Source organism: Grampus griseus (assembly GCF_964374135.1).
Source record: "Grampus griseus genome assembly, chromosome: 3".
NCBI lineage: Eukaryota > Metazoa > Chordata > Mammalia > Artiodactyla > Delphinidae > Grampus > Grampus griseus.
The window spans coordinates 86328867-86400955 of record NC_139019.1 but is presented as its reverse complement, the minus strand read 5'-3'; the positions used below and the strand labels follow the sequence as shown (position 1 = coordinate 86400955).

The following is a 72089-nucleotide window of genomic DNA, read 5'->3' as shown; positions in this document are numbered from 1 at the left end:
AGAAAGTTCTGGTGGCAGCGAATGCTGAGTCACCCTTAGCTGTAACCAGTGTGATAACCATCCTTGCATTAGTGAGAGAGAGAGAGAGAGAGAGAGAGAGAGAGAGAGAGAGGAGGTGGTAGCAGAGAAAGAGAGAATAATGTTGAAAACAGAGATATACCTCATCTTCAGTATCTTAGAGTAATGAGATGACAGTTTGCTCTCTGAGCTCTCTGAGCTAAAAGATCTTTCTCCCAATCGTTTTTCTACATTTTACCAGTAATTTGCTTTTCGTCTGAGTGACATTAAACTTTTTTGTTGGAAGACTGATTTAGTTGTGCCACAAAGTAAAAGCCTGCTTATTTGGTTATATTTGATGCTGACCAAATGTTCTTTTAAAAACTAATTCTCACATCTGCCAACTAAATTCTATCATACATCAAATTAAATGTTAGGACTATTTCTTGCCATCTGTATTCTGTAAACTCTTTGAATGATAATTTACCATGATTATACAGAATATATGTTTTAGATGAGAAATCTATTTTGTTTAATCGGTGATGGATTTGGATATGTTATCATGCTAATTATGAAGTTTTAGAGTTTAAAAAAAATCAAGTGTGGTTGTCACTTCTCCCTGGGCACAGAAAAAAATTACGCCTTCCAACACCTTGCAGTCAGGTGAGACCATGTAATTAGGTCTGGTCAATAAAAGTGTGTTAAAATGATGTGTGCCACTACCAGGGCAATGAAATTAAAAGCCTCTTAGTGATTAGCTCGTGTCTTCCCTTCCTTCCTGTGGTTCCTGTCTTCCTTTCCTTCCTGTGGTGGTTGTGGAGATCCTGAGCTGAGATGTCAGAATCACAGGATTAAAGCCCCCTGGATATATGAGTCACTGCATGGTTGACTGATGCCCTGGGAAGTAGCCTGGACTCAAATGGATTTTACATGGATGAGGAATAAACTTTTGTTGTCTTAAACTACTGAGATTTTTAGGTTATTTGTTACTTCAGCATAGAACCTTCTGACAAATACATAGAGAAATCTGCCAACTTCAGCTTTTATTTCCCAGTAGGGAGTTTATGAATGTATGTGCTATACTTATTGCTATTCAGATACTATTTTGATTGAATCTGCCTTTAAAAAAATGTGCATCTCAATGTACATATTATGATAATTTAATAATTTATCTTCATATATATTACAATATTTATCTAAAATATACTTTATACCTAATATTTCTATTCATTTTACTGCTATCAATATGTAAGTGCATGGTGGCAATTATATTTGACCCAGAAATGTTGAACTCATCCATTTTATTTGTAACGCTTGTCTTAGGACATGATTGATTATGTGAAATGTGCTCCACCCGTTGAATTTTGTTGTTATATTTTGTACTTGTCACATAGAATGCTTAACATGAAATATTTATGTCTCCAAAGGAGCCTTAAATATGCTCCTCAGCATTTGAAGTAGACAATGGTGGTAGTAAATATTTATTAATTGTAAAATATGACACCAAAATTTATGAGATGGACTACAGGCTCATGGAATTTCCATACTGAATGCCAGTGTACACATTGATGTGTAATGGATAGTAGGGCTGACATCTCTGAAAATGACTGTAAGCTCTTTTGAGAAAAGACTCTATAAATATATTGAAAGACATTACTTAGCCTTTTTTCCCTCTGTTTTGTTTTCTTTTTTCTCAAAATTTGGGGCATAGAGACATAAAGACTTTCTCTCCATTGTGCTCTCGTCCCTTGTGCCTGTGACATCATTCACACATATATTTAACTATTATTGAGTACCTACTCTGTGCTAGGTATTGCTCTAGGTGATGAAGCAGAACATTTGAAAACCATTTTCCTGCTGTCATAGAATATTTACTTTAAAAGAGGCAATCAACAAGATAAATATATGTGATGATTTCATAGAGTAATAACTGCTACAAAGTTGATGTGTTATGGGGAATGATCAAAGAAGATGTCTCAGGGGAAGTAATACATTTTTTCCAGTCTTCTTTTTTTCACAGTTTTATTGAGAAATAATTGACATACATTACTGTACAAGCTTAAGGTGTACAGCATGATGATTTAATGGGAAGGTGCTATTTGAACTGAGATCCTAATGATGAGATCCAATCCCTGTAAAAATCAGATCTTTATTTTGGTGCTCATGGACATCTAAATAAAACAGTGTAATAACTATCAACTGACATTGTCTGATTTAAATCCTCTATGTGGAGGTACTACCCTATACTATTACCTTTTCCTTTAGGATTAAGGAACTGAAAATGTGTTCCAGCAGTTATTCTTGGTAATAATTTCCAATTTTTTTTTTTTTTTTTTTTTTTTTTTTTTTTGCGGTACGCGGGCCTCTCACTGTTGTGGCCTCTCCTGTTGCGGAGCACAGGCTCCAGACGTGCAGGCTCAGCGGCCATGGCTCATGAGCCCAGCCGCTCCGCGGCATGTGGGATCTTCCCGGACCGGGGCACGAACCTGTGTGCCCTGCATTGGCAGGCGGACTCTCAACCACTGTGCTACCAGGGAAGCCCTAATTTCCAATTTTTGATGCAGGAATCATCAACTCTAGGGATCAGATCCATTTATTTTTGCATAGTTCTCTCCATCTTCCAATGAGCCTATTAATGTGTCAAGCTTTACATCTATATCACATTCAGTTTTTTTGCTAATGTTGTCATATTTATTACTATTTTTCTTAATCACTTGGAGAACTACAGTGCCTTCCATATGCTTACCTAAAACCACTGGTTCCACTTCAATTTATTTCTTACATTGTAACTAAATTAAATCCTTTAAAATGTCAATCTTATTACCATCCCTAACCCCATACACACATATCTGAGATTCTCTACTACTTTCTTCTTGCTCTTTGAATGAAGCCACCAGATCCTAGTGGCCCCGGAAGCCCTACATGATCCTTTCAGGAATTCCTGCCTGCCTTGGTCCCTCTAGAACATATTTAGAAATTGGTTAACTTTCTTTCATGTACTGTGTCCCACCCAGCCACAAGGCCTTGCATATGATGCTCCATCTAGAAGGTTCTTAACTCATCTCATTTCCTAACAATTTCTTTACAGTTTTCACATTCTGAATTATTTTAAATGTTAGGAAACATATGTAGTAATAAAGCAAACATTATTGTTTAGACATTACTTATTGGATTAAATATTTGGATTAAATATGTTTCTGAATTTTTAAAACATTGAATGTATTATAGAAACATTGAAAGTATAAGTTGTGTATCTATTATTTCATTGTCTTCCTTCCTAACTCCAAATCAACCACTATTTTCAATCTGATATATTCTCATTAGTGATTTTACAGCAACGAGTTCCCCTCTTTATACAATTACAGTCTCTATCTGAATTTGATAGATAATAAGAATTTGGATAAAAGTTTAGGGAACAAAGAGTAGCAAATTATCTGAATATTTGGTTCTGAAATTTCAAATAGCAAGCAGTAAGAGTTTATACAGAGAAAGTTTTATAGAAAAATTTATCTGAATCCATCAGTTCCTATGTTTGAAGAGTGAGAGTTTGGATAGTGAGGGATGTTTGAATGTGTGTGTGTGTGTGTGTGTGTGTGTGTAAATTTGCATTTTTTTTTGAAATGCACATGAATTCATATGGTTTACATAACTTCTGCTACTTTAGCAACATTATGTTTTCTGTAGACTTACCTATGCTGACCTATTTTATTCACTTTAATTGGTTTATATTTTTGTATGATTATGCCATAATTTAACTATGTATCCTCTCATTCTCTTCCCTTTTTTGTATTATAAGTAATGGTTCAGTGAACATTTTTCCATATTTTACTTTTGCCTAAGTGTAAGAGTTTTTCTAGGATACATACTTACGAATACAATGGCTGGGTTGAGGGCTTGAACATTGTCAGTTTTACAAGATATTGTCAAATTGCTCTCTAATGTAGATTTACCCAATTCACCCTCCACTTATAGTACATGGGAATGCACAATTCTTTACTTGCTTTCCAAAATTTGGTCATATCAACATATGCTATATGTTTTTATTTCCATTCCCGATAATTAATGAGATTGAGTATTTTTTTGTATTTTTATTAGTTAATTTTCTTTTTTTGTGAACTGCCTATTCACCTGTTTTACCCAAAGTTATATGGGGCTATTTTTCTTTTTCATATTAATTTATAGAGATGCTTTACATCTAGATATTAAAATATTGTCATTACATGGGTTTCAAATAACTTCTCCCTATATGTCACTTTTCTTTTAACTTACTTTATGATATCTTTTTCTGAGCAGAAATTTAAAATTTTAACATAATTGAATTTAGCTATTTTTCACTTACAGATTGCTTTTCCTGTTTCTTCTCCAGAAATCTCTCCTTACCTAAGGTTATAAGAATACTCTTATATACTGTATTCTCAAAATTTTAGAGTTTTCCATAATTATTGTGCTTTAATGTTGTATTCAGACCTGAAATTTATGTTCATGTATTATATTATGTGAAATAGGGATATATTTTTATGCTCATAAATAAACAAGTGTCTAAGCATCATCTATTAAGTAGTTTATACTTTCCCCCACTTATTTACAATATCACATCTGTCCTATATCAAGAATTCTACGCTTGATTCCATCAAAAAATTTATTCCTGTATCAATACTCAACATATTAGAAATTTCTGTATAAAATATGTTTTGATATTTGGTAGAGTAAGTTTTCTTCTTATTCAATAAGTTTTGCTATTCTTGGCCCTTTATTCTTTCGTAAACATTTTTGAGTTAGGTTATCAAATTGAGCAAAAACCTCTATTTGGATTTTGATGGAAATTACATTGAATCTAGAGATTAATTTGTGGAAAATTTACCTAATTTTGATATGGGGTTTTTAGTGCATGGACATTTTAAAAGTTTTGTTTTATGTATTTAAGTCCACTGTTTAATTTTCTCCATAAATTTCTTGCACGTTTTTTAAAGAAACATTCCTAGGTATCTCATAGTTTTGATTACAATTGGAGGTCATACTGTCTTTTAAAAGGTGTTTTCTAAATTTTTTTTCTGTTGTAAATAAATGTAGTTGCTCTTTATTTACTACTTATTTTTCAGATCTTCACTCACATATGCTACTTTCCAACCCCTCTGGCTTCCTCCATATATTTCCTCACTCTGGGTACCTCTTTTTCATATACTGACACAGATGTTATTTGCCTTTGTTTTTATGTTTACTTTATTAAATGTTATCCCTTCCACTAGACTTTATGTTCTAAGTTATGGAACATGTCTTTTTTTTTTTCATCTTTATATCTCCTATGCCTAATAGTAGTGCTTTGCACATAGCAGATATCTAACTAGTACTTTTTGAGTAAGTGACTATATGAATGAATGGTTGGGTTAGTAGTATCATTTTTTTAAAGCAAGTTATTAATTATGCTTAGATCCTCAGAGTATGAGAGAGATTAAAGGATGTTTCTCTTCAGACATAATAGTTCAGCTCACACTGGAGACAAATCAATCAATGCTAGCAGTTTTTAAAAGATTGGAAATGATCACCATTTAAGACTTGAAATTATATTTTTACTATCTCCTGTCTGCTGATCATAACAACCCTCTTCAAATAAAACATGAAATAAAGAATTGCAGGGCTTCCCTGGTGGCGCAGTGGTTGAGAGTCCGCCTGCTGATGCAGGGGACACGGGTTCGTGCCCCGGTCCGGGAAGATCCCACATGCCGCAGAGCGGCTGGGCCCGTGAGCCATGGCCGCTAAGCCTGCATGTCTGGAGCCTGTGCTCCGCAACGGGAGAGGTCACAACAGTGAGAGGTCCGCGTACCGTGCAAAAAAAAAATAAATAAAAAAATAAGAATTGCATAGAAGAGGAGAGAAATAAATGTTGTTCATCATTTTAAGTGTCCTTTAATAGTAAAATGCTGTGGAATATGTATGTAAATCAGAATGAATAACAAATGAAATTGTTATGATGAAGACTACTAAAAGGAAGGCTCAAGGAATTAATTGTAAACAAAGTACAGCTCTTCACAATGCAACATTTCTTAACTGGGTTGCAGCTTTATGAACTATATGGAAAATAGTTTAAATTTAATTTTATACTGATATAGTAACTTAAGTTTTAACAACACTTCTTCCAATTTAGAGTACAAAGGAAGAGGAGCACATTAACTGTTGTCAAGATATTTGTTTACTTTTTCATCTATAGGTTTTCCAAGCAGGAGGAGATTTTGAGTTTAGAAATGACCTTTTTTCCTAACCAAATCTTCTGTTAATAGCACATGAAGGGGAGCAGAATTTCTCCCCGAAATATGTCGCCTTGGTATAGGATTATTTTAGGCTGATCATTTTTAAGAAATAGCAGGTAATGGAAAAGCTCTGAAAACCAGAGCTCTTTGTAAGAGACATTTACTTTTATAAGGGAAATCTCCATTTGTAAGAATGTCTTCCTCTCAGGACCAGGAAGAGGAAGATACTGAAACTCTATAAACTCCTATCAGTGGAGAAGGCTTAGACTTAAATCTGTGGAAAACTATACCTTTGTTTACTGTGCTTTGCCTGATAACCTTCCTCCCCACCCACAAACATTTTTTGTCTTTAGCTGGAGAAGGTATTTAAGGTAATGGCCTGAGCTATTTCCAGGAGTTAACACGGTTTTCCTGGGTATCTCCCATGTGTACAGGAGGTTATATGTTATTAAACTTCTATTTGTTTTTCTCCAGTTAAACTGTTTTTTATAACATGATGGGGGGGCAGTCTCAGCCAAGAACCTAGAAGGGTAAAGGAAAAATTATTTTGCCTCCCCAACACCCATAAAGCTAAATATTTGGCATAGATTATATTGATGAGACCAGCTATGTTTTCTGAACCATGTATTTTATTTTCTCTTTTTGTCTAGCTTATATACATTTCCTAGGAGTTTTGGAAAGGTCAAGGAATCTAGGCGAGGAAGAAGTAGCTCACTTTCCACATGTACCCCTGGATTCATATGTTATGGACTCTTTGCAAATGATCAATGGCATCTTTATGAAAGGTCTCATGAGAAATTCATGACCACGGCTTCAGCCAGGATCAACTATTGAATACACACTTTGTGGGACCCAATGTACCATGAAAATGTGGATCCCTTGTTTAAAAATATTAAAAGAGTTTCAGGAGGTTGACAACAGAGCATTCAACAAATTGTGGAGCCCTTTTGAGTCCCACAGTTCCCTCACTCATGAAGTGGGGGCTTTTCTATCTGCTTTTATAATTCTGATATTGACATAGTGGGGTTAACTTGTGCTTCCCCTTTTTTGAATGGATGCTGATGAAGTGCATATGAGGAATCGGTGAGCTTCCTGAAAGGGTTGGGGAGCCCTAAAACATTAACTTTAACTGATCATCAACAACATTACTCAGCAATTACTGAGAGCATGCCAGACCTTTCTGAGTAGAGGCAATAGTGACTATCAGTGGCATAATTTCTGTGACCTGAACCATAATTATAAAATTAATTATGAATGTATTTTAATTATAAAATTTATTAATTATAAAATTCCATTTCCCCTTTGTAAAATTTTTAGCAGGAAATAACTGAAAAAAATGGACATTGTCCAGATTAAAAAGACTTTAATCTGAAAAGGTACAATGCAGGTACTATTGTAGCTGATCTCAGTTTCTCTATGCACTGGTATTTTTTTGCTTCAAACTACTTTCCTTTTATTCTGGACCATATCACTATGTCACCTACTACCACGTCAGTAGGAACTGCCATATTTTTCTTTAATTGCTTCTCCCTCCCACTCACACCCCCCCACACCACCACCAAAAAAAAAAAGGAAAGCTCTTTTAGAACTGGGCTGCAATGTGCTAAACTATTTTGTAAAGTGCAGGGACAAAAGCAGATGCTCAAAATGGTTGTTTCTGTTGCAGGAGAGTGAGTCCCTTTGAAAAGCAGAAGATAGCTCTATGGTCCTTTGGGCCTGACTTGGGTGACAGCTAGATATGAAAAGTTTAATACAGCAGGTAGAGTATGCTTGACGGAAAGAGGTTACATCATGAATCACAAGTGACTAGTTTGTTCCTGGTGATATTCCTCCTCTTAGCAGGGTGCAGGTGGAAAAATGTGTAGCTCTGAAAAGAGGAAATGACAAAAGCAGGGTAGGGCTAATCCATGTCCAGAGAGCTTGATCTGTGGCATGGCTTCTGTCTCATCAGAAAAACTGAAACAGAAGCCCAATCAGTAGGATGGTTGTGTGAGGAGGCAGAGCGATGGCAGACGGGGGGACAAGAAAAGGTGGAATCAGAGAGAATAGCATGGGAGTTTTAGGCATTAAGAAGAGAGACCCTCAGAGCTAGGAATATTCCATCAACATTTACAGAGCACTAGCAGGCATTGTAGAGGCAGGTGAGAAAGATACATGACATGTATAGCCTTGCCTTTAGGTGCTCTGGATCTCACAGGCAGAAAAGACACCAACAGTTTCATTATAATAGGATAACAACAGGCTTAGAAGTATACACAGAGTAAGTGTAGCAACACAGTGGGTTGCAACACAGAAATCCTGGGATTTCAAGGACAATGTTTATGACCAAATCTTAAAGAATGAGTGGGAGGTCATTCTAAGTAAACAAAATAGCATAAAAGATGTCAGCAAGGTGTGAATCAGCATGGTGTACCACAGAACTACAGCATTTACTAAACATTAGCTTTCCAGGCAAAGAAAGGTAGGGAATGGAGGGATTAAGTCATGGAAAGACTTGTTTGTCACACTGCTGGGCCCTGACTCCTGATATTTAAGCTATTTTTTTAAAAGGAGACTGATAAGGCAAAATTGCACTTTACGTTTAATCAAAGGTAAAGAGGGTAATCTGTAGGCAGTGAGATCCCACCGGGAGGCTACAGGAATAACCTGGTGAGAACAGCTAGAGGCCTGGACCAGAGGAGTGATGGTAGGACTGGAGAGCAAGGGGCGTATCTGAAAGAGATTTAGGCGGTAAATATATGGATTGTTAACCAAACTGGTCTGTGGTTTAATGATGATCTTGAGGAGGAGGAAATAAATAGCTGTACCTGAGTGTCATGGAGAAAGGCAGAAAGTGTGTGAATTTGAGTGGCATGCAGCACGTTACTCAGCGCAGGCTGTTATGCTGCAATAAAAACAACCAAAACTTTCAGTGACTTAAGAGCAAGTTTATTTCTTGCTCATATCCTGCATGGACTGTAAGGGATCTCTGCTCCACACAAGCACTCGGGGATTCATTTGGTACTTGCAGCCGCTGAGTCATGTCCCAACAGCAGAGGGAGGACAGCCTGGAGAAGTGTACAGAGACATGTCTCACCTCAGTCACGAAGTAATACACCTTTCGTCTGCTCACATTTCTTTGGTCAGAACTAGTGACACATCCAACTTACAAGTCTGATAAATGTAATCTTCAGCATTCCCAGAGGTAAAGAAGAACTAAATATTGATGGCAACTAGCGAATTACAGCGGAACCTAAGGTAATGCTGACCTGTTCTGGTGTGAAGTTATGTCACATAAAACAGGCTAGGCTCGGCATTAGGGAAACATTCAGAGCGCTCAGTTTGTGATAACTTGCTCTGTGCCAGGTGCTGTGCTAAACCTGTACATATTAAGAGAATTCAGTAATTTAATCCTCATAACCATCCAATAATACAATAAGCTTACTGACTTTTTGAATTTTAAACTTGGAAGAGAATGTTCAAAAGATTATTCTAGAACAAACCCTTTATTTTGCAGATGAAGAACTGATATCAAGAAGAATGAAATGAAAAGGTACAAACTTCCAGTTATAAAATAAATAAGTCCTGGGGAGAGAGTAGATCTTAAAAATTCTCATCACACGGAGAAATGTTTGTAATTATGTATGGTGATGGATGTTTACTGGGTTTATTATATACATAATATATAATATATACTGAAACTAATATAATGTTATATGTCAATTATACCTCAATTTAAAAAAGTACAGAAAACCCCCCAAAAACAAGGATGTTGACAGGCTGACAGACAAAAGTGACCATTCTATGAGCAAGAGACCCAGGCATTTTTATTTATCACAGAGACGCATATAAAAAAGGACAAAATAAGTAAGTGAACAAGAAAAAGTTAAATGATGAGATTCAGATGACATAAAGAATAAGTCACAGAGTTAGGAATCAAGCTCAGAATGAACTCCAGAGTGTTTTTCCTCCATCACACTATTCCTCGTGCTCCATGGTTTGAGTCCCAAAGATTATATGAAGGCTTTGTGGCATTTCACAGAGTTGGGGAAAATTACTGGTATAAACCTCTCAGTAACGAGTATAAGGACATAACTTAAATCATTACATTTTATCCAATATTGATATAATCTCTATGGTTTACTCAGGAATACATGGCTGGTCATGCAGGTTTTATACATATCCCAAATGACAATGCATTATTTGTACTGAAAACCTCACGGTTTAGTGGAGTGAAAAAAGGGTGCAGTTTTCCCCCTATTAACCCCCAAAATGCTTATCAATGAGGCCTCTATCTTTATGATTCAGAGCTATATTTGGCACTGTCACACCAAATTCTGACTAGTATTCATGACTAGAAGGAAATATAGCATTCCTCTGGCCAATTCTCTCATGGCTTACTATGTTCATTTAACCTAAAAATTGCCACACCATGGCATTAACTAACTTCCTGATTCAAAATTCCAAACAAAACTTCAAAACAAAAATGAATTTTAATTACTAAATGCTACAGGAGATTAACTGTATTATTTAAACTGGCACTTAGGTTGAGATCCATAGTCACTGATACAAGTGGAGTAAATGTAAAAGCTTGTTTACTTTTCAGTTGCAGAATTTAACAAATACTATATTAAAGTCTACAAGCAAGAAAGAGACTTAATTCACCAGTGATTTATAAAACAGTTAAGTGATATAGAAACGAGATATAAATTATGAAATTAGACAACAAAGGGCTCTTATGAATGAAGAAATATTTTTAGAAAAGCATGAGTGAAAGGTAGACGGTACGTCTCAAACTTTGGTGCTTACCTCTGAGGAGTGTGCAGAGGCTATTTAAAGGTACAGGGTTATTATAGACATAGATAAACCTTACATGACTTTTTATGATACAGCAGGAATTATACTGGTAGTGGGTCACTTAGTCTTCTCTGGGGACGTGTCATCTCTGTCATTAATAGTAGGATAGCAATGAACTCTGAGAAACAGATAGAAAAAATTTATAAATTGGATCAACACAAGTTTGTGGTTTTATCATGTCTTTGGACTTCAGAGTAAAGGACTCAAATTATCCTCCAGCAGGTGAAGAAGGAAAAGACCAAGAATTATTATCTTCCCTTGAACATGAACTGGAAAATAATGTGGATAAATGATGAAAGGTTACATTCAGTTACAAAGCTGGCAGAGCATCTAAGAACCTTCCAGTTTCATATTAGAGAACAGAGGGTTGGCCGAGCCCTAGGCAACAATACTCAAGACACCTGTTGTGATGAGGATTTTAGTCCTGTCTACTCCTACAGAATCTATGTCCTCCGTTTCTCTTGGCATATATTTGAATTGTATACTGAAACTGTGAAATAGAGAGACAGATTTAATAATCATTCCACTTAGTAAGTACAGCTGGGGAAGGTAATTAAACAGGTTTTCTCTTGCCAAAGTGATGTAGGTCAGAGTCTCGGTCACACCACTGGACTGAGATGGAAAGCTAATATTAAACAGGCCTTCTCTAGGCAGGTCCATGTCAGCATTGCTGTTCTTAGCAAGCAGAAGTTATTAAAGGGGCCTTGTCAGGCTGCCAGAGGCTTGCCAAATATTTAGTCTTAGGAATATTGAATTTATAGGTTGAAGAATGAAAAGGAACTAGACTTATTGAAAAATTATTATCATAATTATTGAGGTGGCTGGTATATAATAAAATATGCTCATTGTGAATCTTTGATATTGTCATGATATGAATAACTAGTCAAACACTGGGGACAAAATTTCTCAATTTTCAAAATTTTTAGTTTTCTTTGAATTATGAAAATACACATTTAATTAATGTGAGACATAGTAGTCTAATTGTGTGGAGGTTGAATAGCCACAAAAGACTCATAGGGAGATGAAAATTGATCTTAGTTAAGTAACAGTTTGTTAGGAAAGGGTTTTTTGCTTGTTTGAAAATGGAAAGTCAAAACAATTTAAACATTTTTCATTTAAAAATATATCAAATATATCTCTAATTCAGTTAATAATCTTTCCTATATTTATTGTACCAGTTATATAACGTTATGTAACAAATTACCTCAAAACTTAGTGTCTTAAAATAGCAAACAGCTGTATTATACCTCAAATTTTTCTGGGTCAGGAGCTTGGGTAGGACTTGGTTAGGTAATTCTTCTTCCCCACATTGTGCTGTCCTGGGTCACTTGGTGGTATTTAGCTGATGGCTGGTCTGGTGTAGAGAAGTCCAAGACAGCTGGTGCCTTGGTGGGGACAAGCAGAAGTTTGGGCCTAGCTGTACCTTTTTCCTTCTCCATGGAGTCTCAGGGTTCTTCACAGGGCCATATCAGCACATACTGATTACCCACCACTGGAGCTGAGGTATGCTACTAATTTAGTGATTGCTGATATCAATGATACATCTAATCCTAATTTCAACACGGTGTCTAAACTATAAATGTTCTTCACATATCAAACACAGAAGTTTCAACAAATATTTTTGGACACCTTACTGACATTTCAATCTTGTTCCCTGTCTGGGAAGGCATCAAAGCTATGTGCAAGTTTTATCACCCTACCCTGTCGTTCCACTTCTAAATGGGTGTGCATGGTGGTGGTCGAGGTGGTAAGCAGAGAAGGGGCTTGGTTGGGGCAGACATGTCAATGAATTCCCTATATTATGTGTTTTTGTTTGCTTGTTTTTTGGTGGGGTAGGGGAAGAGGGTGGGAGGATTGAAAATTTAGGAATTGAAATGGTGTTGTATTTTTCACATTAAAATAAATTTGATTTTATTGAAGGTTTTTTTTAACTGTTTTAAAACATTTTAAAAAATATTTCCTAATCAATATGAACTCAAATTGCATGCATCATGCTAAACATAAACATATGGGTAGCTGTGTAATACGAGATATCTACAATTTAAACTAGATGAGAACAATGCAAAAATAAACACAGAACTGGAACTGTTGCATGAATATGTAAAAATAGAGTAAAGACATAACTCTAAATCTATCACATAGACTTAAGAGGAAGTTGAGTTTCAGGGATTTTCACACAACATTAAGCATTAAAATGTATAATATATTTTTAAAAATTTAATTAGTTTACTAAATAAAAGTTTTACATGGTCAAAACTTTATAAAATATATTAAATTTAAGTTATAGAGAAAAAAGTCTTTCCCTGCCCCTACTCTCTATCCACCCAGGTCTCACCTCAGCCCCACAGAGAGCCAATATCAGCAGGTTCTTTATGCATGTACAGGTAAATATGAATATGTAGTATCATTTTTCTATTTTTTTCTAAATTTAGTATTCTATACCTGCTATCTAGACCATGATACTTAACAATAAATCTGTCCATATTCACACTTTAAGTGCTTTCTCATTTTATCACTTGCATATTATTGTATTATATGAATGCACCATAATTTAAACAGCTCCCTGTTGATCAACACTTACCTTTTTTAAAATTTTTTATCCAGTTAATAACCTAGTAGTTATATTATTTAAAACAAGGGTATATCCATGAAAAATCTTCCAGAAGTAAGATTAACTAGGTCAAACTACATATGCATTTGCAGTTTTCACAGGTATTATCAAATTGATCATCATAAAAACTATGAATGCACACTCACGCCAGAAGTGTATGAGAGTGGCTTCTACACAACCTTACTGACAGTGTAAAATGAAATCTTATTCTCTTTTTCAAATCGATAGGCTAAAAAAGTGGCATTTCTGTGTCATTAGTGCATGTTTCTTTTATTATCATTGAGTTTATGCTTTGCTTTTCACATTTAAAAGAACATTTTCTTTCCTGTAAACTGTATGATCATATCCTTTCACCAAAGATCTATTGAGTTATTGTTCTTTTCCTTATTCATATTTCTTACAATATTCTTTAATATTAATATTTAGGAAACTATATGCTAGACTTGAGACATTTTTGACCTGATTTAGCAAATAGTTTCTTCATTTTTCTGTTTTCCTTTTGACTATATTTATATATATTATTTGGCCTTACAGAAGTTCTTTACATTTATGTAGATAAATCTATCCATCTTTTCTTTAATGGTATGTTAATCTATTGTTTAAATATTAGCTTTGTTTGGAATTTATCTTGGTGTCTGGGATGAGGTATGAATACAGCTTACTTTTATCCATTTATTCCAATGCCATTTATTGAAGAATTAATCTTTTCTTCACCAATTTGATATGCTAACTTTTAGCATCTTTCAAATTTTTGTATATATTTGTACAGATTTCTTGATGCTTTATTCTGGGCCACTGATCTCTCTGTTTATTTATGAGCCAGTACCTCACTGTTTTAATGTTGAATTTTTACTAATATTTATTATAAACATATCATAAGTAAATTGTTATCTCATAAGGTTCATATTCTTTATTGTCTTCCTTTTTTAAGAGTTTTGCTCAAAATTTTTCTTTGTATATTTATCTATTTAAACATTTTAATTAGTTGTGATTATGATTATTAGTTTGTCTAATTTATAATTACTATTTTTATTTAGGTTATATCAAATTTAGAGTAAATTAAGGAGAATTAAAATCTTTTTAATATTGAGCATTCCTATCCAATGACATAGTATGTTGTGACATTTGTTTACGTCTATGCCTTGTCCTTCGATGCTGCTTTAAAGTATTCTTGAAAGAGATCCTTTTCATCTTTGTTATTGTTAGTCTTTCTTGTTTAACCTTGATATTGTAAATAGGTTTTTTTTCCCTTGAATTACATTTTCTAACTGTTTGTTACTTGCATATATGAAAGCTGCTGGTTTCTGTATAATAGTTTAATATCCCTTTAACTTACTGAATTTTTTGTAAGAATTTTCTAGTTTATTCTCTTGGGTTCTACAGGTAAACAATCATATCTTAGAAAATAGTAAAAGTTTTACATGCTTCTTCCAAAATGCTTTACCTCTGATTTCTTCCTCAGTTTAAACTCATTGACTTGTGAGCTGAGACAGATATACTTTTAACATGAATCTATTGACTTCTATCTCATTTGGTATTATTAGGTTGAACAATATTTGATTTCTTTTCTCACCTAAAAAAATTACATTCCACATATCTCAACTAAATGTTTATCAAGTGTGGTTGCTAAATTTTTTCAAATGCTTTTTATTGTCTGTGGTGGTGATTTATATTACTTATGATAATAGATTTCCTAATTTTGAATCATCATTACATTTGTGTAATAAAACGTAGTCAGGGCTTCCCTGGTGGCGCAGTGGTTGAGTCTGCCTGCTGACGCAGGGGACACAGGTTCGTGCCCCGGTCCGGGAAGATCCCACATGCCGCAGAGCGGCTGGGCCCGTGAGCCATGGCCGCTGAGCCTGCACGTCCGGAGCCTGTGCTCCGCAACGGGAGAGGCCACAGCAGTGATAGGCCTGCATAACGCAAAACAAATAAATAAATAAACAAACAAACAAAAATGTAGTCGGTCATGGTAAAATTATCTTTTAATTTTGCTGTATTTTCTTTTTCAGTATTTTATTTAGGATTTTTTTTTTTTTTTTTTTTTTGCGGTACGCGGGCCTCTCACTTGTGGCCTCTCCTGTTGCAGAGCACAGGCTCCAGATGCACAGGCCCAGCGGCCATGGCTCACGGGCCCAGCCGCTCCACGGCACGTGGGATCCTTCCGGACCGGGGCACGAACCCGTGTCCCCTGCACCAGCAGGTGGACTCTCAACCACTGCGCCACCAGGGAAGCCCGATCATATGATTTTTATTCCTCAATTTGTTAATATGGTTTATCACATTGATTGATTTGCATATATTGAAGAATGCTTGCATTCCTGGGATAAATCCCACTTGATCATGGTGTATGATCCTTTTAACGTGTTGTTGGATTCTGTTTGCTAGTATTTCATTGAGAATTTTTGCATCTATGTTCATCAGTGGTATTGGTCTGTAATTTTCTTTTTTTGTGATATCTTTGTCTGGTTTTGGTATCAGGGTGATGGTGGCTTTACAGAACGAATTTGGGAGTGTTCCTCCCTTTGAAATTTTTTGGAAGAGTTTGAGAAGATCAGTCTTAGCTCTTCCCTAAATGTTTAATAGAATTCACCTGTGAAGCCATCTGGTCCATGACTTTTGTTTGTTGGAAGATTTTTAATCACAGTTTCAATTTCATTACTTGTAATAGGTCCATTTGTATTTTCTAATTCTTCCTGGTTCAGTCTTGGAAAATTGTACCTTTCCAAGAATTTGTCCATTTTTTCATGGTTGTCCATTTTATTGGCATAGACTTGTTCATAGTAGTCTCTTATAATCCTTTGTATTTCTGTGGTGTCAGTTGTGATTTCTCCTTTTTCATTTCTAATTTTCGATTTGCATGCTCTCTCTTTTTTTCTTGATGAGTCTGGCTAAAGGTTTATCAGTTTTGTTTATCTTCTCAAAGAACCAACTTCTAGTTTTATAGATCTTTGCTATTGCTTTCTACATTTTTATTTCATTTATATCTGCTCTGATCTTTATGACTTGTTTCCTTCTACTGACTTTGGGTTTTCTTTGTTCTTCTTTCTCTAGTTGCTTTAGGTGTAAGGTTAGATTGTTTGAGATTTTTCTTGTTTCTTGAGGTGAGCTTGAATTGTTATAAACTTCCCTCTTAGGAATGCTTTTGCTGTGTCCCATAGGTTTTGGGTCATTGAGTTTTCATTGTCATTTGTTTCTAGGTATTTTTTTATTTCTTCTTTGATTTCTTCAGTGATCTCTTGGTTATTAAGTAGTGCACTGTTTAGCCTCCATATATTTGTGTTTTTTACAATGTTTTCCTGTAGATGATTTCTAATCTCGTAGTCTGTGGTCAGAAAAGATGCTTGATATGATTTCAATTTTCTTAAATTTACCAAGGCTTGATTTGTGACCCAAGATGTGATTTATCTAGGAGAATGTTCTCTGTGCACTTGAGAAGAAAGTATATTCTGCCACTTTCAGGTGGAATGTCCTATAAATATCAATTAAATCTATTTGGTCTATTGTGCCATTTAAAGCTTGTGTTTCTTTATTTATTTTCTGTTTGGATGATCTGTCCATTGGTGTAAGTGGGGTGTTAAGGTCCCCTACTATTATTGTGTTCCTGTCGATTTCCCCTTTTATGGTTGTTAGCATTTGCCTTATGTATTGAGGTGCTCCTATGTTGGGTGCATAAATATATATATATATATTTTTAACATCTTTATTGGAGTATAATTGCTTTAGAATAATGTGTTAGTTTCTGCTTTATAACAAAGTGAATCAGTTATACATATACATCTGTTCCCATATCTCTTCCCTCTTGCATCTCCCTTCCTCCCACCCTCCCTATCCCACCCCTCTAGGTGGTCACAAAGCACCGAGCTGATCTCCCTGTGCTATGTGGCTGCTTCCCACTAGCTATCTATTTTACGTTTGGTAGTGTATATATGCCCATGCCACTCTCTTACTTTGTCCCAGCTTACCCTTCCCCCTCCCCATATCCTCAAGTCCATTCTCTACTAGGTCTGTGCCTTTATTCCCGTCTTGCTGCTAGGTTCTTCATGACGATTTATTTTTTCTTAGAGTCCATATACACGTGTTAGCATACGGTATTTATTTTCCTCTTTCTGACCTACTTCACTCTGTATAACAGACTTTAGGTCCATTCACCTCACTACAAATAACTCAATTTCATTTCTTTTTATGGCTGAGTAATATTCCATTGTATATGTGCCACATCTTCTTTATCCATTCATCTGGCGATGGACACTTAGGTTGCTTCCATGTCCTGGCTATTGTAAATAGAGCTGCAATGAATATTTTGGTACATGACTCTTTTTGAATTATGGTTTTCTCAGGTACATGCCCAGTAGTGGGATTGCTGGGACGTATGGTAGTTCTATTTGTAGTTTTTTAAGGAACCTCCATACTGTTCTCCATAGTGGCTGTATCAATTTACATTCCCACCAAGAGTGCAAGAGGGTTCCCTTTTCTCCACACCCGCTCCAGCATTTATTGTTTGTAGATTTTTTGATGATGGCCATTCTGACCAGTGTGAGATGATATCTCATTGTAGTTTTGATTTGCATTTCTCTAATGATTAATGATGTTGAGCATTCATTTATGCGTTTGTTGGCAATCTGTATATCTTCTTTGGAGAAATGTCTATTTAGGTCTTCTGCCCATTTTTGGATTGGGTTGTTTGTTTTTTTGATATTGAGCTGCATGAGTTGCTTGTAAATTTTGGAGATTAATCCTTTGTCAGTTGATTCATTTGCAAATATTTTCTCCCATTCTGAGGGCTGTCTTTTGGTCTTGTTTATGGTTTCCTTTGCTGTGCAAAAGCTTTTGTGTTTCATTAGGTCCCATTTGTTTATTTTTGTTTTTATTTCCATTTCTCTAGGAGGTGGGTCAAAAAGGATCTTGCTGTGATTTATGTCACAGAGTGTTCTGTCTATATTTTCCTCTAAGAGTTTGATAGTGTCTGGCATTACATTTAGGTCTTTAATCCATTTTGAGTTTATTTTTGTATATGGTGATAGGGAGTGTTCTAATTTCATCCTTTTACATGTACCTGTCCAGTTTTCCCAGCACCACTTATTGAAGAGGCTGTCTTTTCTCCACTTACAATTGTTATATCTTCTTCTTGGATTGATCCCTTGATCATTATGTAGTGTCCTTCTGTGCCTCCTGTAATAGTTTTTATTTTAAAGTCTAAATATTTATTTGATATGAGTATTGCTACTCCAGCTTTCTTTTGGTTTCCATTTGCATGGAATATCTTTTTCCATCCCCTCACTTTCAGTCTGTATGTGTCCCTAGGTCTGAAGTGGGTCTCTTGTAGACAGCATTTATATGGGTCTTGTTTTTGTATCCATTCAGCCAGTCTGTGTCTTTTGGGTGGAGCATTTCATACATTTACATTCAAGGTTATTATCAATATGTATGTTCCTATTACCACTTTCTTAATTGTTTTTGGTGTGTTTATGTGGGTCTTTTTCTTCTCTTGTGTTTCTTGCCTAGAGAAGTTCCTTTAGCATTTGCTGTAATGCAGGTTTGGTGGTGCTGAATTCTCTTAGCTTTTGCTTGTCTGAAAAGCTTTTGATTTCTCCACTGAATCTGAATGAGACCCTTGCCGGTTAGAGTAATCTTGGTTGTAGGTTTTTCTCTTTCATCACTTTAAGTGTATCCTGCCAGTCCCTTCTGGCTTGCAGAATTTCTGCTGAAAACTCAACTGATAACCTTATGGGGATTCCTTTGTATGTTAGTTTTTGTTTTTCCCTTGCTGCTTTTAATATTTTTCTATGAATTTAATTTTTGTTAGTTTGATTAATATATGTCTTGGTGTGTTTCTCTTAGGGTTTATTCTGTGTGGGACTCTCTGCACTTCCTGGACTTGGGGGACTATTTCCTTTCTCATGTTAGGGAAGTTTTCCACTGTAATCTCTTAAAATATTTTCTCAGACCCTTTGTTTTTCTCTTCCTCTTCTGGGACCCCTATAATTTGAATGTTGGTGCGTTTAGTGTTGTCCCAGAGGTCTCTGAGATTGTCTTCAATTCTTTTCATTCTTTTTTCTTTATTCGGCAGTTATTTCCACCATTCGGTCTTCACGCTCACTTATTTGTTCTTCTGCCTCAGTTATTCTGTTATTGTTTCCTTCTAGTGTATTTTTCATTTCAGTTATTGTGTTGTTCATCTCTGTTTGTTTGTTCTTTAGTTCTTCTAGATCTTTTTTAAACATTTTGTATTTTCTCCGTCCATGCCTCCATTCTATTTCTGAGATTCTGGATCATCTTTACTATCATTACCCTGAATTCTTTTTCAGGTAGGTTTCCTATTTCCCCTTCATTTATTTGGTCTTGTAGGTTTTTACCTTGCTCCTTCATCTGTGACATATTTTGTGGTTTTATTTATTTATTTAATTATTTAGATGGGTGGGATTGTGTTCCTGTCTTACTGGTTGTTTGGCCTGAGGCTTCCAGCAATGGAGATTGTAGGCTGTTGTGTAGAGCTGGGTCTTGGGGCCAAGATGAAGACTTCTGGGAGACCTCACTCCAATGACTATTCCCTGGGGTCTGAAGTTTTCTGTTAGTCCAGTGGTTCAGACTTGGAGCTCTGACCTGACTCCTGGTTTGTGAAGCAAGATCCTGTAAGCTGCACAGGGCAGCAAAAGAAAAAAAGAAAAAGAAAAAGAAGAAAGGGAGCAGAACAATAACAAAGAATAAAAAATAAAATTAAAAACTAACAGATATGTTAGAAAGAGTAAAAAAAAAATTTAGATGAAACAACAACTGGAAGGTAAAACAGAACTACAATAGTAAAAAAGAGGAGAAAAAGAGAAAAAAAAAAAGACAGAAAAGGTGTTGCCTGTGGGGGTGGGGCTTAGGCAAGGCGGGGTTTAGGTGGTGGGCAGTGCCTATGTTTAGGACCCACAGGGCTGGAAAAGGCCCTGGGGGGGTTGGCGTTTGGGCTTAGGTTCAGCCCAGCAGGAGGGTCCCAGGCATACCTCTGGCCTTGGAGGGTGGAGTACCAGGTCCAGGACCCCAGCAGGCTCATGGGCCCAAGTGGGTGGGGGAAACACTAGGCATGTTCCCCCCATGATCGTCTGATCCCAGAGAGCCCCTTCCCGTTGGGCTCTCTTCTTCTTCTACCCCTTCCCTCCTACGTCCCTCCTATGCCCACATGGCCAGAGGGAACCCTGAAAGTCAGGGGACCAGACCTGTAAGCCCGACAGGCTTCCTGGAGCCGAGTTCATGGGGGGAACGCCTGCAGCACCTCCCCTGATACCCCAGCCACGGATGATCTCCCCATCTGCCTCTCCTCCTCTTTCCCCCTCCTCCCTCCTTACTATGTCCCTAGGACCCCCAAAGCTGTAGGGGGCCTCGGAGGGCAGAGGACCAGACCCAGGAGCCCAGCAGGCTTCCCGGGGCCAGAGTGGGTGGAGGAAATGCCTGCCACACTTCCCCTGATCTTCCAGTCCAGGAGGGTCCCCTCCCACTGTCCACCTCTCCTCAATCCACCCCCCCATGCCCCTAGGACCCATGAGGCCAGAGGGGGCCCCGCAGAATGGAGGACCAGGCCCAGGAGCCCAGAAGGATTTCCGGGGCCTGAATGGGCAGGGGAAACACCTTCTGAGCCTCCCTTGATCCTCCAGTCCCGGAGAAGCCCTCCCTCCCACCTCTCCTCTTCTCCCCCAACCTCCATCCTATGCCCCTAGGACCAATGCGGCCCAGAAGAGGCCTTGGAGAGCCAAGGACCCAGCCCGTGAGCGCTGCAGGCTTCTCGGGCTGATTGGGCAGGGGAGATGCTAGGCATGCTCCCCCCAATCCTCCAAGCCCCCAAGGGTCCCTCTAGGCATGGGAACCCCTCCTCTCTCCCAGCCACCCCTCAGGGGTGCCAGTCCTGTCTGGTCTCCACTTCTCCTCCCTCCTCACTCCCCCCTCGTCCTACCCAGTCACTTGGGTGTTCCTCCTGTCTCCTTCGGCGTCAAGGTCCCCCACCAGTGTCCAGAAGGTGCCCTAATTTTGGGCAGACGTGAACTCCACATCCTCCCTTGACACCATCTTGACATTCAGTACTCTATAGTTTGTTTGTAAAGTACAGTCTTAACGAGACTTTAGTATCAATGTCATATTCATTTTATAAGCTTGCTTTCTTTTTCAAGCCTGAAGCAGTTTAATAGCATTTCAATAGTCTGGTTGTTGAACATTTGTTGGAATTCTCCTGTGAAGACCTTTGACTCTACTGCTCTCTAGGAGGATTAATCTTTGACCATTTTTCTTTCAATTGTTTTATGGAAATTAACCTTTTCTTCTTTTTTTTTTTTGTGATATGCGGGCCTCTCACTGTTGTGGCCTCTCCCATTGCAGAGCACAGGCTCTGTACGCGCAGGCTCAGCGGCCATGGCTCACGGGCCCAGCCAGTCTGCGGCATGTGGGATCCTCCTGGACTGGGGCACGAACCCGTGTCCCCTGCATTGGCAGGTGGACTCTCAACCACTGCACCACCTGGGAAGCCCGAAATTAACCTTTTCTGATTTTCAACATCAGTTTTGACAAATTATTTTTCTTAGGAAAATATGTTATTCATATTTCAAATTTATTTTTATAGTATCAACACAGTACTTATCAGTCACCTAATTTCTTCTATTTTTTGTGTCTTTTGTGACATTTCGTCATTTGCCTTCCTGTTATATGCTTTCTTCCAATTGATCTTGATTAGCTAGTGACTTTTATGTTTTATTGTTGATTTTTTTCTTCAAAGAAGCAGTTTTTGGATTTTGACCATTTTTATCTCATTAAATTCTAATTTTGTTTTTTATTAATTTGTTTTTTGTTTTTATTAATTCTTTCCTTATGCTTGCTTTCAATTTATTTCTGTACTTCTTACTATTCTAATATTACTTAATACATTCTTTTTAACTGATAAAAGTATATAAGGCTGTGCATTCTTTCTTTTTAGCTGATAAAAGTATATAAGGCTGCTTATCTATATTCCATATACTCAAATATGGAGTATTTTGTATTATCTTTGCTTTTTAGAAGTTCTACAATTTTGATTAGCACTTAAGTGGAATTAAGAGAGGTTTTTCCATGACCAGATTTATAGATATATACATTTACTTTTTTGTTAATTTCTAATTCATTGCCTTTTTATCACAGAATATTGTTTCTACCACCTGTGGTGGTTAATTTTATGTATCAACTTGGCTGGGCCATGGACTGCACAGATACCTTATCAAACATTATTCTGGATATTTCTGTGGCAGTGTTTTGGATGAGATTAATATTTAAATGGGTAGATTTTGAGTAAAGAATATTGTCTTCCATAATGTGGGTGGGTCTCACCCAATAATTCAATCAGTTGAAGGCCTGAATAGAACAAAAGGACAGAAAGGTCTCCCCCAAGCAAGGGAGAATTCTCCAGCAGACTGCCCTCAGACTGTCTACAGCAGCCTGACTTAGGCCTTGAATGGAATATTGGCTCTCCTGGTTCTCCAGCCTACTGACCCACCCTGCAGATTTTGGACTTGCCAGCCTCCAAAATCATGTGAGTCAATTCCTTATAATAAATCCTATATTTTATTGCTTCTGTTTCTCTGGAGAATGCTGTTAATACACCACCCAACATTTTAGTCTAAATTTCCCTATTATCATTTTGTTTGCTGAATTTTGTGGTTGTAAGAGGAACTCATGTAGATAATATTTTCTGAAATTTTTCACGTTTAGTTTAATATCTTTATGACATCTGCAGTTACTATAAAATTTGTAAATGGTTTCTTCATTTTTTATTATAAGTTTTCCACTGTCTTCTGGCATTAAGTATTTCTAAATAGAAATCTGAAGCCAGCCTTATTTTTCTCCCTATAAATACCTGGTTCTTTTCTCTTACTTGCTGTATAGTTAAGGTCTAGTAATTTTACTAACCTATGTCTGGCTGTTGAGCATCCTACTCAGTTTGCTTTGGCATATAATGTGTCCTTTAAACATGTGAATGACTAGGGCATTGCCACTTATTAGCTGAGACTTGAGATAATTATCTGAATTTCAGTCTCCTCATCTGCATAATAGGGAAAATAATAGGATTTGCCTTAGAGAGTTGTTATGAGATTGAATTAATCTTTAAAGCATGTTTAATACTGTGATTGGTATACAATAAATGATATTGTTTATTTAATAAATTAATAAATAAAAATAAATTTCAAAAAAGTTTTCTTGATTTTATGTATTTGTTATTTCAATTTTCTTCATAGAGAATTTCAATTATGTGTGTATTAGATGCTCTTTGCCTCTTTTCTAAATCAATTATTTCCTCTCTAATCCTTAAACAAAAACAATATATTGAGGTATATTTTTTAGTGTAAGTACAGAGTTCTATGAGTTTTGGCAAATGTATACAGTTGTGCAATGACAATTTTAGAACACTTCCATGAACCCCCAAACTTCTGTCCTGTTGTTTGCAGTCAATTCCTGCCCTCAGGCAATCTCTGAACTATGTTGCTGTTACCAGCATTTCATCTTTTCTAGAATTTCGTATAAATGAAGTCATATAATATGTAGGCTTTATATCTGGCTTTTTTTCATCTATATTGTGTGTATAATTTTTTTCCCTTGTATTACTGCATGGTATTTCATTACATTTTCTTTATTCTAATCTATGTAAATAGTTAATTTCCATCACTTTTTTTGCTTACTTTACTTGTTTCTATTTCATATGTTCCTTATTGGGTTTGCTGAGGTATCTATTTTTGTGCTTCTTCAAATTTCATTTTTCTATATGTGATGTTTCTTTTTTTCCTACTTATTCCTTTCTTTTTTTCCTACTTATTCCTTTCTTCCACCTTGAAGAAAGTCCTTGCTGCATCTTTTTCTGTTGTTCCCCTATCTCTGCCCTAAGTTCTGAAATTTGTCCTTTATGAATTTCCTTCCTAGGGTGATGATTTAATTCAGTTCTCTTAATTTTAGTGATATGCTTGGCCATGCTCTCTATCCATTCCGTGGAAACATTTTCTGAAGAGTGTGCATTCATTTACTCATTCAGCCATTCAGTATTTAACGAATATATTGTGAATTTTATTTGCAGGCACTGAGGATGCAGCAGCAAGTAAAACAAAATACAATAAAAATTTGTGAAAATATTTAATATATCAGATTGTGAATTGTGTTATGCAGGAAAATACAACTCAGAGAAGAGGAATAAGGAATGTCCATGTGTTGGTCAGTTTTAAATAATGTCACCTGTGACAATCACTTTCAGGAGGTGATAATTGATTAAAACTTGAAGGAGCTAAGAGAGTGACCTATATGGATATCTGGGGAAGAATATGCTAGGGAGAGAAAAGAGCCAAAAAAAAGTCTGAGAGACGACTATACCTGGAGTTTTCTTGGAAAATAAAGGTCAGGGGACAGAGAGGTTTGGAAGTCAGAAGTGATGGGATGTGAGATCATATAGGGTCTTGGAGGCTTTTTAAAGTTTAGCTTTTGCTTGAGTGAGTTGGAGAGAGAGCCCTGGAATATATGGAGTAGAAGATAAAAGAATCTCAGTTTTTTAAATCTTTTGGTTAATTTTGTGATCTTTACTACATTTTTAAAGTATTTATATATTGATTCTGTGCCACATCCTTTTATAGTATATATCACTGAATAAGTTGGATTTTCCTAAACTAGCTATTTGTAGATTGTTCCTATGGGAGTGGGGTGTGAAAAGATCTTAGGCAGCGTTCCAGACTTCACGACTTAGTCTCTCCTCCTGCTGCCATAGAGACAGACTGCTCCCTACAAATGTGGCTCCTTTGTGTGTCTTTGTGTACTCCCACAACTTCCTGTGTCTTCAATTTCTCTTAACACGCTTGGTTCAGAGGTGATGTTCTCTCCTTCTCAAGAGATATAGCTTTTGCACTTCTGAGTGAGCCCCTCACCTGCTGTTGATGCTGTCAGAGAACTGCCTGGCCATCTCACCTTGATTTCTTCCTTCATGTCTTCCAACCATCTAAACTTCTTTTGGCAGCTTTCACATGTATGATGGAGGCAACTTATTATAGCTGCATCCTTATTCTGAAAATTGAGGTTACAGGCTGGTGTTTCTTTGCCTTGTTGCTTTGGTGTGATTTTCAGGAAGACAGGGGAAACACCCTGACTTAGATAGTGTAATCATTAATTTTATGTATAAACTTGGCTAATCTATGGTGCCCTGTTGTTTGGTTAAATACCATTCTGTCGATATTGCTGTGAAGTTGTTTTTTAGATGTGATTAGCATTTAAATCAGTAGATTTTGAATAAAGCAGATTACCCTCCACAATGTGGGTTGACCTCATCCAATCAGTTGAAAGCCTTAAGAGAAAAGACTGAGGTTCTCTGCCTCCTACACTGTTGGTGGCAATGTGAGTTGGTGCAGCTGCTGTGGAAAACAGTATGGTGGTTCCTCAGAAAACTAAACATAGAATTACTATATGATCTAGCAATCCCAATCCTGGCATATATCCAGTCAAAACTCTGATTAAAAAAGATACATGCACCCCTATGTTCATAGCAGCAGTATTTACAATAGCCAAGACATGGAAACAACCTAAATGTCCATCGACAGATGAATGGATAAAGATGTGGTACATATATACAATGGAATAAAAAAGAATGAAATATACCATTTGCAGCAACATGGATTCAACTAGAGATTATCATACTAAGTGAAGTAAGTCAGAAAGAGAAAGACAAATACCATATAATATCACTTATATGTGGAATCTAAAATATAACACAAATGAACCTATCTGTGAAACAGAAACAGAATCACAGACATAGAGAACAGACTGGTGGTTGCCAAGCGGGAAGGGGTTGGGGGAGGGGTGGAGTGAGAGGATGGGGTTAGTAGATGTAAGCTTTTATACACAGAGTGGATAAACAACAAGGTCCTACTGTATAGCACATAGAACTGTATTTAATATCCTATGATAAACCATTAATGGAAAATAATATTAAAAATATATATATATATGTATAACTGAAACACTTTGTTGTACAGCAGGAATTAACACAACATTGTAAATCAACTATACTTCAATAAAAAAAGAAGACTGAGGTTCTCTGAAGAGGAAGGAATTCTGCATTCAGACTGACTTTAGACTCAAGACAGCAACATCAGCTCCTGCTGGAATGCCTAGCCTGCTGAACTACCCTGAGAATTTCAAACTTGCCAGCCCCTACAATTGTATGGGCCATTTCCTTAAAATAAACATCACTCTCTATATGTACATACATTATATTCATTCTACTTCTCTGAGGATCCCTAATATAGGTAGCCATATTTGTAATGAAAATTCAATAACTAATTTAATGCAAATATAAGGGAAGTTTTGAAGAGAGATTTCATTTAATAATATATTGTACTTATTCAGCATTTATACATTTTAGGGTTTTCAAAGGTATATTTATTATCACACATGTAATTTCATAGGACAGTTTTTGGGAATAGTAGCTTAACATGGTGCGTAATTCTGTATTTTATTTTCATTTTTACTGTAGTATTTGAAAAGTGGTATTAGAGCAGAGAGGTCAAGGAAATAAAGTTTCACGGGGTTATCATTTGGGAAGACTATGTATTTAGGTACCAATAATTGGTAGATCACAGTATGAAGATGGAGTTCATGTCATCTTTGAATGGAAGCAGAAGCATTCTAAATCTTTTTTCCTACCCAAGAACATTCCTATCATTTTGTAAGGCATTCTTTAACTACAATATGCACTTGTAACCAAAAATGTATCAAAGAGATATAAATAATTACATTAAATATGATACACAGTGATGTCATATATTCTAGATCTCGATTTCAATACATCTGTTAGGCATTCTTGTCAGGGTCATTAGAGCAGGCTTAAATTTAAATCTAGGTTCAGAAAATCCCAAAAGTCGTAAGAAAAATATCTAAACTTTAATCATTAAAAATATAATAAGACTATGCATCTTTTAAATTATTGTTTTGTGTGATTTTATGTTCATATTATGAATACAGGCTTTGGCGGTATTCTAAATAAATATATAAAACTATAAACAGTAGCTTTTTAACATAGCTTGAATAACTACAACTTAATATCCAATGTGAAATATAGCACCTAACGTACCACTAACTCTATGGGAACACATTTATTCATAGCATATATGAGAAACGTATGTTTTTCAAAGGATCTGTGCAGATCAGACATTTATCAATTAGTAGAATTACCCCACAGACTTGCTCTTTGAAAGAAAGAACACTTCCTTACATGTGTTCATAAGACACACCGATTTGTGAAGTTTCATATTCTTGAACCTATGTTATGTTTTATAACTATTGATGGACAAATTATTTGCATAAGTGTTAGGTTGCCTTACATTTTCATTGTATTTATTTATAAAATTCACGGAGGCCATAAAGAGTGTATATGCTCCCCTAACGTAATGACTGACTGGTTAAGGCATTTAGACCTGAGGTTTCTGAAGGTGAACATATGTGAGTGTCACAGATTATTAGATATAGGTTTCATACTTGACTGTATGTTATAAAATCTTCAGAACCAAAAGTACTCACCAAATAGATGACATTGTATGGACTATGGTTCACCTACACCAGAAGGGCATCCTAGAAAGAGATGAAATGGAGGAAATAAGGAAATAAGCATAAATTACCCTATCCGTGATTAGATAAATATTCAGATATTAGAGATCTGTAATATGCTGGAACAAGTTTTAAAGGGATATTTTTTTATATGTGAGATTTGGCCAAAGATTTTCTAACTTTTATTTTGTTCTTAAACCCATATCAGAGGAATCATGTTTTATTTTTGTCAGATCTGCTCTGGATCTTATTTTATTCTTATTCCTAGATGTCATGCTCAAAACTCTTCTTGCTTCAGAGAAGATAATGTTGGTTTTTCAAAGGTGTTTATGTTTATGTATGCCAGAGGCTCTTAAACCTAGTAAATCAGAATTTACCAGTAACCATTTTAATAGTGGCAAGATGCCAGTCAAGGAGATTATCATTTATTAGTGGAGTGGGCATGCAGTTAAAAATGGGCAGAGCTAGGAGTAATGATAACGACTGGCTTATGCTTGTCTGAAAGTTCAGTTCTTAAACTATCAAATGTGTTAATTGCTTCCAATGGCAGGAAAATGATCTGTAGAATATGGGCTGCCTGTTTTATTGCTTAGTACCAGGAATGTCTATGTGACATCATGGTGTCCTCTCTGAGTTTTTCCCAGTCCTGTTCTTCAATTTGGTTCTCTTTTCTTCTGTTTAGCATCATGACACTCCCTTGCTATGCTATTAAACAACACTCTAACTTTCCTCCTATCTCTGCCATCCCTCTAACCCCCAGCAATAGCTCAGCAAGTTTACTGCTTAATCACTTCATGCTCAAGAACACGTGGGCTGAACTGAATGAGGCTTGTAATCAAATGACAGAACTCTATTTGATTATCATACACAACAGCAGCCTAATATATGATTTTTCTAATTATCTCCCCTGTGGTGGACATTAGCCCCTGTTTGGTTTTCAATTATATCATCTGTATGTCTTAGTCCCCAAATATTCCTAAGGGATATACTATCAGAGTAACCATGGAGAAGTTAGTCAAAATGCCAGGAAAGCAACTCCCTTTGATGACTTCCTTTTCTCTTCATGATAAGTTGGATTATTATTAGGAGAGGGGCTGAAGGAACATAGATGAATCAAATGCATTAGTTTTTCAGTTAAATAATAATTCTCAGAATTTTCCCCAGATAATAACAAGATTAAATGCCATATTAATTTCTTTTATATATTTTTCAGATAGACAAGCATCATTCTTTTTCACTGAAAGATTGTTCCAAGTGAGCTTATTTTCTGTAGTCATTAAAACTGTGATTTGGGGGGGAAAGTTTATTTTGTTAAGTGACTGTTTTAAGTACATAATTCCTGAGAATCTGAGTAAGACTATATTATAACAATATTATATTTAAAGTAATTGATGTTATTGAAAGTTTTTGAGGAAGTCTTCAATTAAATGTTGGTCAATATGTATTCAGCATTTTTATAGACAATGGCATGTATCATTTTTACTATTATTTCAGTTCTTCTGAAAAATTCATAAAAGAAAGAGATTTCCTGAAAACTGTTAAATTTGGCAAAATATTAAAATTCTTTTCATTTTGTCTGTCCCCAAAGGAGATACTATGGAGTCATTTTGTTTGAGCATCGTTTTATGGATGATCTTAGTCAGAATCATTTATATATATATATATTTTTTTTTGTGGTATGCGGGCCTCTCACTGTTGTGGCCTCTCCTGTTGTGGAGCACAGGCTCTGGACGCGCAGGCTCAGCGGCCATGGCTCACGGGCCCAGCCACTCCTCAGCATGTGGGATCCTCCCGGACCGGGGCACGAACCCGTGTCCCCTGCATCGGCAGTCGGACTCTCAACCACTGCGCCACCAGGGAAGCCCAGAATCATTTATATTTTGCAGTTTCTTTTCACATGTCATTAATAGGGAGCTGCTTCCTTGCTTGCATGAATGTTTGATTTCTTTTTCTAGTTAAGTAGTGATCCAAATGCAAAATCTAATGCTTAGGGTAATCATGTGAATTTATGACCATCGCTTGAATGCTGGGCTTTCAGAAATGAAATTGAATAGATCATATTTCTCTATAAATGTAGGTTTTACAGCTGAGATAGATCTAATATTGATAATCTCTTTATTTAACTGTTTCAAAATGCCATATGTGACTGAAAGCAACAGAATGGAAATAACTATGTTTACAGCAAATGTAACAGGAAATGAAAGCAAGATATGCAGTAAGCTTCTCACTGAAGTGAGCATCATATTAGTGCTATAGTGCAGAGCATTAGGGGCAGTAATCAGCAGGTTGAAGGAAGGGACTGGAGTGCACTCAGAAGTAGGATGAGGAAATTAAAATGGGAAAAATATGATGGCTATTTTCAGATGCTCAGCATCTCCTAGGAGGGATAACTTGAAGACTAAATTAAAACTAACTTAAGGGCTTCCCTGGTGGCACAGTGGTTGCGAGTCCGCCTGCCAATGCAGGGGACGCGCGTTCGTGCCCCGGTCCGGGAGGATCCCGCATGCCGCAGAGCAGCTGGGCCCGTGAGCCATGGCCGCTGAGCCTGCGCGTCCGGAGCCTGTGCTCCGCAACGGCCGCAACGGAAACTAACTTAAAATCAGAGAAAGGCTTCCCTGGTGGCGCAGTGGTTGAGAGTTCGCCTGCTGATGCGGGGGACGCGGGTTCGTGCCCCGGTCCGGGAGGATCCCGCATGCCGCGGAGCGGCTGGGACCCTGAGCCATGGCCGCTGAGCCTGTGCGTCAGGAGCCTGTGCTCCGCAATGGGAGAGGCCGCAGCGCAGAGAGGCCCGTGTACCTCAAAAAAAAAAAAAAAAAATCAGAGAAAAATACCTGTTGATTTATTTCAACAATTCTGTATGGAATAAAGTACATCTACTAGGTCACATTCTTCCAGTGTCTGCCATTGTCATATCTGTATTATTGCAAAACCATACTCAAGGTACAAGAAAATTTCAGTTTAGGAGATTTCCCTTATTCTAAAATGGATTCTGACTTTCACTTCTTCTTAGTCTGCATTCATGCATTTATCTCATGCGATCTGCTCAAGTGAAATTAGTTAAAGGGAAAGTGCTATGGATGAATTGTTTCCTGAAATTCACATGTTGATGTCTTAACACCTAATGTGACTACATTTAGGAGTTAAGAGTTTTTAAGAAGTAATTAAGGGTAGGGTCCTAATCAGATGGTATTGGTGGCCTTATAAGAGGAGGAAGAGAGAGAGATTTTTCTTTTTCTCTACCATGTGAGAAGACAGTGAAAAGACCGCTGTCTGCAAGTCAACAAGAGAGCCCTTCTCATAAACTAACCATGCTGGCACCCTGATCTTGGACTTTCCAGGCTCCAGACTATAAGAAAATAAAGTTCTGTTGTTTAAACCACCCAATACATGGTATTTTGATAAGGCAATCTGACCAGACTAAGATAGAAAACATATTCTTTCCAAACACAAATCTATGCTCAGATGACAGGACAATTATCTGTCATTTCATTTAATTTCCTAAAATGCTTGAATGTTTTAGCAGCCATGATGGTGACAGATACACACAGAGGTCTTCTGAAGACAGTATTCAGTCTGCTTTTGCTCACCATCCTGCACAGAGGGATTCTGTGGTTAATAAGAAACTAGCAAACATAAAAGCCCTGTTTGAAATCTCAAAAATCTAGATGAGAATCAAATTAAGTTATTAAGGAAATATTAGGCCCAAAATATATAGATGCAAGAAATCTTTGAATTTTATCCTACAGAATTTTATCCTCTAGTTATTCAACTGACAACTCAAGTCCTGGAATGTCTGTTTTCATATGTGTGGGATCTAGAAGGGACCCAAATGAATGCATATATTTCTAAGGAAAAAGGGATTTCTTTGAATTAGAATTTGGAAAAAGGAGATTATTATTTACCAATGTATCCAAATATATATATAAAGGTTAGTAGATCATCCAGGATAAGTGTAATAAAGACCAGATTTTTAATTTCCAGACTAAATTCTGGAGGTTATCATAAAATTCATAATAAAGCCAATTACTATTTTTAAGCAATCCTAGATATCACAGCAAATGGACAGAGAAAAAGTGTACAAACTATATGATAGAAAAACTATATGCTTTTAAATCCTGACATAAAAGAAGAAATTTATTTTAAAATAAATACAAGCCCTTTTAAGTTTCATCACATTAAGAGTTATTTCCCAAGTTTATACACATATTCATTCATCATATATTTTAAGTACCTACTATGTACCAGTCATCTTGCCAGGTTTTAGACATGAAAAGGGTACAAAGATGGCATCCTTCCCTGCCTTTAAGATTTTCTATACACAAAAATGGCTGATAGCTCTGAGATCTGGTAAATTGGAAATTTGGACTCAAGGGAGCCACAGAGATATTGCTATGAAATTCATTCTGTTGTAGTTTTCACAACTGAGTTCTTTAAATATATAGCCTGTTATGAAAATCAGAAAGCAGATACTTCATTTAACTGAAAAAATAATATGTGATAGATTATTTTTGACTCCAATATCAAACTTAGAACGTCTCATGAAGAGAGACGTTTTCCCCCCTAAAAACACCAGTACAGAAACTATACAGTGTAAGTCACTAGAGCAGGACTTTTCCAAATCAGCTACACTTCTCTGCCTCTAGAGATGATCTTTTCCTGTTGGATTCATTAACAGGTATAAACACAGAGGGAGGCTAGAAGGAATGGGGAAGCAGGACTCCTGTTCTCCTTTTCACCCCTCTCTCTCTTTTGCTTTTCTCCTGTAGATTGGGGGAAGATTTGTTTATGTGAGCAGCACTGGAGACTAATTCATGGATTTATGTGGTTTATATGTACCATCTATTTAGACTTCAGCCTCCAACTTCTCTCCTATATATCACACAGATTCAGGCAGACCCATTAAACTTGAGTTTTCTAGTTCTTCAGTGTCCATCCAAACTTCTTATCTCATTTCAGGCCCCCACATTCCTCACTTTTGGCTTAGCTCAGTTTACTTTCCATAATTCTCACAACAGACATAGATAAAATAAGTTACGAGCTGATCACTGAAGAGCATTATTTTCCTGTGCTCCTTGACACATTTTTGGGGTCTGCTATTCCACTGTGTGATGGGGCAATGCTCAGGGAAATTGTTAGCAGCATGATATACAGGTGCAGGATAGGCTCTGGATTGTAGTTCACAAGTTCCTGATTGACTTGATTATTAGGTTTATCTTTTATAGATTTGGATATTAAAAAAATATTTCATCATTGTAAAGTTGAAGAAAAGGGCTTGGGAAATAGATATCCTGGGTTCTGGTCTTCTCTTTGGTATTACCCATATGGTTTGGGAAAAGTCAGATCATCTTTGTGCTTCCTCATCTGTAATTAGTGCTTCTAGACTATACTAATGATAACCTGTACTTTCCTGACTCTTCTCCTTCTTCCCATTTTTCAAGAGCAGTTAGAATGAGCCAACCCTCAAAGTTTAGTTTAAGGTTTATAGAAATTTAGACTCATTCAGCACTATGTGTGGAAGTAGTCAGCTGGTATACCATTGTTCATTTTGCTCTCTAGTTGGTAAGGTATTGCTGTTACACAAATTCTTGAAGAATTTACTAGAAATAACATCTTAGATATCAAATATAAAATAAAATATGTTAGATCTTCAGACATTATGATCTGTCTTATGACTTTAGTGTAAGTATTGGGTTGTCTTTCTTCATATAAATTATTTAGAATTCTATTTTCATTTTCACTCTTCAACTGTCTCATTCAAGTTGACAGAAATCTGTATGAATGGTCACATTGAAGATCTCTGATGGTATTTGAATCACCTTCATTTCACCGTTTTTTCTGCTTACTTCAGTATAGACATAACTGGATTCTGGGGAGACAATTTGTCCATAATTTTTATAAGCTAGCATTTACTTTATTGTTTTTCTTCCCTTGTATTAGATAATTACGAAGAATAGACCACAGTGGAGAGTTATGGTATCTTTGATATTCAAAATTTTAAATTGAGGTGACAAGAAAATTATTTTGTGTGTATATTTTAATGTTACTGCATAATTAATGCATTCTAGTGAAAAGGGAATATAAAACATGTACATTAGAACCTTCAACTAACTCTCTTATTGTGGTAAAAACCAAGCTTTCAATAATTATTTTCTTTGTAAGAGAGAAATAAAAGAAATCCAAGCATTACTACTATTGAATTATAAAACAACAAACTATCTCTTTCTCTGTGGCTTTCATCCATATCATTTACAGTGCAAATGCAATTTTTGGTTCACAAATGCTTCTATATTGAGAGCTGTGTGGAAAATAGAATGCTTAGTTCCAATTTTCTTGCCAAACAAAGAAAACAAAATCCTTCCCCATCTTCTGTATTATGTGAGTGCCAAAAACGCCTCTTTGATGGTAGCTTTGTGTTGTATTGTGTTTTTGCTTTTAATTAAGATATATTGGGTAAAATAGTGCTTCATTGTATTGTACAAAATACTGAAGTATGGGCTAATTACAGCCTTCAATGGGATTCAGTATAGACCTCATGTTACTGTCTCATGCCCATTTTTTAGTGTTTAGCAAAGTGTTCTGATGTTGTATCTTCTCCTGGGATTTTCTTTTTAGCTTTTCTTCATCCAAATGAAAAGCAATGACCCCTACCTAAAATGTTAATTAAATGACTACCTCATTTGTTATAAAGTTTTTATTTAAAAATATCCTTACATTTTGGATGCCAAAACTCAATTTTGCCCCATATGGCCCTTTTCACAACACTTGTTTTTAGAGGGCATAATTTTGACAGAAGGCAGAATTCAAAGTTAGCAGAAAGGAGGTTGGGAGCCAGACAAATATGGAAGAAATGTCACCCTCATCTTTATTTAAACCTGATTAACCCTTTTAATTTAGTCATTAAGCTTTATTGAAAATGAACCGAATACAGTTATTAGTTGTGGAAAGAGAACAGAATCAATTTAGAATTAAATTAAGGGGCAAAATCTCTATAACTTCTAGGTAAAGATAAAATGGTAGGTTTCTCACTGCAAGCTGATTACAAGGGAAAGATAATATTATCCATATTGAAATTGCAATTTACCGAGATGCCAATCTATTTCAGAATTTGCAACATTGTGATAAAACTCAAATAATACCTGGTATATATCTTTTTAAGGAACAGATTAAATAAATACTTACTAGTTGACTTGAAAAATGACTACAGGTAATATCCCATTGAGGTTTCCTTGATTCCTGAGCATGGGGTATGACTGGGTGGGAAATGGGGGCTTCAAAAGGACAATTTTATCTCCTTTTTTATTGCCTTAGTGAAATATCTTCATCTACAAATATGAGGTAAACAGTATGTTTCAGGAAAAATGTCCATTGAAACAAAAGCAGAATTTAAATGGAATGATATCAATAACTATGAAAGGTTCTGATTTATGTTATTTCTCTGACCCTTTAGCTTCTAGATGCCTGCAATTTCTTTTGTCATGAATTTTCTGCACACATTATTAGTGTTCATACATGTATCTAATCTTTTGTTGAACTACACTGGATTAAAATGGTAATTGTAATTATTGTAATTGTCATTTTCATTCTGCATGCTGAATACAATGGGTTGTATTAAATTACTGCCTGAAAATGTATAATGTTTAATAATGTATTTTGATAGTTGGTTTTGACAATGGCAATAATAGTGGTAAGCAATTATATATGTTATGGAGTGCTTACTATGTGTGCTTACTTGGTATATCTCCTTAAATTCTTACAACTACCATATGGTATCATATGCATACAAGTGACTTGTTATTCTATTCCCTGATGATGGTACTATGTATCTTTCATACAATTTCACATTTAATATTTATATCATCTCCCCCTCCACTAGGAAGTAGGGATTTTAAAAATGAGGAAACTGAAGCTTTGAAACTAGTATATGGTGGTTTTCAAACCCATGCAGCTTGATTCCAGAGCCTGTGGTCTCAGCCAGTAAATAATGCTGCCTTTCTTTATGGATAATGCTTTACTTAAGAGAGTGAGACTGGTCTCATAGCTCTCTTCCTGTAGATTTCTGCAAAGTCAGCAGTGCTGCATGAAAATGCTCATATATCATTTGGCCAGTCAACATGGAAGCACAATACTGCATCAGAGCTTCATGTATATAAGAGGTATTTATGTCATGGTCCTTTCATAGGTTCAGTTTTAAAAGCTAAGATAGATCAAACCCTAGGATAGCTCCTCTCTTTACTCAAGTTAAAGATTATGTCCTTAATGTGGGCTTCAGGTCCTGTGTAATCTGGCTTCCTATTCTCTCCCTGACCTCATCTCCTAATACTCTTTCTTTTGGACACTGTGCTATAGCTATGTTGCCATGGTTTTTTTCCTTCAGTTTACCAAGGATGCTCTTCAACTTCAAATATACCCTTTGTCTGGAAGGCCCTCACCCCAGATATCTACATGATTAGCTCCTACACAGCTTCCATGTCTTTCCCCAATCTCAAAATCTTGATGACCTACTTTGCACCCTATTTATAGTGCAGATTTCTGGATGCTCACTCTAGCAGTTCTGATCTCTTTACCCTGCTGTAATTTTCTTTTCTCCTTCAAACCTACTATGTAATTTACTTATTTGTTGTCTCTCTTCCTTGTTCAACATCAGGATTCTTTGTTGTTCTCTGATATACCCCAAATTCCTTAAAATAGTGCCCCCAAAATGGTAGTCAGTCGATAATATTTGTTGAGTGGAAGAATGGAGACAGCAGCAACATTTTTGAGCAAGGTAGAGCTCAATTAAGTCACAATATATATTTTTGAATATGAATCTATAGGAATTCATGATTTATGGGATAATCAGATATTTCTATATAATAAAGGTAGAAGCTGAAGGCTGGGCAGGATTTTTGGATAGGCAAAGGATGTTAGACAATTTGCGTTGCTATAACATAATACCATAGACCAGGTGGCTTAAACAACAAACATTTATTTCTCACAGTTCTGGAGGCTGAAAGTCCGAGATCAGGGGGCCAGCATGGTCAAATTCTTGGTAAGTGCCCTCTTTCTGATTTATAGGCTGCCCTTTTCTCATTCCACATGGTGAAGAGACAGAAAGGGCTGAGTCTTTTCCTCTCTTAACCCCATCATGAGGCCTCTACACTCATGACCTAATTACCTCCTAAAGGCTCAAACACCATAACACTAGGGCTTCAACATATTGAATTTGGGGAGATACAAACATTCATTTCATAGCAAAAAGAGAGAACAAGTTGAGGAAATGCACAGAGACAGGAAGAAAACAGAAGACAACTAGGTCCAGTTAGAAATTCTGCTGAGCAACAGGCTATGAGCCAGCTTTAGGGAGACACCCATTTCTCTGGAGTTCATTTATTTAATAAATATTTACTGAGACCTTACTTTGTGTCAGACACTCCTCTAGGTGCTCAGAGTTCAGCAGTGAACAAAACAGACAAAATCTCTGCTCTCACAGAGCTAACAGCAAGCTGAGGAGAACAGAGATGCCATGAAAACAAGTAGCTGAATTCTACCAGGGCATTATGCAATGTCAGTTATGTTCAAACAGGAATATGTATGTATGAGGTTTGTGTCTCACTGGAAATCTATTTGTCCCCTTTGTGCCATATGACTTAGAATTTATTTATTTATTTATTTATTTATTTAGCAGTACGCGGGCCTCTCAATGCTGTGGCCTCTCCCGTTGCGGAGCACAGGTTCCGGACGCTTAGGCTCAGTGGCCATGGGTCACGGGCCCAGCCGCTCCGCGGCATGTGGGATCTTCCCGGACTGGGGCACGAACCCACGTCCCCTGCATTGGCAGGCGGAATCTCAACCACTGCGCCATCAGGGAAGCCCTTAAGACTTAAAATTTAGATCCTTATCTACTGGGAGGACTCACTCCTAGTCTGTAGGTGGTCTCTGATAGCTCATCCTTTGGTGTTATCCTTGGCTATTATTTATATTTATCATGCAATGTGGCCACTGTTTACAATTGCTTGACATTTATGGAATCACTTAGATACAATTTTTTCATTTCTTTAGAAATAAGACATACTATATTTTTGACAGTTGAAATTGTAGAGAAAAGGGTTATGTGGATCTAAAAATGTTATATTCTTCTCTACGGCACCACCTTAACCTGCATTTGGCTGGGGCTAGTTGACTGGTTTTCTACAGTTACGGCTAGCCCCTGTTGCCCTGTATTAGAGTTTGGAGGATGGAAAAATAGCACCCCAGGGAGAACACCCTCATACCTCAGAGGTCTGCCAGACTACTTTGTAACTCAGAGAGCCCTCAGGAGGCTCTCAGACAAAATATTCAAATCAAGCATTAATAAAGAAACAAGTTTCCCCCTGCCTGAATCACAAAAGGGCATATTGTGATTGCTGTATTTTGCATTTTTTTGAGGAGGGGAGGTACTATAATAAAATAGCACAATTGGGTAACAACCATCATGTTTCAGTGGAAGCATGAGTCAGACACATCCTAGGATCAGTTTTATCTTGTTATTTACTAGATAGTGTTGTTGGCCAAGATAGACCAAGAAGACTTTACCAGATCTTTTTACCTCAAGTATATCAATATCCATATGAATAAAATGCATTTTAGTTGGGAGAGAGGTTGTTTGTTCCCTCATCTATATCTGTAGTCTAAATAGTCTCTATGTTTTTCCTAACAGAGTGAAAATCACACTGAGGCCAAAAAGTTAATTACAGATGTGCATCTTTCATTATAATTTCTTTTGTTAAGATGTTTTTCATTATCCAAATAATCATCTTCATTTTCTAAAACTATACTCTTTGAAAAACATTTTTAAACAAATATGTTGTGCAGTAATTGAAATAATGGAGACCACACTTACTCTTTGATGTACCAGAAGGCTGTCCAAATTGAATATTGTCAGTATATAAATATTGTCACCAGAAAAGCTAAAGATATTTTGTATCATTCACTGTTGGATTTGTTAAACTGTAGATTTTTTCTTTTGATGTTTACAATACAGTTTAATCACCTTCACCTGAAAAATGCTACGATCATCTTAAAACACATAGTAAATACAAACAGGTTTTGACAATAAAAGCAAAACAAACAATAAAACAACAAAAAGAATGGAAAAACAATTTGCTATCACAGTAAAGTCTCTTATGTCCTTCTTTTAAGAGAGAGTTACATCCCAAGGAGAAAAAATACTGGAGACAAAGAAATAGTAGAAAGGAATAAGAATGGAGAAAGGCACTCCATCACTTAAATTACTAACACTTGCATAACTGCAAAAGAGAATGTCTGCAAATAAACACTTTTTGGGTGTAAGACAAGAATGCTTTTCTGTGTAGAATGAAATTTAAATTGGAGGAAAACATTTTGTTGAATTAGAATTTAGTTAATGCATTTTTAACACCAGAAATCAGGGTGTAATCTCAGGGCATGGTTCATGAACGTTAAAGACATTAGTTGGATCCCTTACTATTTTTAGGTCCAATTTTTGTGATTGCCAGTACATTATATCCTTAATTCAGGTTTTTCTCCTTTTTAATCCTTGACAACATTCCTCTACATATGGCAAAATGATTTTTGTCTAAATTAGAAGAATAAAGGGAAAGAAGAGAACTCAATAGGCCCTATACACCTACACTAGCTCTATTTACCTAAACCTGCCTGACCCTCTCCTTCCAACTGCAATCCAGATACATCAGGGCAGGGTGGGATGAAAGATACCAAAAGTGATTCTTGTAATAGGTAAACAAATCACAAATAAACTTGCTTCTTCCCCATTTTTATCCACTCTGATTGTATATATATATATAAAAAACAATATCTAGAGTGTTTTCTTAACCCAGTACTTTATGAAAAGATCGAAGGCTGTATTGAGAACAACCCAAATTCACACTGTGCAAGGAGACCTACATGAATTTGATAATCTCTCACATGTATAATTATATATAGATATATAAAAATATCTATGCACGTGTGCACACACACATGCACACATATCTATGTATTCTGAAGAAAGAAATTGGTGGCAGATTCTAAATGTAGCAAACACTGCCCTGCATTGGAGGGTATGATATGGGTTATCCTAGGGTAATCTTGGTTTTACTCCTGGCTGCATAGCTTTCTAAGCCTGATTTTCTTGCCTTTTAAGGAATTTATGAGTTACTTACCATCATTGTAAACCATCCCCCTTTGCTTAAACCTAGCTACAGTGACTTTACAAGTTCATACTAACGACAAATGCTTTGTATATACAATATATTATTATATTTATAATCTGAATAATCAGAAAGTTTACTTCATTTAAAATGTGTCCATTTAAACACTGAAAAAAACTTTTTGCTTTTTCGCAACGGGTTTGCTGCCAGGACACAGGTGTCGTGAAAACCACTGCTAAACCTAAGCAAAAATGGGAAAGGAGAAGACCCACATCAACATCGTTGTCATCGGACACGTAGATTCGGGGAAGTCCACCACTACTGGCCATCTGATCTACAAATGTGGTGGGATCGACAAGAGAACCATTGAAAAGTTCGAGAAGGAGGCTGCCAAGATGGGGAAGGGCTCCTTCAAGTATGCCTGGGTCTTGGACAAACTGAAAGCTGAATGTGAGCGTGGTATCACCATTGATATCTCCCTATGGAAATTCGAGACCAGCAAGTACTATGTGACCATCATTGATGCCCCAGGACACAGAGAATTCATCAAAAACATGATTACAGGCACATCCCAGGCTGACTGTGCTGTCCTGATTATTGCTGCTGGTGTTGGTGAATTTGAATCAGGTATTTCCAAGAATGGGCAGACCCGTGAGCATGGCCTTCTGGCCTACACTCTGGGTGTGAAACAGCTAATTGTTGGAGTTAACAAAATGGATTCCACCGAGCCACCCTACAGTGAGAAGAGATACGAGGGAATTGAAAAGTCAGCACCTACATTAAGAAAATTGGCTACAACCCCGACACAGTAGCATTTGTGCCAATTTCTGGCTGGAATGGTGACAACATGCTAGAGCCAAGTGCTAACATGCCGTGGTTCAAGGGATGGAGAGTCACCTGTAAAGATGGCAATGCCAGTGGAACCACACTGCTTGAAGCTCTGTATTGCATCCTGCCACCAACTCGCCCAACTGACAAGCCCTTGTGTTTGCCCCTCCAGGACGTCTACAAAATTGGTGGTATTGGCACTGTCCCTGTGGGTCGAGTGGAGACTGGTGTTCTCAAACCTGGCATGGTGGTCACCTTTGCTCCAGTCAATGTGACAACTGAAGTGAAGTCTGTTGAAATGCACCATGAAGCTTTGAGTGAAGCCCTTCCTGGGGACAATGTGGGCTTCAATGTCAAGAACATGTCTGTCAAAGATGTTTGTCGTGGCAATGTGGCTGGTGACAGCAAAAATGACCCACCAATGGAAGCAGCTGGCTTCACAGCTCAGGTGATTATCTTGAACCATCCAGGCCAAATCAGTGCCGGCTATGCACCTGTGCTGGATTGTCACACAGCTCACTTTGCCTGCAAGTTTGCTGAGCTGAAGGAGAAGATTGATCATCGTTCTGGGAAAATGCTGGAAGATAGTCCCAAATTCTTAAAATCTGCTGATGCTGCCATCGTTGATATGGTTCCTGGTAAACCCATGTGTGTTGAGAGCTTCTCTGACTACCCTCCTCTAGGCCGCTTTGCTGTTTGTGACATGAGACAGACGGTTGCTGTGGGTGTCATCAAAGCAGTGGACAAGAAGGCAGCTGGAGCTGGCAAGGTCCAAGTCTGCCCAGAAAGCTCAGAAGACTAAATGAATATTATCCCCAATACCTGCCACCCCAGTCTTAATCAGTGGTGGAAGAATGGTCTCAGAACTGTTTGTCTCAATTGGCCATTTAAGTTTAATAGCAAAAGACTGGTTAATGATAACAATGTATCGTAAAACCTTCAGAAGGGAAGGAGAATGTGTTGTGGACCATTTGTTTTGTGTGTGGCAGTCTTAAGTTATTCGTTTTTAAAATCAGTACTTTTTAATGGAAACAACTTGACCAAAAATCTGTAACAGAATTTGAGACCCATTAAAAAAGTTTAATGAGAGGGGCTTCCCTGGTGGCACAGCGGTTGAGAGTCTGCCTGCCGATGCAGGGGACACGGGTTCGTGCCCCTGTCCGGGAGGATCCCACGTGCCGCGGAGCGGCTGGGCCCGTGAGCCATGGCCGCTGAGCCTGCGCGTCCGGAGCCTGTGCTCCGCAACGGGAGAGGCCACAACAGTGAGACGCCTGCGTACCGCAAAAAAAAAAAAAAAAAAAAAAAAAAAAAAAATCCTTTAGAGCTAAAGCTAGATACAGCCACTAAAGAACATAGCCTAAATTATTGTCAGAAAGTTAATGCCTTTTTAAAATCTGTTTATTTTCTATTTGTAGAATTATTAACATGGAATAGGACAAAAGTTTTCTTCTATTTGAAGAAAAATAGAATGATAGTTGAATATTCTGCAGTCATTGATTTTTTTGCCCAACTAGTACCTAATACATAATAACCTCTAATTAGATGCTTTATAAGTAGATGCACTAACTTTAATTTATTTTCTAAAATTATCTCTCTCAATCTTCTAAAGAATCATACCCCTCTTATTATAATAGAATTTAGAGTGATAGAAAGATTACCCATATATAGTTGACACTAGGACTATCTAGGTTTGTCAAGTAAAAATTTCTTGTAGAATGTTCTGCAAGTAGTATATCTCGATATAAAACTGTATTACATTTCATTTCATCAACAGCCTCCTTACCTACAAAATAATTACTATACAACTATCTATACAAAGTACAGTACTAAATGTCAGGACTCCACAGACAAGCTCTCCAAGGTCCTCATCCTAGGGATGGTTCCAGGCTAATGATATAGATCTTAATAAACACTGGGGAAAATTAAAAGAGGGATAGAATTCCATGGGAAGAGATGATAAGAGAAATTTTAAAGGTGAAATGAGTCTTGACCTGTATTGTGAAGAAAATGCAGATTTTAGCTGAGCATGGAGAAAAGACATCAAGTATGAGCAAATACTAAAATTAGGACACACTCAAGAATATTTTCCGGGATAATGCATTAAATAGTTTTCTTTGAATAAGCTGTTTCATTAGAGAAATTGTAAGAAGTAGGTAAATTTAGACCATGATAAGGAATTTAGATTTGGTCCTGGAGAAAGATGGGGATTGCTGACTATTTTGATTGCATAAAATAATATTTTATGCATTATTTATTTTAGCATGAATATCTTTCTCAAATAATTGAAGTACGTGCTTCTATGATTAGAGTTTTGAAAAGGCTCATCTTTGTCTGCCTTTACATTTAATTGTCCAGTTATCATTCACTTAACCTTTTAATTAGTTTTTTTTAAAGGAGTATCTCTATACTTCATATTATTTGTTCTTACCAACTTGCAGAATTCATAGAAATTCTAATTTGTTCAGTAAAGAACAGGGAGATAAGAGTATCTCTTTTCTACATATAGAAGAATGACAAATTAAGTTGACAAACATGAGCTTACAAGCAGTGGTGTTACATTATTTATTATATTAAGTTTCACTTCAATGAGAAATTTCTTTCTGAGACTGAATGTATCTTTTGATGGCATAAGGAAAAGACAAAGAAACACTGGCAGCCAGAAGGTATGGAGTTTGATCTTTGGCTTTTCCAACCTCGCTGTGACCACTCACAGAATTTCATGTGTAGTCTCCAAAGTCATTTGGAGTTCATGAAATCAAATTACCTCTCGTATTACCCCTTTACCTATGCTAACATGTTGCTCTCCCTGCAGATATGTCATGATCAAATTTCCTATTGTTATACTTGTCTGGAGAGAGATGTACATTATATCCAATTCCTTCATCAGTTGGTACACATTAACATAATAAATGGCAGGTCCCTCTTTATGATCGTGGGATAATGTTGCTATTAACCTGAATGTCTTCTTTTTTATCCAGACCTCAAACAAATTATAGTTCCTTTAAAAAGTGATAAATTGAGATATTCTTTCCTTCTTTTTAGAGACTTAGTCTGTCTAAAAACCATAGTCTGAGCAATTTCTTCTTCTTACCTTGAACATTGCAATAATGTTCCAAAATATTTCACTGATAAAGGATAATTCCATAAGAAAGTTGTAACTATCAGAGTTTAACAAATGTTTTTCATCCAAGGTGACTAATCTTTAACTAGCAAGTGATGATTAGGCATTGTTTGGAGAATTTCAGTGTAGGGACACAACCTAACAGTGACACTTTCTAGCATCTTTCTTGGTTATTATGTGTAATCCATTTTAGAACATTTGATAAATCTTTTAGTTTCATTCAATGTCTACCTTGCTTGAAGTGTGCTTGAAATGAGAATTGTGGATACTTCATACTGTTTTGATTTTAGAGTTAGCTACCCAAATAGCCTATAAATGTTATTTTGAATCCTTTTGACCCAGGAATCCTGGATGTTTATGAAGAAAATACGTTGGGCTCTATTTTGTCATCTATTTTAGTACTGCATTAATAATTGTGAAATATGACTACTTTGTTTTCCTATTTGTAACTGATTTTTACCTGTAGTTGGTTTATATTTACTACTATTATATATGAAATAATATACTCTGTATGGAAACAAATAGCTAACATATCATAGTGTAATCCTAAAATAACCTTGGGTTATTATATAAAAACAACCCTGAAATAATAATAACAAAAATAATGAGTTAACATGTATTGAAAGATTATGATGCTGTAGACACTATATTAAGCACTTTAAAAACACTGTCTCATTTAATTTTCAAAAGAACCTTAGGGTAGAAAGTATAACTTTTCCATCTTTAGAAGGAGGAATTTAGACACAGAGCTAGTGTGGTGGACTATGAAAAGAATTCCAAGCTGACTACAAAAAATGTTATTTACCAATTAATAATGTTAATGTTTCTATTAGCCAATTAACTTATAATATTAGCTAATAAAATGACCAATTAATCATATTAAGTTATAAGGTTTTAATTTCATGTTGATTTCAAAAGAAAAGAAAAATAGTTTTCTATTAATTCTGTTGTGATCCCTAGTGAAAAACACTTCCTCATTCTCTAGTAGAAAAGAAAAATATCCATCTGGTGTTCCTGTAGAATTTATAGTTCCTTAAGAGGAAAAATCTCTGACCTAGACTGATGTTTAATAAGGTCACTGATAACAAATGTGCCTGTCACACTGGGGTTGAGGAACTAGGAAGTCTGTGTCTGGGAGAACATGGAATCATGTCAGAGACAGCAAATAATAGGTACAGGAAAAGACACATTGCTGGTTTGGTCCCTTCATCTTGCTCTCCAAATTTACTTTATATGTTGGTGATAGTGCCCTTTGCCATTGAGCTTGGGAGGTAAGGAGTAACAGAGAGATTGTACATTTTACTTCTTCCATTATAAACTTCAGATGTGCCCTTCTACCCAAACCCAGCCACCATAATTCTTCAGAGAAGTCATTTCTTCTTAACATGATTTTACATGAAATAATTTGAACCCACTCGACAATTTATTAAAATTGACTATAATGTTTTTGTGGATTCCTTGAAAATATTTCTTAGGTATCAGGAAGGGAAAATCACAAATTAAGAAACTGAATAATAAAGAAATTTCACAAAAAGGCAGAGAGAGTACCTCTAAGATAAGCAAGAATCACATGATAATAAATTAAAAAGTGTTTACATTAGAGATAAAAATAATCTAAGTGGCCTGATTTAGATATTAAGTAGAAAAATCAATTATAATACACTTAGTTATTGCAAGCCAACCATCACTGTTTTAGTTTTATTTGGTGTTTAAATGTTCCAGAATTCAAAAGGAATATCTTACAGATTATTTTAGGGTATGATAAACCTAACAGAGGCTCACAAATTCTCATATAGTATTTTATGATATTTATAATGAAGGAGACTTTTTTCAGTTGGAATATTATTTAAAAAGAAAAAATATGATTTAAATTAATTCCAACATGTGATACATTTAAGATTTAATTATCCAAACTTTTCTCAAGTTAGTTGCTGTTTATTTCAGTCTTTAAAATGTTTGAATAAGACCCTGGAGATACAAACTGAAACTGACCATTTCATTATGTTACAAAATTATTCAAGAATACATAAATTCAGAGTATAAATTTTAGTAAAGATTATTCTTTCTAACGTTTATGATCTTATAGAAAGATTATTTGTTCATAGTCTGGTAGGTGTCTTGAAGTAAAACTTACTCAATAAAATTAGAATTGTTAGTTGGTTAGCATACCACAGAAGACCATATAACACTGACAAATACATTTATAGTAAGTGAACTACACTAAATACATAGGGCTTCCTCAGTATGTGAGGAGACATGAGAAGAGAGAATAAAAATATTTTTATCACTGACTTATAAATATCAGTAAGTATAGCTGAACAAAAAGGAATGAAAAATGCTATGTAGCATTAGACCTATTTAGTAAATGATTTAAAATAACATAGAAAGACAGGGAAAGAGAATCCATTCTATTATTACTTAGAAGAGAATGTAAAGGAACCCACATCACAGAGCTGGGATGAGACAGGCCCTCTTAGAATAGCTATTGAGAATGATGCTGGGTTGCCATGGCCAATCTTGGCACCTCATAATCTAAGAGCTATGTATATGTATAAGAACTTCATAGAAAAGCAGTGGATAAGATTATGAAAAAGAGGATGGAAGGAGGGATACATAAAGCAAGATTAAAGGTGTTAACAATTTTTTCAGGTTCTAAAAAACAACAAAGTAAAAGATAATAATGGTCTACAAATAAATAACAAATGAAGAGAGTAATTACTAAATAAATTTGAAGGGGATAATGGAATGAAATTAAACTTAATGTCAATATTATGTGTGGGAGAATCCCTTTGTAAATATATAACAGACAAAATATGTAACCTCATGAGAAAAGCTGTCTCATACTTGAAGTACCCATGAATTCACATCCACCCTGCACAAAGACTGGTCTGCAAGCAAAACAGGTGAGCACCCTGAGTCCAACCCACCACATGCAGAGACCAAGCCACAACTAGAATGGGCAAGCAACTTCCCCCTTTCTGTGCAACCCAGGTGGGTAAGCTCCCTCCTTGCAGCCACAGCCCTATCACAGCTGGTGGGCACATGCAGCCCACAAAAGGAAGATCCATTGAGTGCCTGGCTCTAGTGGCCAGAGGAGATTACATTTCTGGGCCACATAGAAGAGCTCCTAAACAAGACCACTCCCTCAGGACTGGAGGAGATAGATGTTTCACCTAACACATATAGGCAATCACAGAGAGACTGGCAAATGAGGAGACAGAGGAATATGTTCTAAATCAAAGAACAAGGGAAATTCCCAGAAAAAGACCTTAATGAAATGGAGAAAAGCAAGCTGCCTGATAAAGAATTCAAAATAAAGATTGTAAATATGCTCACCAATCTCAGAAGAAGAATGGTTGGACACAGTAAGAACTTCAACAAAGAGATAGAAAATGTAAAAAAGTCTGAAACAGAAGTTATAATTGAAATGCAAAATACACTAGAGGGTTTTTACAGCAGAATGGACGAAACAGAAGAACAAATCAGTGAGCTGGAAGACAAAGCAATGGAAAACGCCCAGACAGAGCAGCGAAATGAAAGAATTAAAAGAAGTAAGGATAACTGGGAAAACATCATGCAGATTACATTTGCATTATAGGGGTCCTGGAAGGAGAATAGAGAGAAAAGGTCTACAAAAATTATTTAAAGAAAAAATAGTTGAAAACTTTCCTAATCTTAGGAGGTAAAAAGACAATCAGGTCCAGGAAGCCCAAAGAGTTCCAAATAAGATGAACCTAAATAGAAACACACCAAGGCACATTATAACTAAAGTGGTAAAAGTTAAAGATAAGGAGAGAATTTTAAAAACAGCAAGATAAAAGCAACTTATTATACATAAGAGAAACCCCATAAGGCTATCAGCAGATTTTTCAGCAGAAAGTTTACAGGCTATAAGGGAGTGACGTGACATATTCAAAATGCAAAAAGGAAAAGGCTACCAACTAAGAATACTCTACCCACAAGGTTATCATTCAGAATTAAAGGAGAGATTAAGAGTTTTACAGACAAGCAAAAGCTAAAGGAGTTCATCACCCCTAATATGGCCTTACAAGAAAAGTTATAGGGGATTCTCTAAGCTAAAAGAAGGTACTAAATAAGAATAAGAAAACATACTAAAGTAAAAATCTCACCAGAAAAGGGAAATAACAATGGAGTGACTAAATCACTTATAAAGCCAGTACTAAGGGTAAAAGACAAAAACAATAAAATTAATTAAAAATACAATAATTAGTCAAGGAATACACAAAATGAAAAGATGAATATGTCATCAAAATACAAAATGTGGGGGGAGTTAAAGGATAAAGCTTTGGTTTGTGTTCAAAATTAAGTCACTATAGACTTAAAAGAGATTATTATATACATAGGATGTTACATGTGAACCTCATGGTAACCACAAAGAAAAAACATAGTAAATGCACAAAAGAAAAAGAGAAAAGATATATAAACATAACACTGAAGAAAACAATCAAACCACAAGGGAAGAGAGCAAGGGAAAAAGAAACAGGAGCACTACAAAAACAACCAGAAAACAATTAAGGAAATGGCAGTAAGTGCGTACCTATCAATAATTACTTTAAATGTAAATGGACTAAACTATCCAATTGAAAGATAAAGGTGGCTAAATGGATTAAAAAAAAACCCTATATGCTGCCTTTAAGAGACTCATTTCAAACCTAAAGACACTCACAGACTGAAGGATTGTGAAGGAATAAAAAGTATACATATCATGCAAATGGATATAAAAAGAAAGCTAAGGTAGCAATACTTATATCAGACAAAATAGACTATAAAAGACTCTAACAAAAAACAAAGAACATTACGTTATGACAAAGATGTCAATCCAACCAGAGGATACAATATTTATAAACATTTATGCACCCAATATAGGAGCATCTAATTATATAAAGCAAATATTAATAGAAGTAAAGAAATAGACATCAATACAATAATAATAGTGAACTTTAATACCTCAGTTACATCAAAGGATAGATCATCTAGGCAGAAAATCAATAAAGAAACACTGGTCTTAAATGACATGTTAGACCTAATTGATTTAAGAGTTTTCTTTAAGGAAATTTCATCCCAAAGTAGCAGGATGCACATTCTTTTTCAGGTGCACATGGAACCTTCAACCAGATAGATCACTTGTTTGGCCACAAAACAAGCCTCAATAAATGTAAGAAGACTGAAATCATATCAAGCTTCTTTCATGACCACAACAGTATGAAACTAGAAATCAATTACAAGAAGAAAACTGGAGAAAACACAAACATGTTGAAGCTAAACAATATGCGACAAAACAACTAATCGTTCACTGAAGAAATCAAAAAGGAAAATAAAAAATACTGGAGACAAATGAAAAGAGAAACACAATGTTCCCAAACTGTGGAACACAACAAAAGCAGTTCTAAGGGGGAAATTTATGGCAACATAAGCCTACCTCTGGAAACAAGAAAAATCTCAAATAAACAACCTAATTTTAAATTTAAGGGAACAAGGAAAAAAAGAACAAACAAAGCCCAAAGGAAGGAAATATTAATGATCAGAGTGGAAATAAATAAAGTTGAAACTTAAAAAAAATAATAAAATAAAAAATAAAGAATATCAATGAAACCAAGAGCTAGTTCTTTGAAAAGATAAACAAAATCCACAAACCTTTAGCCAGACTCATTAAGGAAAAAAGAGAGAAAGCATAAATAAATAAAATCACAAAATGAAAGGGGAGAAATTACAAACGATACCACAGGAATGCAAAGACTCATAAGAGAATACTATGGACAATTATATGCCAATAAGTTAGACAACCTAGAAGAAATTGATAAATTCCTAGAAACATAAAATCTTCCATGACTGAATCAGGAAGAAATAGAAAATCTGAATGATAATTTACTAGTAAGGAAATTGAAACAAAATTTTAAAAATTCCCAACAAACAAATTCCAGGTCCAGATGGCTTCATAGGTGAATTCTTCCAAACATTTTACAAAGATTTAATACCAAGCCTTCATAAATTATTTGAAAAATTTGAAGAGAAAGGACCACTTTCAAACTCAATTTATAAGGCCAGAATTACCCTAACAACAAAATCACACAAACACACAGACACACTCACACACATATGAAAATTACAGGCTAACATCCCTAATGAATATAGATGTAAAAATCTTCAATGAAATATGAGCAAGTTGAATTCAACAATACATTAAAAAGATGACAAGCCATTATCAAGTAGGATTCATTCCAGGGATGCAAGGATGGTTTAACATCTGCAAATCAATCAATGTGATACACTACATTAACAAAACAAAGGATAAAAATCATATGATCACCTTAATAGATGCAGAAAAATCTTTTGACAAAATTCAACATCAATTTTTGATAAAACTCTAAACAAAATGGATATAAAGGAACATAACCTCAAAATAGTAAAAGCCATATATGACAAACCTATAGCTGACATCATACTGAATACTGAAAAACTGACAGCATTTATTCTAAGATCAAGAATAAGACAAGGATACCTCCTCTTGCTACTTCTACTCAACATAGTATTGGAAGTCCTGACCAGAGCAATCAGGCAAGTAAAAGAAATAAAAGGCATCCTAATTGGAAAGGAAGATGTAAAACTGTCACTGTTGGCAAATAGCATGATACTATACATAGAAAATTCCAAAGACACAACCAAAACACTATTAGAACTAATAAATGAATTCAGTAAATGTGCAGGATACAAAATTAATATACAGTAATCTGTTGCATTTTCATACACGAACAACAAACTGTGAGAAAGAGAAATGGAGAAAACTATCTCATTTACAATTACATCATGAAGAATAAAGTACCTAGCAATAAGTTTAACCAAGGAGGTGAAAGACCTGTACTCTAAAAACTATAAGACATTGATGAAAGTAATTGAAAACAACACAAGCAAATGGAAAGATATACCATGCTCATGGACTGAAAGTATCAAGATTGTTAAAATGTCTATACCACCCCAAACAATCTACCACTTCAATGCAAATCCTATCAGAATACCAATGACATTTTTCATAGGACTAGAACAAACAGTCCTAAAATTTGCATGGAAACACAAAGACCCTGAATACCAAAGTAAACTTGAGAAAGAAGAACAAAACTGGAGGTATCACACGCCCTGATTTCAAACTATACTACAAAGCTACAGTAATCAAAACAGTATGGTACTGGTACAAAAACAGACACATAGAGCAATGGAACAGAACAGAGAATCCAGAAATAAGCCCATGCTTATACGATTAATTAATCTATCAATTAATCTATACATTAATCAATTAATCTATGTCAAAGATAGAAAAGGCAAGACTATACAATGGGGAAAAGAAAGTCTCTTCAATAAATTGTGTTGGGAAAAGTGAACAACAAGCAAAAGGTTGAAACTGGACCATTTTCTTACAGCATATACAAAAATAAACCGAAAATGGATTAAATAGTTAAGTGTAAGACCTGAAACCAAACAATTCCTAGAAGCAAACATAGGCAGCAAACTCTTTGACAGAAATCTTAGAAATATTTTTTTGAATATGTCTCCTCAGGCAAGGGCAGCAAAAGCAAAAATAAACAAATGGGACTACATCAAACTAAAAAGCTTTTTCACCATGCAGGAAACGATCAAAAAAGCAAAAAGCAACTTACTGAATGGGAAAAGATATTTGCATATGATATATCCAATAAAGGGCTGATATCCAAAATATATAAAAGACTTATACTACTCAATATCAAAAAAACAAATAACCTGATTAAAATTGGGCAGAAGACCTGAATAGAAATTTTTCCAAAGAAGACATACAGTTGGCCAACAGGCACACGAAAAGATTCTCAACATCACTAATCACCAGGGAAATGCAAATCAAAACCACAATGAGATACCATCTCACACATGTCAGAAGAGCTATTACTAAAAAATAAGAAACAACAAGTGCTGGCAAGGATGTGGAGAAAAGGGATCCCTTGTGCACTGTTGGTGGGAATGTAAATTTGTGGAATCACTATGGAAAACAGTATGGAACGTCCTTGAAAAACCAGAACTAGAACTACCATATGACCTGGCAATTCCACTTCTGGATATTTATCTGAAAAAAATAAAAACAAAATTTGAAAAAATATATGCATCGCTATGCTCAATGCAGCACTATTTACAATAGTTAAGAAAAGAAGCAACCTAAGTGCTCATTGATAAGAGGGATGTATAAAGAAGATATAGTATACATATACAATGGAATATTACTCAGCCATAAAAAGGAATGAAATTTTGTTATTTGTGAAAACATTGGTGAATCTAGAGATATTGTTCTAAGTGAAATAAATCAGACAGAGAATGTCAAATACTGTATGATTTTGCTGAAATGTGGAATCTAAAAAAAAAAAATAAATGAACAACCAAAACAAAACAGAAACTGACTCATAGCTACAGAGAACAAATTCGTAGGGGAATGGACAAAGTTGGCGAAGAGAAGTAAGAGGTATAAACTTTCAGCTATAAGGTAAATAAGTCACAGGGATATAATGTACAGCACAGGGAATATAGTTAATAATATTATAATAACTCGTATGGTGACAGATGGTAACTAGACTTACTGTGGTGGACATTTCATAATGTATAAAAATATTGCAACATTATTTCATAGACCTGAAACTAAAATAATATTATACGTAAATTATAGTTCAATAAAAAATAGATAAGGAGATATGAATATCAAAAATGATATATGGGGAGGGAGGGAGACGCAAGAGGGAAGAGATATGGGAAAATATGTATATGTATCACTGATTCACTTTGTTATAAAGCAGAAAAACACACCATTGTAAAGCAATTATACTCCAATAAAGATGTTTAAAAAAATGATATACAATGCAAAGGCCAATTTGCACAAATATCACAAAAATACACATTCTTCCCGAAATTAATCCATAAATTTCATAACCAGTCAAAACTGAAACTGTTCTTTGGAATCTTCCAAAATGATCCTAAAATTTCTCTGGGAAACAATAACCAAATAAGACAATTATTATTATTATTTTTTTTTGCGTTACGTGGGCTTCTCACTGTTGTGGCCTCTCCTGTTGCAGAGCACAGGCTCTGGACGCGCAGGCTCAGCGGCCATGGCTCACGGGCCCAGTCGCTCTGAGGCATGTGGGATCTTCCTGGACCGGGGCACGAATCCGTGTCCCCTGCATCGGCAGGCGGACTCTCAACCACTGCGCCACCAGGGAAGCCCCAAAAAAGACAATTTTGAAGAAAAAAAAATGTGTAAAAGGTATTTCCTGCTAGATATCAAATTCATTTTTAGCCTTAGTAATTACTGTAGTGTGTACTGATAGAGACTGGGGTTGATAAATCGATCAATGCAATAGAATAAAGTTTCCACATATATTGAAATAATATATTACAGAGGTGCATTGCAGATGAATAAAAAAGGATGGACTAGTTAGTAAGTGGTAGTACAAAACTGGTTATTCATATAAGAAGAACATAAATTTATACCCTTTCCTCAAACAGAAAGATAAAATGTCTAGTAGAGTAAAACAACTGTCAAAAATTTGTTTAAAATTTTGAGAAGAAAGTATAAAGTCTTAGTTCAGAAATAGATTTCTTAGAAAAGAAACCAAAAATGCCCCAAAATAAGGAATATTTATTGAACTTAAATGTTTATGTTTTAAAAAAATACCATAAATATTGGGGAAAGACAAGTTTCACACTAGAATAAATTATTTTCAAGGTATATAATCAGGCAATGTTTGGAAAATAAATGAACTCCAACAAATTAGTAAAAAAAGACATAGGAACCAATAGAAAAAAATGGCAAGAGGTATGCACGAAGCAGTCACAGAAAAGAAAATCAGAATGGCCAATAAAACATGGAAATACCAGATATATTAGTAATCATTAAATTGCAAATTAATAACACAATAAAATAATTATTTCACATCCATTATAATGGAAATAAACTGTCTGGTGAGAGCACTCTTGGTCAGAAATAGGTGTTTGGGATCTTCATACACTCTGAACAGTAGTAAAGAAATACAGGACATTTCTGGCAACTTCAAGTAAAGATGAAAATTAACATAATCTATGACCCAGGTATATTTTTTAGAGAAACTCACACATATGGCTATATTTATGAATATCTTTTCCTCCCTTTAGTATAGAGATGATAAAAGAAGAAAATAAAAATGTAAGTATCTAAATCCATATATTTCCCTCTAAGCACTGTTTTAACTTGTTACAATATATTTTGATAATATTATTTTATTATCATACATTTTGAAATGCTTTCTAAATGGCCTTGTGATCCATCCCCTCTCCATCTCTCCTTTCTCTCTTCTCTTTTCTCTCTTCTCTCTCTCTCTCTTTCACATATTTGGAGGTTTATTTAAATTACATAATTCTATTGATTTCTAATTAAATTCATTATAGTCAGGTAACATACTCAGTTTAATGTGTGCCTTGTTGAAAGTTCTACTTGCACTTGAAAAGAAGTCATATTTTGTACTTACTGGATGTCATGTTTTTTAAATGTATATTATGATAAGCTGGTCGATAGTGTTGCTCAAATCCTCTTTGTCTTTACTATTTTTAAAAAAAAAATCTCATATTCTACCAAATACTGGAAGAGGGATATCAATAGCAGCATCTATGATTGTGAATTTGTCTATTTCTTCCTTTAGTTTTGTAAATTTTTGCAATTTATAATCCAAAGTTCTATGTTATATTTTCTCAAAAATATAACCTTCTAAATTACTAGGGGCACACGATTTAGAATTTTAATGTCTTATTGGTGAATTGATCCTCCTATCATTAGGAAATACTGTACATTATTTTTAGTAAATTCTTTATTTTGAAGGGTTTTTTTGGGGGTGGAATTATCTCATGTCATTTTACATTGAGTTTAGGATTTGCAAGGTATATCTTCTTTTTTTTAAACTCTATTTTACTATACTGGAATACTGAAAGTGATTTTGCTTTCCATAGAGTTGGGTTGTGGCTTATTGTTGCAATGGAATTTGATTTGGGCTTCTTATACACTCTCATTAAGGCTATAAGAAATAGGTCCCCTGGCCTATTTGAAAAGAGAAGGTGTTCTGTTTAAGAAAAAAAGTTGTTTCCTCCATTTGTCAAAAGGTTAAGATTTTCTCCTCCTAAGGCTGAGCTCTTGGGTTTATGATTCTTCCCACCATGTACCTCCCTACTCTGCAACAGCACCCTCTCCACCCATGATGTCTATCCTGTGCATGTTGCCCGCCATTCCACACACACCTCAGCTGGCTTCCTAGATACCACCGAGAGCACCGATTTTATGAAGATTAGACATCAGATGTGTAGAAATTGTGTTTCAGTTTGATTGGACAAGCTTTCATATAGTACAATGTAAACGTTAACCATTCTTCTCCCTGCCTCACTCTTGATTAAAAACTCTAGTGTAAAACTAAAAGTAGTTCTTATATCATCTTTAGTTTGGGGAAAATGAAGGAAAAATGTTTCTAATTGGCCTCACCACAGCCACCTTCCTTATTCTTTGCCCTGTGAATTCAGTCTTCTCTCTCCAAATAGCCATGTCCCCTTCCACTTGATCAGGACATTCTGGAATCTACTGTCTCCTTGTGTTTCTTTTTGTTGTTGTTTGTTTTGTTTAAATAAGATTTTTATTGTAGAACAGAGTTAGATTTACAGGCAAATTGAAAGGACAGTATAGAGAGTTACCATGTAACCCTCACCCAGTTTTTCCTACCCTCTTTTATTAGTATGGTCCATTTATCATAATAAATGAATTCATGTTGGTACATTATTATTAACTAAAGTCTACGCTTTCTTCAATTTTCTTTAACTTTTCCTTTATATCCCTTTTCTGTTCCAGGATTACAGCTAGGAAACCACATTACATTTAATAGACATATCTCCTCAGGCTCCTCTTGGTTGTGACAGTTTCTCAGACTTTTCTTGATGGTCTTGATGGTTTTGAGGATTACTGGTCAGTCATTTTGTAGAATGTCCCTCAGCTGGGATTTGTCTGAAGTTTTTCTCATGATTAGGCTGTGGTTATGGGTTTTTGGCAGAAAGACTACAGAAGAAATGTGCCATTTTTATTACATTATATTGAAAGTACACACTATCAACACAGTTTATCACTATTAATGTTGATCTTCATCACCTGGCTGATGTGATATTTGTCAGGTTTCTCCACTATAAAGTTCCTTATTTTCTCCCCTCTCCAGCTTCCTATCTGGTCTCTTTGGGAAGAAGTCACTATGTGCAGCCTATACCTACAGTGGGGAGTTACTCTCCTCCTCCCATGGCAGAATATCTACACAAATTATTTGGAAATTCCTGCATGGGAGATTTGTCTCTTCTCTCCTATTTTTCTAGTTACTTATATCAGTATGGACTCCTGGATATTTATTTCATACTATTTTAATCCTCCACACATATTGTCTAACAATTAGTCAAAACTATCCTTTAAATGTTCCCAGCCAGTGTATTATGGCTCTGCCTGGGTAAATAGATCTTGACTGTGTCTCCCAAGATGCTCTTGACTCTCCAGATTTTGAGATGGGTTTGCCTTGGGACCTCAGTGCTCTAATGGGTCCACATAAAATAACTGATTTTCAGTTTGTCCAACTTTTTCTTGTAAGAATGAGAGTGACGGTTTCTAAGCTTTCTCTCTGTTGGAACTGAAACTGGAAGTTGGCGTATCTTTTTTTCTCAGTATGTTTATTTTCAACTGGTCTCTGCTTTAATATTTAAAGTGTGTTGGGTCTTGCTTTTTAACCAGTATGAGAATCTACGTCCTGTGTTTAGTCCAGCACATTAAATATAATTATTGTTAGAGTTGGGTTTAATTCTTTTATCATGCTGTGGGTTTTTGGTGTATTTATCCCTCATTTCTTTGGCCCCTGTGTTTCCTGTCCTGACTTCTTCTGTGTGAAGAAGAACTTCTTCTGCTGCTTATTTTCTTAGTTTTCAAATTTATCTCCTGCATTAACTTTTTAGTCACACCATTTTGGGTCATATTATTAGTGTTTCTCTAGTGATGTAGTTTTAAACTTCTCTTAAAATAATATTATACCATTTCACAACAGTATAAAGATTTTACAATTGTATATCCCTTCCTTTGCTACATATAAACCCCACAGTCCATCAAATAAATTATTTTTCATTTGTAATAGTTCATAGTATCTTAAATTTAAATCTTTATATACATATATTATATATATAAATATATATATATATATAATATTTTGCTGTATATTTATCCTTTCTACTTATCTTCATTCCTTTCTTAAGAGAAAGTACCCAGGATTCCATTTACTATCATTTCCCTTCAGGTTGAAGAACTCATAGTAGTGCAGGTCTTTTGGAGACAAATTCTTTTATCTTTGTCATTTTAAAAAATGTCTTGGAGGGAGAAGAAGATGGCAGAGTAGGAGGACTTAGTGCTCACCTCCACCCATGAACACATAAAAAAGACATCTACATCGCGCTGAAAACAAACTGGAGGCTGGCTGAAAGTTTCTTCTATGACCAAGGCTATAAAGAAAGATCCATACAGACTTGAGTAGGAAGGGAGGAGAAGTGATCAGGTCAGGACTGGGGATATCATAGGCTCAGGGATTCTTCCTGGGGAATGAGAGGTTCGAGCCACATATTGGGCACCCCAGTCCTGGGGTCTGACACTGGGAAGATGAGTCCCCTTAGCTGGCTTGAAAACCAATGGGGACTTACCAGAGGGCTGTAAGAAATCGAGACTCTGCTCATGAAGAGCACAAGGCTTGCTTACTACCAGGAACAAGGTGGAGGAAACAGATTGAAAACCTGGGACTCTGGCTGTTTTCCTGAAACTTCTGCAGCACTCACCCCAGCTTGCACTGGGTGCGTGCTCCAGCCACTTTTGCTCCAGCACAACTCTCCACTAGGGCAAAGGTTGGTGGAGAGTGTTGCTAAGGAGAGTCTGCACATGAGGGGGGACAGAGCCAGCTAGAATCTGGCCCTGCATCTGAATAGGGCAAGGGTGGCCATTGCCAGCATGCATGCAGAGGTGGCAACTGGGAGTGGCCTGGGGCTTTGACTGGCCTGCTGGGATCATACTATAATGTGACCAGGCCTGCACCAGGCACCTGCTCCAGCCCCTCTTGCTCTGGTGCTGCTCTCCAATGGGGCAAAGTTGCCATTGCTAGAGGGTGTCTACCCAGAGGAAGTAGAACCAGCTTGGAACTGGCCCTGACTCTGAACAAAGCGAGGGTAGTTGTTGTGAATGAGCACACAGAGGCACTGGATTGGAAACAGCCTGGGGTTCTGACTGGCTTGCTGGGACTATTTCAGCATGTACCCTGGCTTGCCCTGGGTACCCACTCCAGTTCTACTTGCTCTAGCACTGTTCTCCACTAGGGCAGAAGTGCCCTTGCTAGAGAGGAAAGTGCACACTTAGAGGGAATGAAACCAGCTAGCCCTGAACCTCAGGGTGTCTGATCTAGCACCTGAGGCCTTGATCCTGGCCATGATAGGTGTTGATGGTCATTGAGCATAGGGAAGCCCCTGATCACACCTGGTGCTGGCTCTAGCCCCTCCATCTCCAGCCCCACCTTCCACCAAGGTGGCAGCTGCCAGCACACCCTGGGGGAATATACAACCCATGCTCACTTCAGATCCAGCTCTCCCACCAAAGTCACTGGACATACATAGACTGCATAGAAATGTTCTCACACAAAGACATGCCAATAAAAACTGGAACAGGTAACTATATCACCTAATTTCATAAAGTTAAACAAACTGAGAGGACAGAGGAATTGGTTTCAAAAGAAAGAAGAAAAAAATCCTGAAAAAACTCCTAATAAACAGAGATAAATAATTTACAACGTAAAGAATTCGAAGCATTAGTAATAAGACTGCTCACTGAACTGGGCAAAGAATAGATGAATACAGTAAGAATTTTAACAAGGAACTAGAAAATATAAAAAGAGACAGTCAGAGCTGAAGAATACAATAACTGAAATGAAAAACACATTCACTATAAGGAAAAAAGCGGACTAGGTGATACAGAAGAATGCCTAAGTGATCTGGAAGATAGAATAATGGAAATCACCCAATCAGAAGAGCAAAAATTTAAAAAAAATAAAAAATTAGGACCATTTAAGGGACTTCTGAGACAACATCAAGTGTACTAATATTTGTACTGTGGAGGTCCCAGAAAGAGAAAAGAGAGAGAATGGTGTAGAAAATGTATTTGATGAAATTATGGTTGAAATCTTCCTAAAGCTGAAGAAGGAAACAGATTTCCAGGTGTAGGAACCACAGAAAGTCCCAAACAAGATGAACCCAAACAGACCCACACCAAGACATATCATAAGTAAAATGGCAAAACTTAACGATGAAGGGAGAATTTTATTGGAAGCAAGAGAAAAACATACACATACAAGGGAATCCTCATGAGGTTATCAGCTGTTTTTTTCTATGGAAACTTTGCAGGCCAGAAGGGAGTGGCATGATATATTTAAAGTTCTGAAAGTGAAAAACTTACAATGTAGGATATTCTACCCAGCAAGGTTATCATTCAAAATTGAAGAAGAGAAAAAGAACTTCTCAGAGAAGCAAAACAAAACATAACAAAAAAAGTTCATCAATAATAAACCAGCCCTACAAGAAATGTTAAAGTGGAAAAAAAAATGCTACAACAAGAATTTACAGGAAAGGAAAAATCCCACTAGTAAAGCTAAATATATAGTGAAGGCTGTGGATCAACCACTTAAATAAATGAGCATGAAGATTAAAGAACAAAAATTATAAAATCAACTATAAATACAATAAACAGTTAAGGGATAGATGTGAATATGATATCAAAAATGTGGAGGAGAGGAGTAAGAAATGTAGATCTTTTAGAATATGTTTGAACATCAATGATTACTAGCTTAAAACAAATAGACATACCTATAGATTAACATATATGAACCCCACGGTAATCAGAAATCAAAAACCTACAATATTAGGATCAGTATCACTGATTTTTCCTCTTGCTTCAGGCTCCAATATGGCTCAGAGCTGATGCTATCTTTACTGAAAATTTTAATATTTTGTTCATCATCTATTATTTTGATTTTTAAAAATGTTGCATTAAAACTTCATTTGTCTTGAAAAAAGAAAACCTACAATAGATACATAAAAACAAAAGAAAAGGTGCATAAGCATACCACTAATGAAAAACATCAAACCACAAGGGAAGAAACTAAAAGATGAAGAAAAGAACAGAGAAGAACTATAAAAACAACCAGAAAACAGGTAACAAAATGGCAATAAGAACATAACCATCAATAATCACTTTAAATGTCAATTGGACTAAAAGCTCCAATCAAAAGACACAGGGTGGCTGATTGGCTTAAAAAAAAAAAAGACGCATCCATATGCTGCCTATAAGAGACTCATTTGAGAACTAAAGACACACACATACTGCAAGTGAAAGGATGGAAAAAATGTATTCCATGCAAATGGAAACAAAAAGAAAGCTAGGGTAGCTATGCTCATGTCAGACAAAGTAGACTTTTAAATAAAGTCTATAAGGAAGCACATTTCAATGATACAATACAGTATTTTCAACTCTACTCACCATTTTGTACATTAGGTCATCAGATCTTACTCATCTTATAGCTGAAAGTTTGTACTCTTTTACCAGCCTCTATTCCTCTCATGCCCCCAGCCCCTGGCAACCACCAGTCAAAGGAGGCAATGTAATGATAAAGGGACCAATACAAGAAGAAAGAAAAACACACATCCCAATTATAAATTGGGCAGAAGACCTGAATAAACATTTTTCCTAAGAGGACATACAGTTGGCCAACAGGCAGATGAAAAGATGCACAACATTGCTCATCATTAGGGAAATGCAAATCAAAACCACAATGAGATATCACCTCATACCAATAGTCAGAGTGGCTATTGTCAAAAATACCACAGGGGCTTCCCTGGTGGCGCAGTGGATGAGAGTCCGCCTGCCGATGCAGGGGACACGGGTTCATGCCCCTGTCCGGGAAGATCCCACATGCCGTGGAGAGGCTAGGTCCGTGAACCATGGCCGCTGAGCCTGTGCGTCCGGAGCCTGTGCTCCGCAACGGGAGAGGCCACAACAGTGAGAGGTCCGCGTACCGGAAAAAAAAAAAAAAAACACACAAATAAAAAATGTTGGTGAGGATACGAAGAATAGGGAGCTCTAGTATGCTGTTGGTGAAATGTAAACTGGTGAAGTCATTATGGAAAATAGTATGTAGGCTTGTCAAAAAACTAAAATTAGAACTATCATATAAGCCAGGATTTCCACTCCTGGATATATATCCAAGAAAATAAAAACAGTAATTTGAAAAGATATATGCACTCCAATGTTCATAGCAGCATTATTTGCAACAGCTAAGAAACAGAAGCAACTTAAGTGTCCATCAACAATACACACACACACACACACACACACACACACACACACACACACACGGGATATTACTCATCCATAAAAAAGAATGAAAATTTGCCATTTGCAGCAACATTGATGGGCCTGGAGGGTATTATGCTTAGTGATATAAGTCACCCAGAGAAAGAAAAATAATGTATGTTGTCATTTATATGTGGACTCCGAAAAATAAACAAATATATATAACAAAACAGAAAGAGACTCACAGATATAGACAACAAGCTGGTGATTACCAGTGGGATGAGGAATGGGGGGAGGGGCAAGATAGGGGTAGGGGATTAAGAGACATAAAATATTATGTACAAAATAAGCAACAAGGATATATTGCACACCACAGAGAACATAGCCAATATTTTATAATAATTTTAAATGGCATATAATCTACAAAAATATTGAATCACTATGTTGTACACCTGAAACTAATATTGAAAATCAACTGTACTTCAATTAAAAAATAAAGAAAAATGTCTTTATTTCACCTTTATTTGGGGAGCATATTTCCACTGGGTATAAAATTCTAAGTTCATATTTTATTTTCTTTCAGCACTGTAAAGACGTTATTGTATTTTGCTCTAGCCTCCCAGTTTTTTCTGTTGAGCAGGACCTTTTGTTGCTATATTAATGTGCCTTTTTTTTCCTCTTGCTGCTTTTGACCTTCTGTTTATCTTTAGTGTTCAGCAGATTGACTATGATGTGCCTAGTAATTTTTTAAAAAAATTGTATATCCAAGACGAGACATTTGATGAGATTCCTGGATTTGTGAGTTGATATCTTTCAATTAATTTTGGAAGACCCCGGCCATTTTATCTTTACATATTTCTTCTAACCTATTATCTCCCTCCTCTCCTTTAAGTTCCCCACAGATAAGATACTCTCTTTCCTTCTGTTTTTGTTTTAATTTCAGTTTGGATATATTCTATAAATCAGCCTTCAAGTGTATTGATTCATTATTCTGCTGTGTCAATCTGTTGTTAAATCCAACAAATGAATTCATTTTTGATAACTGATTTTTTTCATCTATACAATTCCATTTGGTTCTTTTATATAGTCTCAATATTTTGTCGTGCATGTTATCCACCATTTCCAATAGACATTTGTTACAGTCTGAATATTTGTGTTCCCCTAAAATTTATGAATTTGAAATGCTGAAATTTTATGCCAGTGTGATGGTATTAGAAGGTGGAGCCTGGGGGAGGAAACTGAGTCATGAGAGTGGAGCCCTCATGAACAGAGTTAGTGCTCTTATAAATAAGACTCCACAGTGCTTGTAGTCCCTTGTTTCTGCCTTGTGAGGTGACAGCTGGAAAGTTCCATCTATGAAATAGGAAGTAGATTCTCACCAGACACTGAATCTGCCAGCACCTTGATCTTAGATTTTCCAGCAACCAGGAAGTGTGAGTAATAAATTTCTGCTCTTTATAAGCTATCAGTCTATGGTATTTTTGTTATAGCAGTCCAAAGGAACTAAGATAATACTTCAGTTTCTTTATCATCTAACTAATATCATGTATAATTGTATCACCCAACCATGTATGTTTCTTCTATCTACTATTTCTTCTTTTTACTATTAGTCACTTAAAAAATTATTCTTTTGCCATTTCATGTGCCTTGCAACTTTTAAATTTTCTGCCAGACATTTTATATTAAATAACAGTAAGGACTGAATTATATAGTATTTACCTCCATAAAATACTATATGACGTTTCCTTTCAGGCTGCTAGAACTGGAGGCTGAGCCAATCTGAAATATTGCTGAACTGTATATAGGCATTCTTGTAGCTTTAGTTCACCACTGACTTAATATATTTTGAGCCTGTGATCAGAGCTTTCTCTTCTGTGGAACAAAGGGTCAAGTGAAATGAGGAGCTATGCAATCTTGAGCAGAGGTGACAATATATGACTCATGTTTCAAAAGTTTTACATTCTCCCAGATAATATAGCTAATGAAATAGAGCTTTACTGCCCTATCATTTTCTTTTCCACATGATCTACTTCAGGATTCTATATAGCAGTCTGTGGTAAAGAAACAAGCATCATGTTTCAACTCACACTTAAGTAAGCTCATGGATTGGGAAAGAGCTAGTTGGGGCCTAAATATCTAGATACTTCATGTTCAAGAGCCGTTAAGACTCAACTTCTCAGACTCTAAAGACCTTCCTTACTTAAATAAAGGACAAGGGTAACCTGTCATTTTTGATATGTAAACAAACTGAGGTTTGAGACATGAAGAAGAGCTTTTGACATTAAATCCATATTTTTCACCACTACAAAATGCTGCCTCTTCATAGCTTTGTAAAAAGAAATGATGATTTAGACCTGGCATGAACAAATTTTATTTGTACAGGGGTAGATAATAAATATTTTGGGCTTCATGGTCCATTTTCTATCTTTGACAACCACTCAACTCAGTTGTAGCACAAAAGCAACCAAGGACAATATGTAAATAAATGGGTACAGCTGAGTTTCAATAACTTTCAATTTACAAAAACAGGTGGCATGGTGAGTCAAATTTGGCCAGTGTTTGCCAATCCTTGAGTTAGCTTATGCTGGTAAGAGCAAAGGGGAGATTGCAAAATACATTAAGTTAGAAGTTATGCTAATTTTTTTAAGCTCTGTAGTTCCTGGTTGACATTGAACAGGAGAAAAACTAGACAAATAAGATGATGAATATAATTAACTTTCAATGGTACCATGTTCCTGCATATAGCTCTTCTGCTGCCTAACCAAGAATAACTGTGGGGCAAACTGCAAATTAGTCTTTCTTTGCAAAAGAATATTTGGAAGATTCTAGCATAGATGGATGCAGATAATGTATTTGTTTCTCAGAAATTTGTAAATGATTTACTAAATTTCCAAGGCATTTATAGTTTGGAAATGTATGTTGAAGGAAGAAAGAAACTTTTATAAAATTTTGAAACTAAGTATTCAAATGTCATTACTTCTAAGATTACTACAACTAATGGCTCATATTAATATAGCATCTTTATCCTCTCATATCCCTTACAGTGTAACTGTGAACTACATATATATGTGTATGTATATATATGTATATACATATATGTACTTCCATATACAATATTATGTGTGTATATTTTCTCTCACCCTCCTTCCTGATACGGAAACTGGGTCACAATAAGGATTAATAAATGCCTAAAAATGATGCCAGTGACAGTCCTGAGTAGAGACTTCTGATCTCCTGGTACTCAGACTAAAGCTGTTTGCATTTTCTCTAAATCAATATATCTGTAGTCCCAGGTGAGTCTCTTAAAGCAAACAGACAGGAATCCCAGGGTCAGTTTCAGATAGGAATAATAATTTGCACGTGTACATTTGAAATAAGGACATACCTACCATTTTCTAAAGTGAAAGACTATCCTTGTAAAACTCACATTTAGCACAGATGTTTCACATACCTAATTATTATTGGTTAGAGTACTTAGGTAGTACACAAGTTTGTCAGATCTTTTCTTTGGTCAAATAACTTTAATAGGGAAGACTGTCACTAAAGGAGATGAATAAAGTCCCTAGTGGGCTTCTACCCCACTTCCAAATGCAGGTAGGGTATTTGCTAGTTATTACCTAAGTCTTTGCTGATAATCCGAGACAAAATGGCACAGAAAGTCAGTCATTAGACATATCCTTTGGTTAGCCTCTGATAGAGGGTTTATTTTAGTCAAGATACATTATCTGTAATCATATTTGTCTACTCTGCATAAGTGTATATTTTTGAAGGCTTGAACTGGAAGAAAAAAGTTAGTTTTCTACATGTTAACCTGAAAATTAAAAGCAGCATATAGTCCTTACTATATGTTATCAGAGACACATGAGCTATTGATTCAGGCTTTTCATATCAAGACATTTTATTTAGGTAAAAAGAAATGCTTATGAATACAAAATTCAGATTTAGAAATAATTAGAAGAAGCATTTAGACTTTAAAAAAAAATCAATGGACTTATCAATCTGCCATGAAAAAAAGGCTGAAGATCTTTGGCCTACCTCTGACCTGTAATGAACAGAATAAAGGAAACAGACAACATACAGAGATATTTTGAGTGGTTTTGAGAAGTATGTGTTGAATTTCACATATTGGAAAAATGTTACCTATTTCAGTAGAGGTGTGTCTTACCTTAATAAATAGGACCTAGTATTCTTAACGTCTAGATAATAATGAGGTATCAGATTATTTGATACAATGCCAAATACTAAAGGTTATTTAATAAATTTTGATTGCTTCGTTCATATAATCATTTGAATATAGATAACACACACCCCTCTGGTGTATCTTTAACACACGTGCTGTTGCATATGGATGAATAACTAAAGAGGAATTGTGTTTAGAGGTTATCATCATGGGTGGAAGCTTACATGACACATAGGAAATACTATGATACTGTCCCATAGGAATATCTATTTATGGTAATGTCCAATGGTAGTATCCATTTTAAGCTATGACTTTGAGAAGGAAATGAATTTCCCAATAAAAGATAACTTTAAAATGAATCTTCTTTCATTGTATGGAATGGTGATCTTGGAAGAGAGATAAGCAGAGGCAGACATAAGATGTTGAACAGCTGAGTGTGAAAGATAGAAAGTTGCAGCTGCAAATAGTCATTTATGTTATATAATAAGGCAAGCGGCTAGCATTTTACCAAACGTAATAGAGGGGTGTACTGATAAGACTCCATGCTTACTACCTGATTTTGACCAAATTAATATGTAAAAACTGAGAAATTTAAGGTCATGGTAATGAGCAACCTGAAATGAGAATCAAAAATCTTGGTATGAGGCAATAACACTCTAGAATCATGAACCTAACTCAGGACTGATCCAGAATATTGATCCAAACAAAAGTTTGTTAGTGAAGAAAACCTAGAAACATAGTTTAGAATAACTGTATAGTACTCGTAATTCATGTAATTAAACTTATATGATAAAAATAATTGTTCTTATTAGAGAATATGTGATCAGCATTTTTAACAAGTCCTTTAGTTTTTTATATAATATATACACTATTAAGTTTCTTAGTTATTGTTAAATACTTCAAATTGTAGATATTCACTTGATAACATAGTTTCTGATTCCCAGTTTAAAAAATAATAATAATAAAATGAATAAATGTGTTGGTATCTTTCCTTACAGAATTCTTTCACTGAGGGCTTACTTCTCCTTAGTTGTGCCACATATATACTTAATCTTAATCTTATAAGAATAGGTTATCATTTGTTTATAAAATAATATGATTTAATCAAATATCTCACAGCAAATTTTGAGGGAATATGTTGGTAAATATAAAAACATTTTGAGCTATTTCTGTATAACAATATTTTCTTTAAAATAGGAAATTTGAACTTTAAAAAAAATGTAATTGAAGTTGGAACACTAAAAATTTTGATGTGATTCTAAATTAGGGATAAGTTTCCTATTTTCAAATATTCGATTTCTTAAGATTCTGTTGTCTTTAGCAATAGAATAAAAGAGGATATATTTCAATAATATTTGAATATTTAGAGATTTTTAAAATTAGCTTTTGAAATATTAAACTATTTTTCTTGCTTTACTTCACTCATTATGCAATATAAGCACCTGGAAATCATTGTAAAAAGAACTCATTAAGATTCTTCTGTGAAAATTTCAAACTTACTGTTTGAGGAAATAGAGATACAACATATCCCAACAGTTCCTTTTTTGTTATTATTGAGAAAACTCATATTGATCTTGAAACACAGGTATTGTCTTTGAGTATATAATGTATACAGACCTCACTTTTAAATTCTCATAATTTGTTAAACTAAGAAAACATCGCTGATATGTCTTTGCATAAACATAGAACATACTGCTCTATTTTTTTAGCTTTAATGTCTAACATACATTTCTCACTCATCAAGCAATATAGTCTCCATTTAAATTAATAAAAATCTCAAGCACATCAAGCAATATAGTCTCCATTTAAATTAATAAAAATCTATGACCCAATAGAAGGAAAAATTAATTACCTGAAATATATTGCTATCCTGTCTGTATGAGAATGAAACAAGTTATTCTTTTAAAAAGTTTATTTTGATGGAAAACTAAGCCCTTAACAAAGTGCTTCTATATGAAAGATTTCAATATGGAACATGATGGAGGAGAAATTGCCTTTGAGCGGGAATCAAGAGCACTGATTTTGTCTGAGATCCTTTTCTCCCTGACTGAATGAGCACAGTTATTTCAGAGTTTGTATTTACGATCCTTCCTATGATTATGAAATTCATAAAAAGTGATCCTCAAACTGTTATAAGCATAGAGTCCATTGACAAAAGAACATTCATGATATTCATTCTATTAATCTAAAATTTAATATATTTAGAAAGCCTTATAATAAAATAATAATGCAAAATGTAATAAAATGAAACAAAGATTAACTAAATAATAAAGGCTCAACAAGTTAAGCTTGAGAAGCCAGGAACAAATCTCAGAACAAAATGAAACAAAACAAAACAAAAATGTTTATCAAATGTAGTAGTAGTAAATGAGAAAGAAGAGTCAGAATAGACACACATGAGACTTTCAGTATGAACTATCTCTCCAAAGATATAAATGATAAGAAATAAAAAAATGCTGTAATACTATAAAGATAATATTAAAGTTGAAAATGCAAGATAAAGTGAAAACATTGATGGAAGACAAGAGAATTAATATCCTAGCACAAAAAGCCAATATTTCAAATCAAGGTAATTTATAGAAACGTATGATTAAATGCAAGAGAGTCTAAAAGCCTATAAAGATACAGAAGTTCATTCATCTGAAATAGTTGTTATTAGTGCAAATGGAGAAGGCCAAATCTGTAAGGAATTAAAATTGGGCTTTAAGTTTAGAGGTATGTGCACTTTAATTCCAAATCTGTCATTTCTTCTTTGTCTGATCCTGCTATTTAATCTTTTTAAAGCTCAGATACCTCAAGAGAAATAGGCCATTATAGCTCTGTCATAGAATTTTTGAAATAATTAAATGTGATTTTATGTGTAAAACACTGAAGCAAATGCCTAGCAAATAACAGCCACCTATTTTTTGGGGCGGGGAGGGAATTGAATAAATTAGTTGGCAAACTTTTATTTTAACTGCAGTGCTTCCTTGGAATGGATATAAATGATAACAGAATCTCTTTCAGTAGAAACACACACACACACACACACACACACAACATTCCTAAGCCTCTACTTGTCATGTTTGAAAACTTAAAATTTTTAGGTTTAAAACATTAAGAACAAAGAGAAGATTTTACAAACTGCCAAGAAAGCAGGAGATACAGTGACAAGAATGTCTTTAAATATTCCCCTACTGACTTTGGAGACAATCTACCCAATGCCAGGACAAAAGAGTAATCACTGCAAAATACAAGCTGACCTTTTCTTTCCGAATTAATTATTCAAATACTCCCATCATAGCAAAGTTGAACAGAAATAAAAATGAGTATCTCAGGACACATGAAAGATACTTAGTAAACATTGATTAGAAAAAATTATGTGAGGCAAGATTAATGGAATGAAGTAAAATGATATAGGAAATTAGACCAACATGTGAAAAATGGAAAATCAGAAGATTGAAATTCATAGAATTTTCATCTACAAGATATAACTAGAAAGTGAGTAGGACAAGGAGAAATTTAACCTGAGAAAGACACTTCTGTTCTTAATAAGTTAATTCAAGGTCTATTTAGTAAGAATAAGTCGTGATGAAAAATAAAGAGCGAATAAGACTGAACATTTAACTGTAAGTTACATTCTGTTTTCATCATTAGAAAACTATGAAAAGTAAATCTCAGGTTAATTATATTGTTATAAGTATATTGCATAAAAGTTATAGATTAGATTACAAATAAATTTTAAGGGAATTAGAATTTAGTGTCAACTAGAAAATACATATAAATAAAAATAGAGAATATACCATCATGGGATAAAAATTAAATGACACAAGGAAAAAGTATAATACTTAGAACAATTGTTTTCAATTCTCTTGTAATTAGAAAGGTCCCTGACTGTATTTTTAAAAATGCAATCATCCTGCCTACAAAAGATGCACTCAATATTAAAAAGTCACATGATCTTTCTCAACATTTGGGTCAAAAAGGCCATGTAGCACACGGTAGAACATACCTATGAACAAGCAAACAAGCAAATGTGAACGTTACAGACATGGAAGAGGCATGTATGTTGTATGTGTGTGTGTGTGAGAGAGAGAGAGAGAACTGCATACATGTGCACATTTAGATAGATACAGATAGACATAAAGTAACCTATAAATATAAATGCAATATATTCAATGTCACAGAAAACTTTCAGAGATCAATTAGAAGAAGATTTTTGCTTTCAATATTTTTTAAAGAAGAACAAGATAAATATCACAAATATGGATCTATTAAAAAAGTTTAGAAGTAGAACAAAGTGCCAAAAGATAACAGGAATTATCTGTTGCTTCTGACCTGTTCCTCTCCTCCTTAACTGCCATGGACAGAGATGAGTTTTTTGAACAATAATCTTTTTGTACTTTTCCTGTCCCTGCAGAAAACCCTGAACTCCCCAGAGAATTCCAGAAACTATAGGAAAGCAGAACAGGCATATAAAGATTTTCTACTTCACTTTGCTTTTTCTTCATTCATTGTTGAATATGAAGTCTATGGGTATATGAAAGACAAACACAATTCATCTACATTTCAGAGAAACACAAAGTCAGTTTTTCCTAGGAGTTTTGTCACAGGGGCAGGGGTTTAGTCTCTGGGTGGGGATGGAGTCAGTGATGTCCTGAATAGACAGGAAAAAGGCTTAAGATGCTATCTTAAGGCTGCCATTTTGGAAAAATTGTGCAAAAACAGTTAACTAAGGTGCTTAACTCACAGCCCAAGCTACAAAGATTTGAGCTTCATCAAGGCTTATTTCTGCAAAGAAAATTAGAGATACATTTCTCCGTTTTGATACATAATTTGCTACCTTTAGTAGTAAGGATAATAGTAAGGTGATAGGTTCTTGTTATTGTTTTTTAGTTTAGCTTTGTTTTAGAGGTCAAATTACACTCTGATCTATATAATTCTGAGATTCCTTGGGAAGGTTGGTGAATATGAGTTAAATTATTTTTTTGTTAGTTTAATTTCACCTGCAACTTTATCACTGTAGTAGTCTTTCACAGCTAAATGGTCAGAAATACCATTTCAATAATAACACATTGCTGGATTCTAGAAGCTTAGTGGACCTATTTTAAATCCTTCTGAATGTTTGAAAAGCATGTTACTGTAACATATCTCACTTTTGTGTGTGTGGCTTATTTTCCCAAGTATTAAAGTAATACACGATCATTAAATAAAATTTGGAAAATGGTAAACACTATAAAGTTAAAAAGCAACCATGAGCCCAAAATCAAGATAATACCCATATATAGGAAGAATGATAGACATGATAAAAAGATACATGTAAATAGGAAATAAAACATCAATTAAATTATACAAAAATAAATGCATTTTGTATCAAGTTTTAAAAAAATTAAGACTGTATTTTGCCTATGTTTGCATGTTATTAAATATTCTACTTCATTATATTGTAGTTCCATAAATTATTTAACCAGCCTTCTATTGTTTGGTATTTATATATTTACTAATTATCATTATAAATGATGGTTCATATCTAGAAGTGGAATTTTTATGCCAAATACTATGGCCGTTTATGTTTCTTAATAACGAGCAGCCTGGAAAAGTGGGACAAAAACAAGTTTTAGAGCTGCACTCATTTGGATTCAAAACCTGGAAAATCCATTTCAAGCTTTCTGGCTCTGTTTGGATAAATCTTCAAAATCGAGACGTTGAATTTATAAATAAGGATTCATTTAAATATGTTTATTTTAAACAAATTTAAAGTAAAAAATCTAGTTGAGAACCTGGCACATAGCATATGGTAAGTATTTTTATTCCATAAAGTTATTTACTCTTTAACCATCATATTTATTGTTAACATTTCTTTTAAAAACTGGGGCTTCCCTGGTGGTGCCGTGGTTAAGAATCCACCTGCCAATGCAGGGGACACGGGTTCGAGCCCTGGTCCGGGAAGATCCCACATGCCGCAGAGCAACTAAGCCCATCTGCCACAACTACTGAGCCTGTGCTCTAGAGCCCGTGAACCACAACTACTGAGCCCATGTGCCACAACTACTGAAGCCCACGCACCTAGAGCCCACGCTCCACAACAAGAGAAGCCACTGCAATGAGAAGCCCACTCACTGCAATGAAGAG

General features: G+C 35.6%; 1 pseudogene across 1 annotated transcript; it reads left to right on the top strand.

The window, feature by feature from the left end:
• Positions 1 to 40631: 40631 nt before the first annotated feature.
• LOC309820526 (elongation factor 1-alpha 1-like) lies at positions 40632 to 42307 on the top strand (annotated as a pseudogene). Its single transcript has one exon. The product of its transcript is annotated as an elongation factor 1-alpha 1-like (transcript).
• Positions 42308 to 72089: the final 29782 nt, after the last annotated feature.